Raw genomic sequence first — 69,315 nt, 5'->3', positions numbered from 1 at the left:
TCACTAACTCCAGTGGGTCAGGCATTAACTCTTGAGTTGCTGGATGGGGGCATAGCTCTGGGGGTCCTGACGGAAGCAGGATCAAGCAGGGAGCAGCTGGACACCAGGGAGGAGTGCTCCTGTCTCCACACTTACTGTGGCTGCCCTGGGGTGCCTCAGCAGAGCTCGGTCCTGCTGGAGCCGTCACTCCCCCAGGCATCCATCACACCAGTCCCCTTCCTTGGGCCTCTGAGCCCCCTATCTGGCTGGTCTCTGCTCCCTTGGCCCTGGCTTCCTTCCCGGCAGACCAGAGGCCCCAGACACTTGGAGCAGACAGTGCTCTGCCAACCCCAGTGCCTGATTAATGACAAGGCAGCTCCGGTGATGCTGTGAGCAAGCAGCGATTCTGGACAATTAATCAGGAGGTCAGGAGAAGGACTGTGGTCAAGGGAGTGGGCGCCCACTGGGGTACTGCTCAGTCCTTCCCAGGACTTGGCCCTTACTGGGGGTGGGCGCGCTAGAAGGGGAGGGGCTGTGTCTCTTGGGGCCCCTGCTCTGGTGGGGGAGAGAATTGCACAGGCCACTGGCATTGACTGGGCCCAGGGCTCAGAGGGGCAGGGTGGACGTGATAGGAGCGTTTGGGGCTGCTGTTCCAACCGTCTGCACACACAGTCGCATTGAATCCCCTGCACGATCCTAGCCGGGGAGTTCTGATGACTCTTGTTTCACAGATAAGGGAACTGAGGCTCAGAGAAGCCAAGTACCTGTCCAAGGCCGGGCCCGGGCCCCGTGCTACGGGACATAGGTGGTTCAAGCAGCAACTTAATCTGCACAACTCCTGAGTGCCCCCTCCCTCCAAATTTATCTCCCTTTCTGAGCCCTGGTTTCTTATCTGGAAAATGGAAGGTCTGCAAAGGACCTGGCGCAGAGCAAACACCTGTTACCCGGTGGCTCGGCGGGTGGTCCAGGCAAGGCCGGCAGGGTGGACAGGCCCGGGTGTCTGGTTGCGTGGTGGCGAGGTCAGCGGCCGGCAGAGCGTAGCGTCCTGAGTGCCAAGGGCTGGATGGCTTGGCCTTGACACAGAGGGCAGTGACCCCTAAGCAGGGGCGTCCCTGCCAGGTGCCGGGAGCCTCGGCACAGTACTGGGTATGGTGCTGGCTGCGTGTCCATCCCTGATCCCTGGGTCGGTCCCACCAAGATGCAGCACTACTTGCAGGAGGGTGTCCTCTGGGTCAGGGAAGGCCTGGCCAAGGAAGCGTGGCATAAACTGAGCCCCAAGGAGGAGTGGGGGGCAGCAGCATCCAGAGTGAGCTGGGTGCACGTTGGGCCTGGTGGGAGGGGAGTGGGAGGGGAGCGTGGGGGCGGTTGTACTCGCCCAGGGACGTGGCAGTGGAGAGCTGGGTGTGGAAAAAGCTTTCCAAAGCAGTGTGGGGGACAGACCCAGAGGAAGGAGGCTGGAAGAGACCAGCGCGGAGGCTGAAGTTGGCTCTGGGGGTGGGGGTGGGGAGTGTATGGGAGGATCCCTGGAGGCAGTGTTGGTCAGGTCCATCTGATGCCCCAGGTCCGGCCCTCGGGCTCTGGGTGACCCCTCACCCAGCCCATTCCACAGGCCCGGCCTTAACTGCTCTGTAGGGTTAGCGCAAAAAGGCTCCCTCGAGTCTCGTCGGGAGCTCCCTCTGCCCTGCAGAGAACAGGCTGTCCCCGCGCCTCAGTGGATGCTAATCTGCATTCGTTTGCATAATGTTCCACCCACTCTGGGTTCCCCACCTGCGTCCGTCCGGCCCTCCAGCCTTCGACGCGGCCCTGCGCCCCCTGCCGGCCACAGGCAGCACCGCATCCCAATGCCACCCCTTCAGTGCAGCGCCCCCTGTAGGCCACCGCGCGCGGGCCGCTGGCGCTCCTGAGACGCTGCGCCAACTTGATACCTTGCCCCAGGCATGAGCCCTAAGCCCGGTGTGGCAGGCCCTTGGCGTGGGGCCCGCTGGTCCCCAGCATCTCTCCTGACCCCCTCATCTATAAATCCTCGGCTCCCTCTCCGAGCTTCCGCACGGCCAGCAATGCCCTGCACAGGGATTCGGGCACGGCCCGCTCCCACAGCCCCCTCCTCTGGGAAGCCTTCCCAGACTTGTCTCCCTAGGGGCCGCATACGTGCTTGCTTGCGAGACTCTGAATCTTGGGCGGGCGGGGGAGGGGGCGCTCACTCCTGCTTCCCTCCCCGCCCCTCCCCCAGGCCATTTACAAGATGGTTTCGTCCGTGATGAAGATGCCAGAGGACGAGTCGACCCCGGAGAAGAGGACCGAGAAAATCTTCCGCCAAATGGACACAAACAATGACGGTGAGGGGGCAGGGGCAGGGGGGGCGGGGCGGGCGCGCTCCCTCTCCCCTGCCCGCGCCGCGCTCACGGCTCCCCTCGTCCACAGGCAAGCTGTCCCTGGAGGAGTTCATCCGCGGGGCCAAGAGCGACCCGTCCATCGTGCGCCTGCTGCAGTGCGACCCCAGCAGCGCCTCTCAGTTCTGAGCGCCGGCAGTCCGCGCCCCCTCCTCCCGGCTTCCTCCTCTTTGTGTCTGTCCAGGCTGGGGGCCAGGCTGGGGACCCGGTCCGAGGGCCTGCACCGTGAGGGGAGGCCCCAGCACGCACCGGATAGCACCCCCCCAATGTGAGAGACGGACGCAGGCTGCTTTGTCTGCCCCTGGGTCAGCAGCCCTTCCCAAGGTCAACCGACCAGCTCCCCTCCCCCCACAAGGTGGCGGGCCAGGCTCCCCTCTTGCCCGTCTCAGCCTGGGCAGAGGGGAGCCGAGCGCAGGGGAGGTGGGCAGAGAGGGATTCCTGGGGTGTGTGAGGAAGCGGTTTGCTTGCGACATCCTCCCCTGCAGCAGGGCCTCACCCCTCCTGCCCCAGCTCTTGGAGGCCAGGATGCCAAGGAGACGGCTGTCCCCAGGGCCCCAGCCCGCAGGCTGCAGGTCCCACCGCCCCCGCCTGCCTCTCAGCGCGGCCAGCCACACGCAGCCCCGGGACCCTCTGTTTGTCGCCTTTCTCTTATGCACACACAGACCCGCAGGCAGACGGGCACATGCACCTTAGAGCGCCCCACAGCGTCCTGTGTGGGAAGCAGCACAGCCCCCCTCCCCCCGCAAATCCCCCACCCCAGGTCCCTACCCCATGCATGCAGCCACATGGAGCATCTCTGTTCTTTTTAATAACTTCACAATAAAGTCTCGTTTCAGTGCAATGGGCAGGGTGGCCAGGAGAAAGCCCCACCCCGGTCCCCGAGGGTCCACTGAGCCCTCCTGGGCCGGCTCCAGGGATCCTGGCCTGGTCCCGGTGTGGACTCAGTTGCAGGCGCGGGGCCCAGGCGAGGCCTCTGCTCTCAGAGGGTCAGCGGCACGGAGCTGGTGCAGCTCAGCAGGTCATTGCCCTCCGTGGGCTCTGGGCTCTCCTGCATCTGCAGAGACACAGGCAACTGCCAGGCCCCCTGGGTCTGGGCCAGGGTCTCCTCCTCCTCCAGGATACTGGGGGATGGGAGGGTCTCTGAGGGCAAAGGGGCATCAGTACGACCCCATGCAAGGGCCGGGTCAGGCCCCAGGAGTGCCTGCAGTGAGGGCCCTGACGCCCCTCCCTCTCCCTGCGGACCCCTCCCAGGCCCGGGAGTCAGCTGTGTGCCGTGCTGGGAGACCTGTTGTCTGGGCCTCCACGCCTCTCTTACTTGGCCCCAGTTCTCCAGGTGGGGCCTCGTATGAGGGCTGGGGCTCCCCAGCAGGGCTCCCCGAAAAGCCAAGGAGTTGGGGTGGTGGGGGCGACTCACCGTGTAGTGGCTGCTTCTCCCCCACCAGGGCCTCAGTTCCAGCAGCTGGTGGGTGAGCTGGGCGCAGCGCACAGCAAACACACTCTCGGTCAGGCACAGCACGAGCGCGATGGCCCAGAGACACAGGCTGGAGCTCTGCGGGGGCACAGGGACAGAGATGCGCGGACTCCAGGGACCCTGCCCACCCCTGTGGAGCGCCTGGGCAGCCCTCATCCCAAGCAGAGACACTCACGTAAATGCGTGTGGGGTCAAAGGGACAGTCGGGTGCCAGCGCCAGGAGTTCAGGGTTCCCAAAAGTGCAGGCAGCCAGCAATGCCCGGCCCTGCGTGGCAAAGGTCACGGCGATGGAGGCCAAGAGGCCAAGGGCACAGGTCAGAGAGAGAAGAGCACAGGCCAGGCTCGAGCTAAACACCATCCAGCGCTGTCGGGGGAGCCACACTGGTCAGCGGACACGGGGCTGGGACCCCCACAACCCGCTTGGGCCTCCTTGAGGGTCACCCACACCCCCTTCAGGCAGGCCAGGCCCTTGCTGCACCTCCCCCGCCCCCCACCCCAGCCCAGGGCGCTGCGTACCAGAGGGATGCTGGGGAGGTACCGTGACAACACAATGGCTGCAATGCCCGCGGTGATGACCTGGGGGAGAGCAGGCATAGGGGTCAGGACCACCCGGACAGAGTCACCTGGGGCCAGCCAGCCGCAGCTCACCCTCTGCGTGGGCCTCCCTTGCATCCGCACTGAGGCTCCGCCTCCTCGTGGCCCAGCCCTGGAGCACAACCACCCTGGCCCGCACCACCCTCCGTGACTCCCCTCTGCGAAATGCTGGGCCTGGGTCTCCCGCCTGCAGGCACATACCAGGAGGCACGCCAACCACTGGGAGCACGGGGCACAGCTCCCGGGAATGGGAAAGGGTTGGGAAGAAATGAACCCAACTGGTCAGAAGCTAAAGCAACTTGCTAAAAAGGAGGAGGCTGGCTGGCGCCGCGGCTCAATAGGCTAGTCCTCCACCTAGTGGCACCGGCACACCGGGTTCTAGTCCCGGTCGGGGTGCCGGATTCTGTCCCGGTTGCCCCTCTTCCAGGCCAGCTCTCTGCTATGGCCAAGGAGTGCAGTGGAGGATGGCCCAAGTGCTTGGGCCCTGCACCCCATGGGAGACCAGGAGAAGTACCTGGCTCCTGCCTTCGGATCAGCGCGTGCGCCGGCTGCAGCGTGCCAGCCATGGCGGCCATTGGAGGGTGAACCAACGGCAAAAGGAAGACCTTTCTCTCTGTCTCTCTCTCACTGTCCACTCTGCCTGTCAAAAAAAAAAAAAAAAAAAAAAAAAAGAGGAGGCTGTATGGAATAGAACGCCGAACCCCAGCAACCTCCTATTGTTCTGGGCTCCGCGTGACCGGCCCCAGCCCCGGTCTCGCGGCTCACCATGCTGCCAAGGGCGCCCTCGCTGTCACCAGGAGCACCCCCACCCCGGTTCCCCCTTACCGGGCAGCTCCCTCCGGCCCTGCTCATCCTCAGCCAGGCTTTCCTGTGCAGCCCTGCAGCTGCCGGCCACAGCTCTCAGCCCCGCTCAGCTCACCTTCCTCCTCAGGGACCAGGCATGGGCTGGATCCGTGGCAGGCAGGCGGTACCCCCGGGGGCCTGGCTGCTGGTCCAGCCAAGTCTTTAATTCGCTGTGCAGCCACATCCAAGTGCCTCAGCCTCTCTGGGCCCAGCCCTGCTCTGCTAGACCCATCTTGGTGTCAGGCAAACAGGTTCAAGGGCCATTGGGCCGCTTGCTGTTGGCAGGAAGTTGGGTAATCTCTGGGTCTGGGCTTCCCCCTGTGAGATGGAGGCCATGAGGGTCCCCTGGTGCTGGGAGCAGCGAGGATTAACCGATGAGGCCGCACTGAAGCTGTCCCACCCCGGGGTGGGGGGGGCTTCTGACGCTCAACAACAAAAGCAGGTGCACTTTTCCAGGACACTGCCCTCCCCCGCGTCCTCACAGACCCCAGCCCGCAGGCCACGGGCGGCAGCGGGGTGGTGGTGGGGTACAGCCCTCAGCCAGGAGGTGGCAAGGGTGGAGCTCAGACAGCGGCCTGGGGATGCTGCCCAAATGGTACAGCCGCCTCTGACAGACAGGAGAGAGCTTTACAAGCCCGACCCTTGCAGGCCCCCTCCCCGACATCCACATCCGATGGCCTGGCCGGCCATTTCTGGGGCAGTGGCTGTAAAGCAGGCCTAGGGCTAAGCTCCTGCCGCACGGGTTTGCTCAGCATCTTGCCTTGCCCACTGCCATACCTCTGCACCTGCCAGTCTCCATACTTGGATGCCATCTCAGCCTCCTGTCCTACCTGCTGGCCCCAGCATGCCTCATTCCTGCAGCCAATCTGGGAAGGTCTCTTTATCCAGCACTGCCCAGCTCAGAGACCTCCACCTCTGTAAAACTCTCCCGGATCCTCCCAAGCTGACCTGATGTTCCATCCTTCTGTCCAGTGGCACCTTGAGTATTTCATGTGTCAGGCATGGTGCTAAGCACTCTATGTGGATGAACTCACTCAACACCCCCCAGGACTCTCCTTGTTTTACAGATGAGCAAACGGAGGCCAAGAAGTGTGAGTGCCAGGTACAGTTGGGAAGTGGTGGAGCAGGGGTTAGTGCTTACCCACCCGGGGCCGTGGTGGGGACCCATGGACGACCTCTCAGCCCCTCCCTCCCTCCCACCAAGCACCCTGCCAGTCTGGCCATACCACGATGGCGCAAGTGACTGAGAGGATGTTGACCACGCAGTACTGCAGAGCCACGGCGTCGTGGGGGGTGACCACATAGCGCAGCACCGTGCCGTGGAGGAGCGCGGCTGTGATGAAGCTCACGTGGCCCAGCACCACCAGCACCAGGCCCGTCTTCATGAGCACCTTCCGGAAGTCACCCACACTCAGGCCACCTGCGGGGACAGCCACGTCAGCGCCATGGCTCTGGCTCCTCCTGCTGGGTAGAGGGGGAAACCGAGGCGTGCACAGGAGGGAGGGAGGGAGGTTGGGTCCCAAATCTGTCTCTGGAAGCCCTGGGGCCAGCACCTTCTCTGAGCCTCACTTTCCTCATCCGTAAAAGGGGTTCACAATGCCTTTGGGAATCCATGGACTCTCAGGCTGGGAATGCATGCAGGTGGTACTTAATAAGTGCTGGCAGCCCTTGTTAGTGCTCAGAGTGAGGAGCAGCAGGGCTCTAGCTCAGGTCTGCAGCTCTCGTCACTAAGCCCCCATGGACTGATTCATTCATTCATTTGTTCACTGCACGAAGGTTCACTGGGTGACCGCTATGCGTCGGGTCCTGGGGCACCACCGCGAGCTACACAGTCCCACGTAGCCCCCCCAGAGCCCCTGTTCACTGCACAGGGGTCAAGCCCCGTGTGGGACTTAGGTTAGGGGATAGGGCTTGGCACACACTAGACAGTGTTCCAGGTGCCGGACTGAACCACTGGAGGCTGGGTGACCCAGGGCGAGGAACATAAGCCCCGGAGTCTCCATCTCCTACCTGTAAACTGGGGAGAACACCTGTTTCTCCATGGAGAAGGAGGGCCCTGAGGCGATGGACAGGAAGTGGGGCCTACCCTGGAGGTACTGGGAAAAGCGAGGCCTCAGCACAGGTTGGGGTGCTGAGCAGGGACAAGGGGGAAGCTGGGGCCCAAAAGACATTGCCACTCCTATTCAAGTTCTCCCTAGGGGGCCAGGAGCCTGGCCCGCCCCTGCCATCACAGCCCCAGGGACAGGAGCCCTGCCCAGAACTAAACAGACCCCTTCCTCCAGTGTCCCCATGTTTCCCGCAGGTTAAAATAAAGTAAAAGAGGGGCAGGTGCTGTAGCACAGTGAGTAAAGCCGCCGCCGGGCGCCAGCATCCCACACCAGCGCCAGCTGGAGACCTGGCTGCTCCGCTTCTGATTCAGCTCCCTGCTAGTGCGCTTGGGGTTAGAAGCAGAAGATGGCCCATGGGCTGGGCCCCTGCACCTGCGTGGGAGACTTCGATGGAGTTCTAAGCCCTTGGGTTTGGCTTGGCCTGTCCCTGACTATTGTGGCCATTTGGGGAGTGAACCAGCGGATGGAAGATCTCTGTCTGTCTGCTTCTCCCTCTGTGTAAATCTTTCAAACAAATTAAAAAACTTAAAAAAAGAAAGAGAAGAAAGAAGTCACCAGCCTGGATGTTCTCAGAGGCATTCCCCAGACAGCAGGGAGGGAAGGGGCCACTCACTCACCGACTGGCTGTGCAACCCCCTGGCGTCTCTGGGCCCTAGGCTCCTGGCGCCTGAGTCAGGGGCTGGCTGGTCTGGTTGGCCCCAGGCCCTGGAGCCTGCAGGCCCCTCTAGGGTGGCAACAGGCCCAGCAGAAGCCAGGGCAGATGCGCCGATGGGCGCTGTAGGACTGGAATGGTGTCTTGAAGATTAACTGCTGCCCAAACAGGAAGGGACACGGTGGCTCCATCCCACGGCTGACCCCACCTCGCCTCGTCCACCCACCCGCCGTCAGCCCGGACACCGCCCGGCTCGGGGCCGGAGCTGAACCACAACAGCCGCCCAGGGCCGAGACTCTGGCTAGATGAGGTCAATGCTAAGGTGGGACTGTGTCTGGAGCACAGGACAGAGTCGCAGGGCAGTCCCTGACTTCCGGATCTGTAAGTCACAGCTCCGGGAGAACAGCACAGGGACTGGCACAGCGCTGAGCCTTCCCTCATGGGAGCTACCTTCTCCCCTGTGACCGTCTTAGGAGGGAACTGCTCCTGCCTCCAGGGCAGGGAGGCTCTCCCGGATGGAGCCTGGGGACTCCCCAGGACTGGCGGAGCGCTGTGCCGGGGAGGGGGCTGCACAGTGGGCTCCTCCCGGACCCTTCCCTCCTGGCTGCCTAGTGGCGGGCAAGTGGCCGCCATGGCAAGCAGAGGAAACTCAGGCTCCCGTCCTGGCTCCTGGCCCTCGGCTCTCCTCTGTGGATGAGATGGGGGGGCCCTTCCAGCACCACTTCTCCCACCCGCCTGTGGCGAGAGGGAGGTCCCTGGGGGCCTCACGGAGAAGCCCCTGTCCGCCCTCCCCCTGCCCTCTCACTCCCATGGAAACAGGCCCAGAGGGGAAAACCTGCCCCAGGCCGCCAAGGCACCTGGGCTCCGGGGGGACTCAGGCTCCCGCTACAGTGCTCCGCCCCTGCAGGAGCCCCTCACCGGCTCCCCGCCGCTCACCGAGGTGCAGGCCCATGTCGCGGGTGCGCGGGTCGCCGCGCAGACTTCAACGGGGCTCCTGGGGCTGCGGGCCGCCGCGGGACCCCGCTCGCATCCTCACGGCCCCGCAGCCTGCGCGCCAGGCAGAGCGCGCCGCGCCCACCGGCCCGCCTCCCTTCCCGTCACCCCGCGGGGCGGGTGGGAGGCCCAGACCCGGGACGCCCGGGCGGCTCGTTTGCATCCCGGCCGGTCGGACCGGCTGGGCAGCCTGGGGCTGAGTCACTGCGCGCGCCCTACCCACCAAGCGCGCGCTCAGAGCGCCAGGGGTGCTCCCAGGCCATCCCTGGTTATGCCCATTTTACAGATGTAAGCTGAGGCCCACAGAGTCATGATAGATCACCCGGGCCAGGGAGGGAGGTAGGGACTTCACTCTGCGCGTCAGCTGTGGTTGCTCAACCTGGTGGGCGCCCTGGTGGAAAAGGCCAGGGTGAAGGCAAGGATTGAGGAGGGGCTGGCCCTGGGATGGAGGTGGGGGAACCAGGGGTGGCCCTTGGCCTGCTGAGTGACCGCAGGCCACACAGTTCCCCTCCCCTGATCTTGCCTTCTACACTGAGTGAAGTGCTTTGCCTCTCTGTTTCGGGGGCCTGAGTTCCTTGGAAAATCTGGGATAATTATTGACCCGGAAGGTCAGAGAGAGACAAAAGGTGATAAGGAAGTGTCTGGAACTTCCTGCAGTGTCTTCATGGATCAAGTGTATAGAAGCCGCAGGGCGCCCAGTGGGTGCTTTCCCGACCTGGCCTCGGCTTACCAGGCCCCCTCTGTGTGCCAGGACGGGCCTGTGGGGGCTCTGTCTGAGCCTCAGCATGCCTGCCCCTTGGGGTTCGGAAGGCTGCCTGCTTCCCCAAGACCACCCAGCAAGCAGTGGTGGAGCGAGCAGGAACCTGGTGCCCACCCAGGTCTCAGGGCCCAGCTTCTCCACTCTGCCCATGTTGGCGCCGCCTCTCTGGGGGCACATACTGCCGTGGCTGGGGGCATCAGTAAACAGTGTGCACCCCACAGCCCGCTGGGGATGGTTCTGGGTACTGAATATGTACCTTCCCGCACACCTGTTAGACACCCACTGCCTTGTGTGTGGCCTGGATCAGCACATGGAGCTCTGGAGTTTGGGGAGCACATGAACACTGGGGTGGGGGCGGGGCCATTTCTTGTGGGAGGTGCCCTGGGCATGGGCCAGCCCCACAAGGTGGGCAGGGGACCCGGTGACCCCCAGCAGGCATGCTCCCCTGTTGGCTGGAGGGCGGGATGGGGAGGTGGGAGGAAAGATGGGTGTTCCGCCAAATCATCTGGCTGGCACCCTCCCGATCTCACTGATGTCACCGGGACAACCGGGCGGTGCTTACCCACACTGTAAGTGCTGGTGGCCCAGTAGTGCCATGTCGGGGTCTTTCTCCTACACACCGTGGAATGCGAAGACACGCATGAGATAATGATGCGCGTGAGGAGCTGGTCCTCAGAGCGGGCAGAGTGCCCTCCGGGAGTGGCGTGGGCCTGGCGGGGGAGCGGGGAAGGGCTTTGCTCTTTGTTGGACTCGCAGCTGCGTGGCTGGAGTCTTACAATCAACACTTAGTCATGGCTAGCCTTTGCTAAAAAGAAAGAGAGGGCCCGCGGCGACAACCCCTGCCCCTGCTCCACCAACAGCCTTCCGATGACAAAGGCCACCTCCCAACGCTGCCCGGGCGAGCTGTCACATCCGGCGTGTGTGGCTGTGTATGTGTGTGCATGCGTGTGCACGCGGCTTCTCTTTCAGTTCGTGCCAGGCAGTGCCCTTGGCAATGGGCCCCTCTGCAGCCTTCTAGAGTGAGGCTTTTCGATGCCTTTGCTTCCAGATGCGTGGATGCTCACCCTCTTTTTATCCTTGGAGCAACACTGAGAGCTAAAGATAATCACCCCATTTTACAGAGATAAAGTCGAGGCCAGAAAGGTAAAGAACTTCTCTAAGGTCACCCAGCATATGTCTGTGGCAGAACTGTGGCTGGAATCCAGGCCTGTGCCACCTTGAAGCCTGCCCCTGGTTTGTGGTGTTGGGGGAGGGTCCAGCCACAGCCTGCAGAGTGTGCCTATTCTGGGGGCCTCGAGGAGGGAGGACTGTTCCACCTGCCTCTCTCCAGAGCACGGTGTCCCAGCCATCAGCCAACCTCAACGGCCTGAAGATAGTGCTACTTCTCTTCCTTATTGCCAAGTGGCCAAAGTTCACCCGTTCCAGCCACGGGCGTCCCTCGCCTCTGCCCCACCTGTCTAAACACCGGCCTGAGGTTCTGGAAAGAACCCTGGGCCAGGGCTGTAGTTCCTTGTCCTCTGCAACCCACAGCCCGGCTACTGTTGCCCTATCCGTCAGATGGTCATGATGATTTACTTTCCAGCTTTCTCAGATTTCTGAGCCATATGAGCACTATGAGAACAGGTGAAATCTAACTAGAGAAGTAAAAGTGTAGTTCTCTGTCTTCCTGGGGCAGCTAGTGAGCAGGTGTGGCCCTGTGTATGTAAGCTGGAGCCTTCTGTCAGGGTATGGGTGCCTCACTGGGCCGCTCTGCTGGGGAAGTGGCTTCAGGCTCCCAGGCCCTGTGAGCCCTCTTCACTTTATAAAGGCTCCCACGGGGTGGGCGTTGTGGTGCAGCAGGTGAAGCTGCTGCCTGCAATGCCACTATCATATTGGAACCATGGCTTGAGTCCTGGCTACTCTGCTTCTGATCCAGCTCCCTGCTAGTGCTCCTGGGAAAGCAGTGGAAGATGACCCACATGCTTGCTGCCACCCATATGGGAGACCCAGATGGAGTTCTGAGCTCCTGACTTTGGGCTGGACCAGCCCTGGCCTGGGCAACCATTTGCGGAATGAACTAGTAGAAGGAAGATTCTCTCTCTCTGTCACTCTGCCTTACAAATAAATAAGTTAATCTTGAAAAAATAAAAATGAAAAAACTCTCTCACCCCACCCAGATCCTTTTTGTAAATAAAACAATCACACACAACTGTACGGCCTTCTGTGTCTGTGTCAAACAATCTAACTGACCACTGGTCTGAGAAGAGGCCTAGGAAAGAGGATCTTGGGGGCCGGTGCCACGGCTCAGTAGGTTAATCCTCTGCCTGTGGCGCCAGCATCCAATATGGGCGCTGGTTCTAGTCCCAGCTGCTCCACTTCTGATCCAGCTCTCTGCTATGGCCTGGGAAAGCAGTAGAAGATGGCCCAAGTCCTTGGGCCCCTGCACCCGCATGGGAGACCTGGAAGAGACTCCTGGCTTTGGATTGGCGTAGCTCCAGCTGTTTCGGCCATTTGGGGAGTAAACCAACGGAAGGGAGACCTTTGTCTCTCTCTCTCCCTCTCATTGTCTGTAACTCTACTGCTCAAATAAATAAATAACATCTTAAAAAAAAAAAAGGAAAGAGGACCTCAGTTATAACTCTGTATTAAAAATTTCTTAAAAAAAGCAAATATGCAGTGAGCTTTTAGCCTAGTGATTAGATGTCATTGAAGACCCCTGCATCGCGGATCCGAGTCCTTGGGTTCAATTCCTGGCTCCGGCTCCTGATTCCAGTTTCCGACTAATGTAGATCCTTGGAGGCAGCAGTGATGGCTCAAGTGATTATGTTCCTGTCGCACACCCACTGGGAACACCTGGGTGGAGCTCTGGGTTCCCAGCTTTGGCCACTCCAGGCCTGGCCATTGTGGGCACTTGGGGAGTGAACTGGCAGAGAAGAGCTCTTTCTGTCTTGCAAATAAATAAATAAATAAATAAAAACTAAAAAAAAAGCAAACACAACATGTTTAGAATTTTTTTTAAAGATGTTTATTTGTTTATTTGACAGGTAGAGTTACAGTGAGAGAGAGAAAGGTCTTCCTTCCGTTGGTTCACTCCCCAAATGGCCGCCATGGCCGGAGCTACACTGATCTGAAGCCAGGAGCCAAGAACATTCTTTCCTTGGTCTTCCATGTGGGTGCAGGGCCCAAGCACTTGGGCCATCCTCCACTGCCCTCCCGGGCCACAGCAGAGAGCTGGCCTGGAAGAGGAGCAGCTGGGACTAGTACCCGGTGCCCATTTGGGATGCCAGCGCTGCAGGCAGAGGATTAACCTAGTGTGCCACTGCGCCGGCCCCAGCATGTTTACAATTAAAAACTGTGGATGTGAAAACTGTGATGTTAGTCTTTGTGTTTTTTTCTTTGATATTTCTAGAAAAAAAAAAGCCCCTTGTAGAAAACTTGGTAGAAAAACAGGAAAGAATAAAGAAGAAATCAGAAGTCCTTGTGGCCCTGCAGCCCCATGGGGAGCCAGCGTCTGCCCTTGGGGGCTGGGGGTGGCTGGCCACGCACTTCCCCCTCTTCCCCTGAGGCTCCTGCCAGCTGCCTCTGCTCAGCACCTCTGCTCCCTGCCTTGGCCTGCAGCCTCCCTGTCACCCTCTTCCTCCCTCAGGACTCAGTTTCTGTGCTAATGACCTCTCACCTGCCCTCCCCTCCTCTTGGCATGGCACGGGATTCTGGCCATCCAGTGCAGGCCACGCCTTGAACGTCCCCTTGGCAATGCCAACCTCCAGTGTCACACAGAGGCCACTTCCGCCCCCAGCCCACCGGTGTTCAGACCCCACAGCCTCCTGCTCTGACTTGGCAGAGGCCCCTCCTGACTGCCCGCCAGGGAGAGTGTCTGCACTTGGACTTGGGCCTGGCTGCTTGGCGCAGACTTGAGGTACGTGGTTCCCATGCACATGCAAATCTGAACAGCACTTTTCCAAACCCTCTCACCACCCCACCCTTCTCCCAGTCATTCATCCAGCTCCACAAGGCGCCCCCACTCCATTCCTACCCCCTCCCCTTTCACCGGGGTCCTCCCCATCAGTCTGTTCCGCACCCGGGGCTCTTCTCTCCTAGACGGAACCAATCGCCCACACTCCTGCTTTTTCTCCCCCTGCTCCCTCCACCCTCGAGACTTCTGCAAGGTGTCGTCTGTATTTGCTGTCCCACCTTCCAAGTCCCACTTCCTGCTCAATCCACAGACACATGGGAAGAGCCCTTACCTGGGTCCCTGCGCCTTCAAACCTGGCAGAAGCCAGTGGAAGCCACCAGTGCCGAGATCAGCCCCTTCCTGCGCTGTCTGGAGCAGCTCTTTCCTGCTCTGGGGGTTCCTTGTCATCAGCCCCACCTTGGACCAGGGACTCTGGTGCACCCCGGTTCAGGTGCTTTTGGGGGGGCCTCCTTCTTATGGGACAAATCTCAAATTGCCGCAGCGTGCTGAGCCTGGACTCAGGTATCTAATTACCTTAATTCTCTCCCTGGCGTCCCACGGGACTGGCAAGCTCACCAGCCTGCCCCCTGCACTGCGTTTGCCTGTATTTTCTGTCTCGGTCGGTGGCGTCATGATGTACCCAAGCCACAGCTGGGGTGGGGGCCCTGCTTCCCCTGTCTCCCTTCAAGTCCTTCCCGGTGACATCTGACCTGTGTCGAGGGCCTCTCCCTCTGTCCCCGACACGCAGCACCCTTGGCCCTCCATCCTTTCCTCACCCTACCAAGCACTCTTCCAAACCCAGGCCGTGTCGTTCTCCCGCCTAGAACCAGTCACAGGGCGGGTGCTTGGCGCGGCGGCTGGGATGCTGCCCGAGACACCCGCGTTCCCTACTGGAGTGCCTGGGTTTGAGTCCTGGCTCTGCTCGCGATGCCAGCTTCTCCCCAGTGCAGCAGGTGGCGGCTGGAGGACTTCGGCCCCTGTGACCCGCATAGGAGGCCCAGGTTGACCTGGTGTGGTGCTGGCTGTTGAGGGGAGTAAACTGGCGTAGGGGAGACCTCTCTGCCTCTGTGTCTGCCTTTCCAATAAAAAAAAAATAATAAAAAAATTAATTCAAAATCCAGTAACATGAGAAGATCTTTAAAAATTTCATAAAATGTGTATTATGAAAAACATACACATGGATTTAAACTTTTTTGCATCAAACCAAAATTTTTTTTTTGACAGGCAGAGTGGATAGTGAGAGAGAGAGACAGAGAGAAAGGTCTTCCTTTGCCGTTGGTTCACCCTCCAATGACCGCCACGGCCGGCGCGCTGCGGCCAGCGCACTGCGCTGATCCGAAGCCAGGAGCCAGGTGCTTCTCCTGGTCTCCTATGGGGTGCAGGGCCCAAGCACTTGGGCCATCCTCCACTGCCTTCTCGGGCCACAGCAGAGAGCTGGCCTGGAAGAGGGGCAACCGGGACAGAATCCGGCGCCCCGACCGGGACTAGAACCCAGTGTGCCAGCACCACTAGGTGGAGGATTAGCCTATTGAGCCGCAGCACTGGTAAAGACAATATTTTTAGGCTGACTAGTCCCCCAAAATTCAATATAACCCCTATTAAAATTCAAGCTGCCCCCTGCTCCTTTTGCAGGAAATAAGCTCATCCTAAAATTTATATGGAAATATAAATGATCTAGGATGGTCAAAATAATCTTGATAAAGAAAAACAAACTTGGAAGACCCAATATACTACAAAGTTAAAGTAACCAAGGTAATGCAGTGTTGACATAAGGACAGACAGAGCAATGGCACAGGATTGAGAGTCCAGAAATAAAAATGATGTAACCAAGGAGCAAAAATATGCCTATGGCCAGGGGGTGTTTGACAGGGGTGCCAGGACGACCCCAGGGAGATAGAATAGTCTTTGAACAAACGGCGCTGGAGCCCTTGGGTGTTCATCCACAAAAGGAGGAGCCCTACCTCTTACCATACACAACTCAAAACAGGCCAGACACCAGAACTGAGATTATAAAACTCTTAGAAGAAAACATAGGCATAAGTCCCTGTAACTCTAATTAGGCAATGATTTTGTTGTGCCTGAGTGAGTGCAAGCAGAGGAGCACCACGCGTTGATAGAATGTGACCATGGTCCTTTATTGCCGGCGGTGGAGAGCGGGCTCAAGCCCTAAAGAACTCTCAGCCCGGAAGCTCAGAGCAACAGGGTTTATAAAGGCAAAAACCATGAGCAGGGGACGGGGAGTACATGGTTGCCGGGATGGGGTGTGGAATACATAGTTACTAGGGTCAAGTTGACCTAAGGCCTATGGGAAACTAACAATAAACAAATTACAATCTGGACATGAATCCAGGTGCAGCCTACCTGTTTTAAGCTTGAGCGATCATGCTAGGGAGTTTCTGTGCTCTGCCAAGTGGGATGCAGCGTGCTGTTAGATCGTAATTTCAGACCAGAGTCTCACGGTAGGGGGTGCTTTCTCAAGATGGGGTCTCAGGTGCTCTAAAATGGAGTCCCTGCTGTCAAGGTGTCACTCAATTTCTTAGTCACAAAACTAAAAGGACAAGCAATCAAAGAAAAAAAATATATAAATGTGATTTATTTTTAAAATGTTTTAAAAAATTTATTTTACAGGTAGAGTTTACAGACAGTGAGAGAGAAAGAGAGAAAGGTCTTCCTTCCGTTGGTTCACTCTCCAATTGGCTGCAATGGCCAGAGCTATGCCGATCCGAAGCCAGGAGCCAGGTGCCTCTTCCTGGTCTCCCATGCGGGTGCAGGGGCCCAAGCACTTGGGCCATCTTCTACTGCTATCCCAGGCCACAGCAGAGAGCTGGACTGGAAGAGGAGCAGCCAGGACTAGAACCAGTACCCATATGGGATGCTGGTGCCGCAGGCAGAGGATTTACCTAGTGTGCCACAGCGCTGGCCCCGATAAATGTGACTTCATTAAAGTCAAAAAGTGTCTGTGCTTCAGCAAACACTATGAAGCAAAGGGAAAGACAACTTACAGAACTGGAGGAAATACTTGTAAATCATAATCTGACAAGGGGCTCCTCCCCAGAATGCGTAAAGAAGTTCTGCAGCTCAACAGCAAAAAGACAAATAGTCCAATTGAAAAAGGAATGGGGCGCCGGTGCTGCGGCTCAATAGGCTAATCCTCCGCCTGTGGCGCCAGCACACTGGGTTCTAGTCCCGGTCGGGGCGCCGGATTCTGTCCCGGTTGCCCCTCTTCCAGGCCAGCTCTCTGCTGTGGCCAGGGAGTACAGTGGAGGATGGCCCAAGTGCTTGGGCCCTGCACCCGCATGGGAGACCAGGAGAAGCACCTGGCTCCTGCCTTCGGATCTGTGCGGTGTGCCGGCCGCAGTGCGCCGGCCGTGGCGGCCATTGGAGGGTGAACCAACGGCAAAGGAAGACCTTTCTCTCTGTCTCACTGTCCACTCTGCCTGTCAAAAAAAAAAAAAAAAAGGAATGGGGCAAGCGTTTGCTTTAGTGGTGGAGAGGCCAGTTAAGATGCCTGGGTCCCCATGGGAGTGCCTGGCTTTGATGCACAGCTCTAGCTCCTGACTCCAGCTTCCTGTTAACGAGGACCCTGGGAAGCAGCGGTAATGGCTCAAGGGACTGGGTTCCTGCCACCGATGTGGAAGACTGGGCTGGAGTCCCCAACTCCTGGCTTTGACCCAGCCCATCCCCTCCTGTTGTGGGCATTTTGGGAGTGAACTAGAAGATGGAAGTGTTTTCTCTCTCTCTCTCTGCCCCTAAAATAAATAAAAACTTATTAAAAGTAGGCAAAAGGTTTGAATATACAGTTCTCCAAAGAACATACACAGAGGGTCGACAGACACATGAAAAGCAGCTCGAAGCCATTAGTTAACAGGGGAGTGCAAATGGGGGTTACACACAGACAGCACTTCACACCCACCAGGGCCAGTGTTGGTGCTGTGGGGAAAGGGGACCTGCCTGCACTGCCGAGGGGGTTGGGAAACAGTGCAAGCATCCCAGGGAGCAGGTTTCCGTTCCTTGAAATTTAAGCATAGATGGAAGGGTGGCATTGGGGTGCAGCAAATTAAGCCAGGGCTTGAGACACCCGCTTCCATTTTACAGTGCCTGGGTCCAAGTACCACCTCTGCTTCTTTTATTTATTTAAGAGGCAGAGATAGAGAGATAAAGGGAACTTTTTTTTATATATATATTTTATTTGAAAGGCAGAGTTACTGAGAGGCAGAGGCAGAGAGCGAGAGAGAGAGAGAGAAAGAGAGAGAGAGAATCTTCCATTCGCTAGTTCATTCCCCAAACAGTCACAACAGCCGGAGCTGGGCAGATCCAAAGCCAGGAACTTCCTCTGGGTCTTTCCATGTGGTAGCAGGTGCCCAAGGACTTGGGCCATCTTCCACTGCCTTCCCAGGCCATAGCAGAGAGCTGGATTGAAAGTTGAGCAGCCAGGATTCAAACCAGCACTGCAGGCCTTGGCTTTGCCTGCCACTCCAGAGCGCTGGCCCCCACCTCTGCTTCTGATCCAGCTTCTTGCTAATGTGCACTCTGGGAGGCAGCCGCCGATGGCTCAAATACGCGGGTCCATGCCGCCCATGCGGGAGACCTGGCTGGAGTTTCTGACTCCGGGCTTCAGCCTGCCCCAGTCCCGGCTGTTGTGGGCATTTGGGGAGTGAACCAGTGGATGAAAGATTCTCTCTCTCTCTTTCTCTCTCTCATTCTGCCTTTCAAAAAAGAAATCTAACAACAAATCTTGCAGTATTGCTATCCTTCTAGTTGAGTTTGAAAAGTTGTTTTTAATTAAATACAAAATAACCATATGATCCCAGAATTCTATTCCTATGTCTGTACCCTAGAGAACTGAAGACACAGTTACACAGAACTCTTCCCATGGATGCTCAGAGCAGAGCAGGGATCCACACTCTCTGCCCTCTTCCCTGTTAGCATGAACAAAGTCCTCCCGCTCGTTTCTAAGGCTGAACTCTCTCCATATCGGCGACTTTGCTTCTGCAATTACGCCCTTTTTCTCTGGCAGCATCAAGTGCTCTCCCTCCAACAGAGCGTTCTGATCAACACGCGGACATGCTGTAGAGCTCTGTCTTTAGTCAAACAGCAGAGTCGGGCTTTGGCGCTGTGGTTAAGATGCAGCTGGGACGTCTGTGTCCCATATCAGCATGCCTGGGTTCAAGGCTCGCCTTCACTCTTTTTTTTTTTTTAAGATTTATTTATTTGAAAGGCAAAGTGTCAGAGAGAGGGGGAGACACACACACACACACACACACCTGCTGTTTCACTCCTCAAATTACCTCGAGATAGGTCTGGACCAGGCTGAAGCCAGGAACCAGAGGCTCTATCCGTCTCCCAAGCAGGTGGCAGGGGCCCCAGCACTTGGGCCATCATCTGCTGCTTTCCCAGGCATTTTCCCTGGAAGTACGGTAGCGGGGACCCCAGTTGGCGCCCCAGTGTGTGATGGTTACCTGTTGTGACAGAACACCAGCCCCTCAGCTCCACGCCGGATTCCAGCTCCCTGCTGATGCACATCCCGGGAAGCAACTAGTGATGGCTCAAGCAGCTCCACACGGGAGACCTGGACAGGTCTGTGCTTGGGCCCTGTACCCGCAAGGGAGACCAGGAGAAGCACCTGGCTCTTGGCTACGGATCAGCGTGGTGCGCCGGCCGCAGCGGTCATCGGGGGCGGGGGGTGTGAACCAACAGAAAAAGGAAGACCTTTCTCTCTGTCTCTCTCTCACTGTCCACTCTGCCTGTCAAAAAAAAAAAAAAAAAAAGGCAAGGGAGGCAAGGATGAGGTCACTGAGGAGGATGCACACAGAGCAGAGGAGAGAGGAGGGCCCGGTTCCCGGCACATCAGAAGGAAGGGCCAAGGGAATGGGGGTCTTGGGCAGCCCAAGAGCTGTTGAGAAGATGCTGGAGTGAGCTGGAGACAGCAGCTGCGTGTCGGGGAGGAGGCTGTGCAGAGCCTTCGAGCGGTGTAGCTATCGGTGAGGACCAGGTCGGTCCCAGAGCGGTCCCAGAGGCTGGGGTTGCAGGGGAACGGGTCACTGGGGACTGAACCCGGAGGCAGGAACCAACTACAGGGAGCCGACTGCCGGGCGCGGAGGCAGAGGACCGCCTGACGGCGAGGGGTCTGGAGCCAAGGGCAGTAGGTTTGAAGTGCGAGGGAGTGGGCGTCTTGCTGACTGCTGCTGCAAGGACCGATGACACAGAAAGCGACCCCTGGATTTGGGAACACGACATGGCACAGACGACGTGGCACAGATGATGTGGCAAGGACGATGTGGCACGGACGACGTGGCACTCATGAGGGCAGTTGCTGTGACGGTGAGACTGGCGCATAGAGACAAGTTGAGGAACGAGGAGATTTTAGGGGTCGGGAATGAAGGGCAAAGACCGAGTGGTGTCTGGAGGGCAGGGAAGTCAAGGGGGCTTTGTTATTGTGTGGTGTGTGTGTGCTGTGTGTGTGTGTGTGCATGTGTGTGGTATGCTGTGTGTGTGTGTGTATGGTGTGCATGTGTGGTGTGTGCTGTGTGTGTGTGCTATGTGTGGTGTGTGCTGTGTGTGTGTGCTGTGTGTGGTGTGTGTTGTTAATGATGTGTGTGTGTGGTGTGTGCGTGTGGCATGTGTGTAGTATGTTTGTTGTGTGTGCTGTATGCATTGTGTGCTGTGTCTGCTGTGCGTGGTGTGTGTGCATGGTGTGTATATAGTGTGTATGTTGTGTGGTATGTGATGTGTGTGCTGTGTGTGGTGTGCTGTGTGTAATATGTGTGTTGTGTGCTGTGTGTGCTGTGTTCTCTGTGTGTGCTGTGTGTGTAGTGTGTATGTTGTGTGGTGTATGTGCATGGTGTGTGTGTATAGTGTGTATGATGTGTGGTGTGTGATATGTGTGCTGTGTGTGTGCTATGTGTAGTGTGTGTGCTGTATGTTGTGTGTGTAGTGTGTAGCGTATATGTTGTGTGTGGTTGTGGTGTGTGTAGTATGTATGTTGTGTGTGCTGTGTACTGTGTGCTGTATGTGTTGTGTGTGTGCTATTGTGTTGTATGTGTAATATGTGTGTTGTGTGCTGTGTGTGCTGTGTTCTCTGTGTGTGTAGTGTGTATGTTGTGTGCTGTGCATGCTGTGTGTGTTTTCATCTTTATTTTTGTGAAGTCAGAGAGACAGAGACAGAGATCTTCCTATCCACTGGTTCATTCCACAAATGCCCGCACAGGCCAAGCCAAAGCCAGGAGCTTAGAACCCCACCCGGGTCTCCCATGTGGGTGCGGGGACCCTGGAACCCCGTTGGGGTCTCCTGTGTGGGTGCGGGGACCCTGGAACCCCATCCAGGGGAAGGGAGGAAGAAGCTGTGGAATCACACCAGTGAAAAGCACCAGGGCTCTCTGTGCGGTTAGATTCCAGCATGAAAGCAACCCCGGGAGCGGGCGTTGCGGTGCAGCTGGTGAGGGACGCCTGTGTCTCAGAGAGAAGCACTTGTGCCTGGAGCAGGCAGAGGATGGCTCAAGTACTTGGGTCCCCGCCACCCATGTGGGAGACCCGGATGGAGTTCCAGGCTCCTGGCTTGTCTGGCCCAGCCCCAGTGTTGCAGGCATTTGGAAAGCAGCCATCAGATGGAAGATCTCTCTGTATCTCCCTCTCTTTTTAAAGATGCCATCGTTGGGTGTAGTCAGATGGCGTCTCTGCCTCCCCCTGCAATGCGGTTACTCTCCAGCCTTCAGGAGGCTCCTGCCTGCATCTTCTCTGCATAGCAGCCCCGGGAGCAAACGGCCTGTACTCCAGAAAGCTTTGGCTTTGCTTTCAATTTTCCCAGCCTTGGCTGCATTCTTCAGCCTGTCACGTCCCAGTGCTGCCACCTGTGGCCATGGAAGACCAACACTTACAACAAGGGAGGGGAGCGAGGGCTGATAAAGTTGATCAAAGTAGGTGTTTTACATCTTCTCTAAATTCTCTAACCCCCCCCCCCCCCAAGCCAACAGGGGAGGGGCCCTTCTTACGTCCACAGCCACCCCCTCTGTCCGTGCCCTTGATCTGTCTTCTCAGGGACAGGCGGCAGGCTTGTCCCTGGTTGGTTAACATGCCAGGGTCCCCGGTGGGAGTACCGGGTTTGCTACCCAGCCCTGGCTCCTGACTCCAGCTTCCTGCTACAGACCTGGGAGGCAGCACATGGTGGCCCCTGTGTTTGAGTTCCTGCCTTCCATGTGGGAGACGCCCCTGGGCCTGAACTCACACTCCTGGTTCTGGCCCCAGCACAGCCCCAGCTGAGCATCTGAGGAATAAACCATCTAATGGTAGCTCTTTCCCCCTCTGCCTCTCTCTTAGAAAGAAAAACTTCTCTCTCTCTTATATCGTCACCCTCCCTTCTCTCTGGGTGCGCTCTCTCTCTCTCTCTTTTTTTTTCTGAGCCTGCAAACACATTTGAGTCTCTCCACTGAAAAATAAAAAAGAAATCTCTGCTCCTTAGAGCTGTCTGCTGTCTCTGCCTCCTTACCTTCTGCTCACTCCCCAACAAGTGAAGTCACTTTTCTATTGCTGTCATCTTCCGAAATGGCTCTCTCTAAAATTATTTTTCATGGGACAAACACAGCCCGTGGCCAGCCCGACTGCTGGCACGTCAGCTGGCCGCGCTTCCCCTGGAAATCCTCGCCCCCAGGGCTCTGCTAAGCTGTTCCTCCCTGGCCTGGCTCTCCATCTTCCCTCCCTGACGAGAGGGGAAAGCCAGTCCCCCTCTCTCTCGCTATGGTTTCAGGGCTGTGTCCCCCCTCTGTGGATGTCACTCTCTGTGCCGGAGCCCAGGGCCTGGCACAGAGTGCAGTCCACTTCCAGCGAGTACCGAATGAATGTCCTCAACGGCAGGTGCCCGCAGGCGGCGGCGGAGCTGGGGGCTGCCACAGCTGCATCTGCAGCTACATCCAAGACCGTTCACAAAGGCAGCCCCGAAGGGAGGCTCAGCTCCCCGCCCTCGCTGCCTCCTCCGGGTGTCAGCTCCAGCCTCAGCCGCTCCGTCAGCTGTGTTCTCGCCTGGTGGCCCTCCACTCACAAGCCCCCTCCGCGCGGGAAGAGACAACCATATGAGCATGGATGCACATGATGGCCAGACTGCCAGAGCCGGTCGGGGGCCGGCTGCTTTTGCAGGCTGGCTAGGCGATCTCCTGGGAATCAGGGGCCACGTCTGAGCGCGTGCGTGAGCCCCTTCAGGTGTGCAAGCAAGAGCCAGGCTCAGACGACTTCCGATCAAGGGGGCGACAGCAGGAACCCAGAGGGAGGGAGGGTACCCTGGGGAAGCTGCCTCAGCAGCCACGAGCAGGTCCCAGCCACAGGCTTGGGCTCTGACGCCGAGCCCTCTGGGCATGCTCCAGCCTGCCTGTGCATTTCGGTCTCACATGGGTCCTTGGCCTCCATCATAGCCAGTGTGTTCCCAGCAGCACTTGGCTCAGGCCCAGAGCCCGTGTCCAATCAGCTACAGTGAGGTGGGCAGGGCCGGCCGCACAGGGTTTACGTGACCCGAATCACAGCGACTCCGTGACGCGGCATCAGCTCAGGTGCACGGGGCACAGGGGCGGCGCAGGGAGGAGCGGGCACTGAGCCTCCTGGGTTTTGGGTCTTCCTCGTGGTGCCTTCGTTTCTTCTTTATCAAATGAGGAGGTTGGATTGTTCACTTCAAAAGTGCTTTCTATTCCGGCTTTCTAGGAATTCATGGTGATGGCGTGTGCCTGCACGTCAGCTCGTGCCCTGACCTTTCTCTGTCAGGGATTAGTCCTAGGAAACACTTTTTTTTAAAATTTGATCAGACATTTTTTTTTTTTTAATTTTTTGATAGGCAGAGTGGACAGTGAGAGAGAGAGACAGAGAGAAAGGTCTTCCTTTTGCCGTTGGTTCACCCTCCAATGGCCGCCGCGGCCGGCGCGCTGCGGCCGGCGCACCGCGCTGATCCCATGGCAGGAGCCAGGAGCCAGGTGCTTTTCCTGGTCTCCCATGGGGTGCAGGGCCCAAGCACTTGGGCCATCCTCCACTGCACTCCCTGGCCACAGCAGAGGGCTGGCCTGGAAGAGGGGCAACCGGGACAGAATCCGGCGCCCCGACCGGGACTAGAACCCGGTGTGCCGGCGCCGCTAGGCGGAGGATTAGCCTATTGAGCCGCGGCGCCGGCTTGATCAGATATATTTTTAAAAGATTTATTTATTTATTTGAAAGGCAGAGTTATAAAGAGGGAGAGGAAGAGAGAGGGAGAGAGAGGGAGAGAGAGGGAGAGAGAGGGAGAGAGAGGGGGAGAGAGAGAGAGAGAGAGAGAAAGAGAAAGAGAAAGAGAAAGAGAAAGAGAAAGAGAAAGAGAAAGAGAAAGAGAAAGAAAGTTCTATCTGCTGGTTCACTCCCCAAATGGCTGCAATGGCTGGAGCTGGGCCAATCCGAAGTCAGGAGCCAGGAGATTCTTCTGGATGCCCCATGCAGGAGCAGGGGCCCAAGGACTTGGGTCATCTTCCACTGCTTTCCCAGGCCATAGCAGAGAGCTGGATGGGAAGTGAGCAGCCAGGACTCCAACCAGAGCCCATAAGGGATGCTGGCGCTGCAGGAGGAGGCCACAGCACCGGCCCAACTCTGATCATCTTCAGCAGGAAGAGGCTGGGCTCTCTGCTTCCTGGCTCTCACCCGCTCCTTCCCGTGAACACACCCAGTCGCTGCCTCTTCTTGGACTGTGAACCTCTAAGCACGTGAGCCAACGTGAACCTCTTTCCTCCCCAAGTAGCTTCTCTTGGGTTTTTGATATGCTAACAGAAAGCTAATACACTCCTTTGCAGTTTATAATGATGAATTTCACATTGCATGAATTCTCTCTCAAGTTGTAAAGCTGGGATGGCTACCCACATCCCTGTGCCTGCCATCTGAGTGACACAAGACCACCTGTGCTGCTGCTCCCTGAAGCTACTCACTGGACAGTGGAGCACTCGGTCAGCTCTCACTGCCGCCGTGACTGCCTCTTTTTTTTTTTAAGATTTATTTATTTGGAAGTTAGTTACAGAGAGAAGAAGAAGAGGAAGAAGAAGGAGGAGGAGGAGAAAGAGAAGAAGAAGAGAGACAGAGAGAGAGAGAGAGAGAGAGAGAGAGAGAGAGAGAGAATGGGAAACTTCCCTCTGCTGGCTTGCCCCTCAAGGGGTTGCCATGGCCGGAAGTGGGTCAGCCGGAAGTGGGTCAGCCGGAAGTGGGTCAGCCGGAAGTGGGTCAGACGGAAGCCAGAAGGCTGCCGCTTCTTTCTGGTCTCCCACATGGGTGCAGGGGTCCAAGCACTTGGGCCATCTTGAGCTGTCTTTCCCAGGCCATTCGCAGGGAGCTGGATCAGAAGTGGAGCAGCTGGGACCTACAGGATACCAACACCGCAGGAGGTAGCTTTACCCGTTCCGCCACGATGCCCGATGCCGGCCCCCTAACTGCCTCCTGACACGAGCAGCAGCAGTAGGTGGACACAGATGCGGCTGAGGACTAACCCCAGGTTGCCGCAAAGTACAACAACCGCCACACAGCTGGGAGACAGCCTCAGCCCACTTTCTCCTCCCAACTCCTATACAAAGGGGTGATTGGTAGAAGAGGATTTGCACACAGAGTGGTGGTTGCACAGGAGTCTGGAGAATACAGGGTTCAGACCGGCAGCCTCTGCAGTAGGCGGAAGTGGGTGGAACAGACGTAGAGAACCAAATCACCGTATTTACACTGCTCCATCCCTTTTCCCTTAAGGGATGTAAACTCCTTCCCTGAGATCAGTCACACATCCATTTCTGCCTGAGGCTCATTCCAGTTCCTTTTTTTTTTTTTTTTAATTTAACAGGTATAGTTTTAGACAGTGAGAGAGAGAGAGAGAGTGTTGGTTCACCCCACAAATGGCTGCTACAGCTGGCACGCTGTGCCCATCCAAAACCAGGAACCAGGTGCTTACTCCTGGTCTCCCATGCCGGTGCAGGGCCCAAGGACTTGGGCCATCCTCCATTGCCCTGCCGGGCCACAGCAGAGAGCTGGGCTGGAAGAGGAGCACCCGGCGCCCACATGGGATGCCAGCGCTGCAGACTAAGGATTAACTAAGTGAGCCACGGTGCCGGCCCCATCATTCCAGTTCCTTGACAATTCTACATGTAACCTAAATACCTGTAACTGAAAAAGTGAATTATCAAGTTACCAGCAATACACATTTTCATACCAAGGATAATGTGAGACAGTGGAAGACATTTCCTTCCTTCCTTCCTTCCTTCCTTCCTTCCTTCCTTCCTTCCTTCCTTCCTTCCTTCCTTCCTTCTTTCTTTCTTTCTTTCTTTCTTTCTCTCTCTCTCTCTCTCTCTCTCTCTTTCTCTCTTTCTCTCTTTCTCTCTTTCTTTCAGATTTATGTATTTATTTGAAAGGCAGAGTTACAGAGAGGGACACACACCCACACACACACACACACATCCTTCTGCTGGGTCACTGCCCATATGGCTGCAATGGCTAGGGTTGGGTCAGGACAAAGCCAGGAGCTTCAGCTGGGTCTCCCATGTGGGTGCAGGAGCCCAAGGACTTGGGTTACCTGCTGCCGCTGTCTCAAGCATATTAGCAGGGAGCTGGATTGCAAATGGAGCAGCTGGGACTTGAACTGGAGCCCACATGGGGTGTTAGTACCTCAGGCGGTGGCTTAACCCACTATGCCACAATGCCAGCCCTAGAAATAGGTTTTCTGTAAATACACAGAAGCTCTATAAAGATATGCACAATAGAGCAAGGGAGAAAATATGAAATGCTAACACAACTCTCATTTCTCAGCTGTCCATGAGTCAATACTTCTACTCATGTGTTTTTTTCCTCCACTATTCACTACCCCACATTTCTTTTCCCCTAGCTGATACTCTGCCCACAATGGCCAAGACTGGCCTAGAGCAGAGCCAGGAGACAGGCGTGCAATCCAGGTTCTCCCTGTAGGAAGCAGGAGCCCAGTTACTGGAGCTGCTCAAAGCCAGGCACTCTGATGGGGGATGCAGTGGGCTTGACCACCAGGCTAAATGCTTCCAGAGATGAAGTTCTTTCTCTCCTGGGTGATCCAAATCTCCATTCCCAAAGGAGCTGAGACCCGTGGGTCTGATGCGTTAGGGCTTTCACTCCCAGGGTGGGCATTTGGCAGGGCGGGTAAGACACCACTGCCTGGGACTCCCACATCCCCCACTGCAGCACCTGGCTTGACTCCCAGTCCAGCTTCCTGCTCATCGGCACCCTTGGGAGGCAGCAGGTGATGGTTCAAGTATTTGGGGCCCTGCCACCCGTGTGGGAGACCTGGATGGAGTTCTGGGCTCCTGGCCTTGGCTGTTGTGGGCATTTGGAGTGTGAACCAACAGATTGGAGATCTCTGATTTCGTATAAATAGAAATAAATGAACAAAAATTTTTAAAAAAGCACTTTTGCTCCTGAAATAGCAGTTTCTAGATGTAGCCCCAGAGGCTCCCTTGGGTGTCAGACATGCCCCTCCCTGCCCCCACCAAACACCGGCACCTCCCTTTCCCTGGAGAATGAGGATCCGCCACTGTACCTGACACAGGTGCCCCACATTAGGCCACTGGTTCAGGGGAGGAGGAGCCCAAAGGGGCCCCAAACCCTTACAGAGCCATGGACTCATCCTTCCGTGCCCTGCGGGAGTAGCTGTGCTCTGAGTATTGAGACACGGAGAGTAGCAAAGAGCAAAACCACAGGGACAAGTAAGACTTTAAAGAGATGTTTTTCTCATCTACTTGAAAGGCAGAGTGACAGAGATAGAGAGAGAGAGAGACCTTCCATTCACTTGTCACTCCCCAAATGTCCACAACAGCCAGGGCTGGGCCAGGCCGAGGCCAGGAGCAGGAGCTTCTTCCAGGTCTCCCACATGGGTGCAGGGGCCCCAGCACTTGGGCCGTCATCGGCTGCCTCCCAGGATGCACATTGGCAGGAAGCTGGAGCAGAAATGGAGCAGCCAGGACTTGGCCCGGTGCCTCGCTCTGGAAGGCTGACGCTACAGCACCCTTACCCTTTCTTTAGAAAAAGGAATTCCTGGGGCCGCGCTGTGGCGTAGCGGGTAAAGCCGCCCTCTGCAGCGCTGGCCTCCCATATGGGCTCCGGTTCGAGTTCCAGCTGTTCTGCTCCAATCCAGCTCCCTGCCATGGCCTGGGAAACAGCAGAAGAAAGCCCAAAGTGCTTGGGTCCTTGCACCTGTGTGGGGGACCTGGAAGAAGCTCCTGGCTCCTGGCTCCTGGCTTCAGCCTGCCCAGCCCTGGTTGTGGCAGCCATTTGAGAAGTGAACCAGCAGATGGAAAATCCCCACCCCGCTCTGTCCCCCTCCCCCCCCCCCCCCCCCGCCCTGTAACTCTGCCTTTCAAATAAATGAAATAAATCTTTAAAAAAGAAAGAAAAAGGATTATGAAGCAAAACTTGTGTGAGTGCGTTGCTGGGGGTGTTAGCAGCTGTGCCATTACCCACTTACAGCCCTTTATTCTGCCTACGGGAGAAATGGCACACGGGGTGTGTGTGTGTGTGTGTGTGTGTGTGTGACCACTTCCAAACATTTACCTCATCCTGTAGGAACGAACTTTTTTTTTTTTTTTTTTTTTTTTTTGACAGGCAGAGTGGACAGTGAGACAGAGAGAAAGGTCTTCCTTTGCCGTTGGTTCACCTTCCAATGGCTGCCGCGGCCGGCATGCTGCAGCTGGCGCACCGCGCTGATCTGAAGCCAGGAGCCAGGTGCTTTTCCTGGTCTCCCATGGGGTGCAGGGCCCAAGCACTTGGGCCATCCTCCACTGCACTCCCTGGCCACAGCAGAGAGCTGGCCTGGAAGAGGGGCAACCGGGACAGAATCCGGAGCCCCGACCGGGACTAGAACCCGGTGTGCCGGCGCCGCAAGGCGGAAGATTAGCCTAGTGAGCCACGGCGCCGGCCTAGGAACGAACTTGAACTTCCCAGGATGTCTCCCGGCTGGGCCGCGAATGAGTCTTTCTCAGCCATCTGCTGCTCGGTCTGCTTTGGGGTGAGAGCCCCTCGCCTCACTCACTGCGAGGCGCTCAGGAAGTTCACGGATGACGAAGATGCTGGTGCTCATGAGGCTGAGGGCGATGCTAGCTACAACACAGAGCTCACTGTGGCCCGCCCTCACTTACTCCTCGTAATCCCGGAGGGAGAAGCGGCACGAAGAGGCTGAATAATTTGCCGAGGTCATAAGCAGAGTCCGAATCGCAGCCCAGGCCTGCTGGCTCTGAAAACTACCCTCTCATGCACGTGCTGTTCAAAGTGAACACGTAGTCAGACGCAGACTGGGGACGGTGGCGCCTGGCCTACCGGTTAGGATGCTCACATCGCACTCTGAAGTTCCTGGGTTCAATTCCCAGTGCCGGCTTCTGATTCCAGATTCCAGCTCATGCAGACCCCAGGAGGCAACGGGGATGGCTGGAGTAATTGGGTTCCTGCCACCCATGCGGAAGCCTGGATCGAGTGCCCAGATCCAGCCCCAGCTGTCTCTGGTATTTAGAGAGCGAACCAGCAGATGTGATTCTCTCTCTCTCTCTCTCTCTCTCTCCTCTCCCTCCCTCACAAATAAATACACAAATAAGTTTTTTTTTTTAAAAAGATGGTGCCGGGGCTGCTTTACTAGTTAGCATTTTGTTACTTTAAGATGCCGTAGAGGCCAGCGCCGTGGTGTGCTAGGTTAATCCTCCGCCTGCAGCGCCGGCATCCCATATGGGCGCTGGTTCTAGTCCCGGTTGCCCCTCTTCCAGGCCAGCTCTCTGCTGTGGCCCGGGAGTGCAGTGGAGGATGGCCCAAGTGCTTGGGCCCTGCACCCGTGTGGGAGACCAGGAGGGGGCACCTGGCTCCTGGCTTCAGATCAGCGTAGCTCCGGCTGTTGCGGCCATCTGGGGAGTGAACCAACGGAGGGAAGATCTTTCTCTTTGTCTCTCTCTCACTGTCTGTAACCCTGCCTGTCAAAAAAAAAAAAAAAAAAAAAAAAAAAAAAAAAAAAAAAAAAAAAAAAAAAGATACCTTAGAGGAGCAACTTAGGAGGGAACGGTTTTCTGAGTTTACAGTTTCAGGGGTTCACGATCCAAAGTCAGGCGGCCCCAGGGGTGCAGGCATCTGGCGAGGCTGCGGCACAGTGGGGAGAGGGTCACAGGTGAGCCAGGAAGCGGAGAGCTTATATAACCACGCCTCGCGTGAGAACAGCCTTCCCAGGGCAAGCACCCGTGGCCTTGGGACCTCCTTGGTCTCGTCTCCACCCGTAACCCTCAATCCAGTAACTACCAACATAAGACTTCGGCGGTTAACTGTCACCATGAGTGTCCCGAGCCCGATCCTGTTCAAATCGTAAGAGGAACGTCTTTGGTTTCATAATAACTGGGATTATTCTTCTCATTTAAAATATATCCTTGAAGAGTATTTTTGGCTTGGCGTGCCTGGGAACAAGAACAACCCCTACATGTCTTGAGTGTCTTTTTCAGTGAGGACAAACCCCCGTCTTCTCCGGGATGCAGGGATCAGATGTAATCAAGTGCCAGCTGGTGCCCCCGGAGCACGGCGCAGGGCTCGGGAGCAGGCCAGCAGCAGCTTCTCACAAGAGGAATGGCCTTGGCTGAAAATAGCGCGGCTCGCCTCCAGGGTCTCCCGCCCCATGCTGCTGCTCCTGCAGAGCCTGCCCAGTGGAGACTGCGGGTCACAGGTGCTGATCCGCTCACACGCAGGCTGCACTGGGGCTTCAAAACATTCGTGGAGAATGCAAGCAGGCGACTGGTGAGTATTCTTTCTTTGGACCCAAAGCTGGTAGTACGCAGGTCAGTGCCGCCTTAACAAATGCGGGATGAGGCACTGCCCAACTTGAGAGACCACCGAACCTGGGGACTTGCCCTTGCGGGGTGAGGGGTACTTTCACTTCAGAGGGGCACCCGTCATGCTCCAGGCTGTGGCTCTGGAGCCCTAAACCCTTCCCAGGCTTGCAAATTCACATACTTTCCACCAAAATGATCTCCTGTCCTTTAGGACACGTGCTTTTACCATGCATACTTTTAAAAAAGATTTATTTTTTTTATTTGAAAGTCAGAGTTACACAGAGAGGAGAGGCAGAGAGAGAGAGAGAGAGAGAGATCTTCCATCTGCTGATTCACTCCCCAATTGGCCGCAACGGCCGGAGCTGCACCGATCCGAAGCCAGGAGCCAGGAGCCTCTTCTGGGTCTCCCACATGGGTGCAGGGGCCCAAGGACTTAGGCTATCTTCTACTGCTTTCCCAGGCCACAGCAGAGAGCTGGATCTGAAGTAGAGCAGCCGGGCCTCAAACCGGCGCCCATATGGGATGCCGGCACTTCAGGCCAGGGTGTTAACCCACTGCGCCACAGCGCCGGCCCCTACCACGGAATTTTGAGATTTGCTGCTTCTTTTTGGGTTTAGACATGGAGAGCCGTTTTCTTGGAGGAATGAGAAGACATAAATGCCTGGAGATTGGATCTCAACAGAGCTGGGGAGGTGCTGTGGCCCAGATGGGGGACAGCGAGGGTTCCTCTTGACCCTTCCGCTGACAGTAATCTGCTTTCAATGTTTTCTGGTCTCCAGGCTCAAGCAAAAAAGCATATTCCAGGTCCAAATCCAGACTGAGCTGCATGCCTGCAGGTGCCGGGGCAGTGTTGATTTGCTTCTTGAAGCAATTACATCTGAAGTAACAGTACAAGTGGAACAAGTAAATGAGGTGTGGATGAGACGGGAACAGTTACTCTCGGATTTCTGCCTTTGATGGTGGCACTAATGTATCTGTCACTCATTCTCCCTGGAAGGTACATCGCTTCTATGACTGTGGCGGGGAAGAGCAACTCCAAGGGTTTCCTCTGTCCTTACCACAGCACCTTGTCCATTCTAGCGTGTGCCCAAGGAACAGGGAACCGGGTGGGCACTGGGGCATTGCCGCTTGGGATACCCATAGTGCATATCAGAGTCCTGGCTGTTCTGCTCCTGACCCAGTTTCCTCCTAATGCCTCCCCTTAGGCAGCACATGATGGCCCGAGTGCCTGGGCCTCTGCCACCCATGCGGAAGACCTGGATGGAGGCCTTGGCTTAGGCCTGGTCTGGCCCTGGCTGTTGTGGGCATTTGGAGAGTGAACCAGAAGATGGAAGATCTCTGTCTCTCTGCCTTTCAAATAAAACGAAAATCAATGAATAAAAAAGGAACTGGGAAATCATCACAGGGTATGTGAGAGAGGCCCAGGCCCAGACGCGTTATCACATATTGGTTTGCTAGGATTGCTGTAACAAAACGCCATACGCCCGGTGCTTCATGCAACGGCAAGTTACCGTCTCACATTTATGGAGGCCAGGGTCCTGGACGAAGCCCTGGCAGGGGTGGCTCCTTCTGCGGCTGTAGGGAGTGTGCTCCACGCCTCCCCAGCTGCTGGGGAAGCTGGCCTACTGGCTCTCGTTGGTGGCCCGTGGCTTCTGCTGCAGGGCCTCAGTCTCTGCCTTCACCTTCACCTGTGTGCACACTTGTGTCCAGATATTTATTTGAAAGGCAGAGTTACGAGAGAGAAAGAATGACCATACAGAGAGACAGAGTGAGCAAGATCTTCCATCTGCTGGTTCCCTCCCCAAATGGCCACAACGGCCAGGGCTGGGCCTGATTCAAGTCAGTAGCTTCATCCAGGTCTTCCATGTGGGTGCAGGAGCCCGGATACTTGGGCCATCCTCCGCTGCTTTTCTCAGGCCATTAGCAGGGAGCTGGATCAGAAGTGGAGTGTCCAGACACACACTGGTGCCGATGTGGGATGCCGGTATCGCAGGCAGTGGTTTAACCGGCTATGCTGCAGCACCAGCCCCCGAATGTCTCCTTTCTATATGCCAACCAATCATATTGGATTGCGGGGCACCCCTCTCAAGCACGACCTCGTATGAATTATAGCTGTAACAACTCTGCTTCCAAACAAGGGCACATTTTGAGACACTGGGGGTGATTTTGGGGAAGGGCACAGTCCATGACAGCCTCCAGCATCTCTAACCCATGGACAACAAAAGCCTTTTAGGGGCCTTGGGATTTGTGCTGACTCAGCGCCGATCTCTGCGGAACCCCTAAAGGCCAGGGACTCTCCACTTCCCCAAGCACAGGATAGGTAAGCGGCGTAAGAGCCCTTTGGGGAGAACGAGTTGATTTACAACACAGCTATAAGGGCATCGTTAGATGCTTCCTTCACAGTCCCCAGCATCCCTTTATCAAGGGCCCTAGCTCAGAGAATGGAGTAGCCGTAACACTCTGTTTTGGTGGCTTGAAGCGGGCCTCTTTTTTGCCAGACCTGAAGTTTTGCTGTGTGTTCCATGAGCAAGGAGAACCTCAGTAGGTTCCCGAAGCTCATGCAGTTCTCGGTCTCCGCGCCACCCTCGGCCTGTTACTCTAGGGTCCCATCGTCCCCACTGAGGAGCGACAGCTTGCACTTCTCAGGAGAAAGAGCTCGGGCTGCCGCTGTGGCGCAGTGGGTTAAAGCCCCGGCCTGCAACGCCAGCATCCCACATGGGCACCAGATCGAGTCCTGGCTGCTTCTCTTCCCATCCAGCTCCCGTTACTATACCTGGGAGGGCAGCACAGGAGGTCGCAAGTGCTTGAACCCCTGCATCCACGTGGGAGACCCAGAACTCCTGGCTCCTGGTTTTGAGAGCCACTGTGGCCATCTGGGGAGTGAACCAATGGAAGGAAGACCTTTCTCTCTGTCTCTACCTCTTTCTGTAACTCTTTCAAGTAAATAAAATAAATCTTAAAAAAAAAATAAAGAGCTCAACTTACTCATGTACTTTCCTGGAAAGGAATCATCTCTGGGCAGTTTTGGAGAAGGAGTTCACACAAATGATAACTCTATAAATTAACTTCTCTATCATCATGTTTTTGGCCCTTCTGTTGCTAGATTAAGGGATTTTTGGCCCCTCAATTTCACTGAGTAGGCTACTTTTCAGTCTAAGGTTCCATCCAACCCACCAGCTGAGAGCCAGTTTTGGAGGCTAAAGCCAATACACTGTTCAGAATTTCCAGCATGCCCATGGTGATACATTTAACCCAAATGAAAATAAATGCATGTTCCTTTATTATTTTCAATTTATTTATTTGAGAGGTAGAGCCACAGAAAGAAGGAGAGAGAGAAAGGTCTTTCATCCACCAGTTTATTCCCCAAATGGCTGCAATGGCCAGAGACAAGCCAACTCAAAGCCAAGAGCCAGTAGACCCCCTCAGGCCCCTAACTCGGGCACAGGGATCCAAGCACCTGGGCCACCCTCCGCCAGTGTCCCAGGCCACAGCGGAGCTGGATTGCAAGAGGAGCGGCCGGGACATGAACCAGTGCTGATGTGCTGATGATGATGCAGAGGCCCCGCCCACCGAGCCATAGCGCCAGCCCCTGCATGTTCCTTTAGAATGCAATCCACACACATTCCCCAGGTCTCTGCTGATATAAACTAGCAGAATGTTACAGTTCTCCTCTCCAGTCAGACTTCCTGTTTGATTGCCCAAGCATGCTGGGATTTGGCTCCTGCTAACACAGTGAGTGGGACATGATTAGTACTGACATTCTCTTCCAAGGTAACTGCTCCAGGGTCTCCAAGCAACAGAACCAGTCTTCCCAATGAGGGAAAAGTCTGTTTCCACTGGGTTAGGCTGGAGTCTGTGGATTCAAAGCAATAGCACTCATTCCCAAATCCACGCAATGTCAGCATTTGTCATTTCAGACTCCCCCTTTCTCAAACAGTGGCATAACTTTTTTCCTTTATTTCAAAGGCAGACAAACATGCAGACACACACACAAAGGAGAGAGAGCAAAAGAGAGGGAGATTTCCCATTCCCCAATTCAGTAATCAAATACCCACAACAGGAGCTGGGCCAGGCCAAAGCAAAGAGCTGGGAATTCAATCTGTTTCCCACATGAATGATCCATGTACTTGAACCATCGACGACCTGCTGTCTCCCAGCGTGTGCATTAGCAGCAAGCTGGAACTGGAAGTGGAGCTGGGACTTAAACCCAAGCACTCCGGTACAGGATTGCAGGCACCCAGAGCGGCATCTTTACTGCTGTGCCAAATACCGGGACTGGCCTAACTTTTGATCTGGCAAGGTTCTATCTGATTTTTCTGTGTATCAGTCTTGTGCCTACAAGCGACAGACACAGTTCTTTTGGGGCACTCTGTACATGCTCTGGGTTGGAGATTTTAAACTCTCCAGCTTTTCGTCCTCTTTCTTCAACCTCTCTGATGTAGTCCCCCCTATTTAAGTTCTTGCTCCTTTTAGGACAGTTTATCACAGCAGCTGATGATCTCCCAAAGTCTTTTCTGCAATGATATTTTATTCCAGAGGACCACAGGCCTAAGGAACCCCTGCCTACTAGTTACTATTTTCTAATGGCAACCAGATCCTCATTTCTTTCAAATCTAACTTAGTCATAACTCATCTAAGAATCTCATCTCTTAGGGCCTGTTGCATGTAACCACTTAGGGGACCAAACACTACGATCATTCAGGGCTAGTAATTGCAGGAACCGTAACTCTTCTACCACTTTTAAGTAGAAAAGGCAATTCAGTTGCTAATTCGGAGTTCGAAAGCCTGTGCAAGAGGGTTGTAGTCTGAGCCTCTGGGAGAGTTCCAGAATTGGCCTGTTGTGGGAGCCGGCACCTCTCTGCCACCATCAGGGAGACGAGGGATCAGGGGGCCACCACAAGAACAAATCAAAGTTCTACCTGTAGACCAGGATGAACTTCAACACTCACAAAGCTGTTGGTGGGTGCTGGAATCCTGCTGAAGAGAAACCTGCTGCACCTTTGCAAGAGCAAAGTCAAAGCTAACAAACCCCTCCCTCCATCCCACAGTCTGCGCATCCAACCGACAAAACCCAACCTGAAGTTACAGTTAGAACCTTGCTTTCAGAGCAGTCAGACATGGAGTTTCTAGCTTGCCAGCTTCCTGCAGTGCAAGAAGGCACACCTGAAGGTGAGAAAAGAGTGAATACCCACTTACCACACCCTCAAGCTCCTTTTCATTGAGCAAGATCAGAAACGCCCTCTCCCAATTTCACCCCATTTGACAGCTGCAAGCAGGATGGGCGTTGTAGCAGAGCAGGTAAAGCTGCCGCCTGCGAGGCTGCCATCCCTTATGGGTGTCAGTTTGAGTCCCAGCTGCTCCACTTCTGATCCAGCTCCCTACTAATGTGCCTGGGAAAGCAGTAGAAGATGGCCCAAGTCTTTGGGCCCCTGCACCCGTGTGGGAGACCCGAAGGAGCTCCTGGTTCCTGGCTTTGGCCTGGCCCAGCTCTGGCCGGTGTGGACATTTGGGGAGTGAACCAGCATTTGGAAGATTTGTCTTTTCCTCTCTTTTAAATTAATAAATAATCTTCTTAAAAAGAAAAGTTGTAAGCACTGCATCTGTCTGGCTTTAAGACTACTGCTTGGGGCTGGCGCTGTGGGCTAAGCTTCCACCAGCAATGCCAGCATCCCATATGGGTGCTAGTTCGTGTCCCAGCTGCTCCTGTTCCCATCCGGCTCTCTGCTTATGGCCTGGGAAAGCAGTGGAAGATGGCCTGAGTGCTTGGGCCTCTGCACCCACGTGGAAGGCCTGGAAGAAGCTTCTGGCTCCTGGCTTTGGAACGGCCCAGCTCTGACCATTACAGCCATTTGAGGAGTGAACCAGAGGATGGAAGACCTGTCTCTTCCTCTCTTTATCTGTATCTCTATGTTTCAAATAATCTTTTTTTTTTTTTTTAAAGATTACCTGTCTTCCTGGCCTCAGAGCAACTTACCCTTAGAGTCCTTGTCTCCAGAGTTGTTTCACTGATCCATAAAATCTTGCCCCCAGTCCCTCTCACCTCCTACTCCCCACTTGTTCCAACCACGTTGGTCTCTAACCTTGTTTTGTAAACATACCAAGGATGCCCCACCAGACGGCCTTTGTACCATATGCTTCCCCTCGGCATTCATCTACTTCTTTCCTCACTCCAGGTTTTTAAAAATTTTTTTTCTTATTTTTTTTGACAGGCAGTTAGACAGTGAGACAGAGAAAGGTCTTCCTTCCGTTGGTTCACCCCCTAAATGGCTGCTACGGCCGGCGTGCTGCGCTGATCTGAAGCCAGGAGCCAGGTGCTTCCTCCTGGTCTCCCATGCGGGTGCAGGGCCCAAGGACCTGGGCCATCCTCCACTGCACTCCTGGGCCACAGCAGAGAGCTGGCCTGGAAGAGGAGCAACCGGGACAGAACTGGTGCCCCAACCGGGACTAGAAACCTGGGTGCTGGTGCTGCAGGCGGAGGATTAGCCAAGTGAGCCATGGTGCCGGCCTCCATTCAGGTCTTACATCACATATCCTCACCAGCAGCCCACACCACCCATCTAGAGCAGCACCATCTGGGGGCAGGCATCTGGCACAGACGCCCACACCCACATCCAGGGTGCGGCTGGAGTCCTGGTTTCACTTCCAATCCCAGCTTCCTGCTAATCTGTACCCTGAGAGGCAGCAGGTGGATCTCAAGCAGCTCAAGTCGCTGGATCTCTGCCACCACATGGGAGACCTGGACGGAGGTCCAGGGTTCTGGCTTCAGCCTGGCCCAGCCCCAGCTGTTGCATGCACCTGGGGAGTGAACTAGCAGATGGAAGATCTCCACATCTGTCCCTCAAATAAGCTGAAACTAAGAAAAAAAAAAAAAAGTAGCACTATCTACCACTCTCCACTTTCTTATTTTCTTTGACATAGTTATCCAGATTACATATCTCGTTGTCTTCCCTACTAGAATGTAAGTTCCCACAGGGACAGGACTTTTGTGTTTTCCCCATTGCTGCATCCCATGCTTGAAACGCACCAGGTGTTTCAGAAGGACTGAAGGTTGTATTGAGAGTTTTCTAGCCCGGTTTTCCCACTGCTGCATTACTGGAGTCCTCCTGCAGGTGGTGCTGATGGGCCTTTTCTGGGGTTAAAACAGGGAGGAACAGTAGCGTACCAAAGGATTAAAGTTTTTGTTTTGTTTTGTCTTTAATTGTCTCTGGTCTAGAGTTCTAGGCTTCCTTTCTTAGAAGATACCTAGAATCTTCTCTAACTCATTTCTTTTTGTTCCTGCAGGAGGGAAAAAACAGGGTCTGTAACAAAAGCATTTTCAGTACTCTTTCCTAAATCTTTGTGACCCCCATCACTAGGGTTATCATCTCCATTTTGGGTAGTGCAAACAGACTCAAGAGAATAAGCTGCCCATCTCACAGCAACCAGAAATAAAGCTCAGATAAGAAACACAGATTTGGTTGTAAACTATTGCCCCTCCAACAGACTGTGATTTTTATCCAAGTTAATTGCTCTCCTGATGAGCCGTTAAAGAGAACCACAGGTCTTGAGCTGATAATTTGCATTACGGAAGTTTCCAGGCTGCCTGCCTCTTTTTTTCCAACAGGTTCTCTTTTTCACAAGGACACTCTGGGCAGTTTTTTCCCAGAGGCCCAAAGTCCACCACAGCATTTCCTGTCTCAGGTGCTAGGTCTGACTACAGTGCCCAAGAGATGAGAATCTTCCAAGTTGGCTGTTGTCCAGACTTCTCATCCTCACTGTAGTAAAACACTGGCAGGAAGACAAAGAGCAGGTGCACCTGTGGAAGGAAACAGAAAGCCATCTGGTCCTTAGGGAAAGGAGGTTTTCAATTCTTCCTTTGGGCCCACAACTAAGGTGATAAGTAAGTTTAGCACTGTAAGCTCCTTAAATTTGGCCTGAGAGTTTGGGAAAGTCACAGACAAGGCAGACTGACTCACACAGTCATACAGCAAGTTACTGCCAGGTTTGGATTCTCACATCAAGTCTCAAGAGACTTTTAATTTTGCTGCTATCCTGTGTCTGAGCTTTCCTTTCTAAGGGCATTATTCTCAGAAGTACTAAATAGCACCAATAGGTCAATTCTGATAAATTTAAGGTCAGATAAAAGTGTGTTCAGATTTTTATGGTATGTCTCTCCTTTCATTTTCAATCTCAGATTCCTAAGTCTTTCTTCCTTAAGCTAGGTGGGCAAAACTGAGAATGCTTTTTGGAACAGGGAATTTATACCCGAGAGCACAGAAAACTCGTAGGTTTTTTGATAATGTTTGATAAGGTTTGTTGATAATGCAAAATCAACACATCTCTTCCTCCTTATATAAAAATACTGTTTCCCAACTTGTAACCCTGCAACATTCACGGAGATCTCTTAAAAGCTACCTGGACGACCCTCCTCTGAAGTTCATGACTACCAGTAAGTCTAAGGCAGAAAATAGTAAATAAGGCCTTAACAGGAAACCGCACAGTTGCCTTTAAGGGCAAACAGGGTTGGTTTCATTGCCTCCTTCTCTACCTGCTGACTCAGCTACGAAGTCTTCAGGCTGACTCTATAGTCCAAAACAAACAGAGCTTTGCTTCCTGTCAGGCTGGAAGTCACTGGTTTATACATGACTCCACTGCAATTGGATTTGAATATAATCTTTCTTTCCTGGGGTTAGGAAAACTCAGATCTAGAGACTGTCAAAGATGTGGCATTCTGTTTCGAACACTTGGCTCTCTGTAGGACTATCCAAGCCAAGGAAAATGAGATGAGTTGAATTATGACAGAAATCTTTATTAAAATGTATCCTTCAGTAATGTTAGCATACATACAATATACACACATACATATGTACATTCTGACACACCTCATGGATTGCCAACATCAGTTTAACCAATAAATTAAAACTGAAAAAGGAGGGGGAAGAGGAGGGGGGCTAAGGGTAAAATTTTCATGTTTTATCTGTTAAGAAATTGCAAATTTCTCAGAATGTCCCTGGGGTAAACCTGTGACCAGAGAATCTCAAATAAAATACATAAATCCCCAACCCACCACCCCTCCAAAAAAAGATTCCAAAAGATGCAGTTACAACAAATGTGCTTCTCAGAACAGGAGTAGTCATTCCATTTCATACTCTAGCTTCTGCACCTTCTGGCTTCAAGACAGTCTGTCCCTCAGCTGGGGCAGAGAGGTTCCTATGGGCACTTGGGCTTGGTGCACCTTGGGTTCTGGGGGTCGAGGGGCAGGCTGCGGCCTGGGAGCGGGGAGAGCCACACTCATCTGAGGTGATGTCTGGCACATCATCGGACTGTGCATCTGAGCTCTCCAGGTCACTGCGGATGCTCTCGGGCTGGGCCAGGCTGATGTCTCGAGGTCTGCCGGCCAGGCAGTCTTTCTGTTCACAGTTTTGGTGTTTGCAGGGGGCGTCCTCTTCACCGCCGCCACCACCGCCACCTTCTTCATTCTCTGCCATTTGAGCATGAACGTGAAGTGAGTCCTCTGTGCTGCTTCCACTCACCAGCTGATAGTGGCTTGGTTTGGCTTCAATGTCCACTTGGATTTCCATGTTGTTGCATTCTCTGTGGAGACAAAATCCACTTTGCTGAGTCATGCATGGGTCATGCTGTACCTGTTGATAAAAGCAGTTTGTGGGTCCAGGATTAGGAAGTTCAAAAAAATAGGTAAACTGGACTAAGGCTCACTTTTAGCAAAAACAAAATTTTAACCTAATGGTCAGATAAGATGGAGAAGAGCAATTAGTAATTAATTCTGCTAATTATACACACACACACACACACACACACGGACGCATGTGCACTCAGCCAGTCTCCTTAAACATCTGAAAAGTGCTTCCAAAATCCAACGGAGGGTCAGAGCCTCATATTGTCTTACTCAAAATAAGAAAATCTGTAGCTTTTTACTACTATGCCATAATTAAAAACCAGAATCCATACATTAAGTATTATCACAGTTACTCCATGCCAGATACACTCGCTAGCTTCTCAAATAAAAGAGAAACAGGCTATGAAAACCGTACAAAGCAAATGGTGAACAGAACCCCTAGACTCTCAGACATCAATGAACAATAAATAGTCCAGCTTTCTAAGTGCCGTGTAATTACACACTGTTGCAACAGCCAGGACCAGAGTGAGGGGGGGAAGGGAGGAAGAGAAAGGAAAAAGAAATTGCTAAAAATCAAGTGCTAACAACAAGAATCAAGAGATGCCAAAAAACACTCTAATGCTAAGAATGTGTTCAGTGGGTTCTCAGGGCACACTACATACCCCACTAGATGGTACACACAGCCCTGACATAAGGCATTGAGTTTCTGAGGACCTAGTACCTGAACAAAAATTGCAACCTCTCCTGGGCATCTGACTGTGCACATACCTGTCCTGTGGGTTGTAGGAACTGATTATGGAACCGGCCATAGCACGAGTGCTTGCGTTGTCACTAATTGCACCAAGACTGGCTGTGTCTTTGGGAAAAATCTCCTTTTGGACATCGGCTTGGACTTCTAACCTGTGTAAAGAGGGGACGTTTGAGTTAATAGGAGACCTGGGTATTCTGAGACAGTCTGCTTCCTGGCACACATCTCTTTCATTAGTCTCTTGCAAACTGTGATGATCTGTCTCATTTTCTCCAATTGTCAAACAGTTCAAATGCATTCCCACACATTTTCTTTCTGAAATCATCTACTGAAATCGTCCCCTCCTTTCTACCCCCAGTGCTACTCCTTAACTTCAAGACCTCAAATGCAATTGGACTCCCTTGAAGTCCAGGTCAAATGACCTCCAGACCAGTGCCAGAGTGGACAAAGACTCACTCACTAACAATCCTTTTAACTCTTGGCTCTTATTGTCAAGGAGCACATAAGGTCTTCCTGATCTGCCATGAAGCTCTCTCTCCAGTTCCATCTCTCACCACAGGTCCAGAACCACAGTCACTCCAATTTACATATTATGCCTCTATGACTTTGTATATGCTATTCCCCCACTCTATGGAAGTTTCCTTTCTGTAACTAAAAACTTACACCTATTAGTCCTTGACAACAAAGGAAGTATTTTCTCCCTCATTCTCTCAGCAAACCAGTCACCTCCAGCCTATACCTATCTATATCATATCAATTTATGCATCTCTCTCCCACTAATCTGTTGGTGCCACAAAAGGAGAGATCACATCTCATTCACATTTTATATTCCACGCCTTGTGCATAATAGGAACTTGGACATTTAGCAATCAAATTACTTCCAGGTCATAGCATGAAAGGACATACAGGAGCCAACCTCCTCCCTCCTTGTACAGCAGCACTTTCTCAATTGTGCTTCAGAGCTGAGAACCCGTAACTATTTCCTTTCTTGGCTCCGACACCACTTTGTTGCACACTTAAGTATTTCCTCATAATGGGTTTCACAGTCAAACCCATCTGACTCATTCACTTCCTATAAAAGAAAGGCTTTCACAGAACTGGAACAGCTGGACTGACTAAGCTGCAGTTTCAGCAAGTCAGTCTCCAATTATGTCTGTCTGCTTATTTACAGGGGTGTTGCTCTAAGGAAGCACAGCGGTGATTACTCCAGCGTGTGGGGGTGGGATTCCCTAACAAGAGACAGCAGAAGCATGAGACACAGACAGGTCAACCTCCATCCTGCCACCTGCACATTCAAGCAGCCTCCACCCTTTGCCTGCACCTCTGCTCTGCTGTTCCAGCCTCAGACGCCCTTCAAGAATTCGCCAAGGCCCAGGAAAATGAGGGAATACAATGGAAGAGTACACCAAGTCACAGATGTGGGTTCCAGTTTCAGCTCTGCCACAGGATTGGAAGAGTCTTGCTCAGGGCCACCTACCTAGGTGGTTTGCAGATGTTCATTCACATACTGGCTATGCTAGAATCAACTCAGGAGCTTTTTCAAAACAAAACCACTTCCTAGGTTCCACTCCAGGAGATTTAAATGATTAATTCTGGGACAGGGCCCTAAAATCTATTTTTAAGACACTCCCAGGTGACAAGCACTCAGGTGTGGGATCCAGTCCACCTGCCATCTGTTACTTGAATCCTTTTAATAGCCAAATGGCCATCTGGTCTTACTTTAAACACTTCCAGGGATAAGCAGCTCAGTATGTACCAAGGTATTTCTTTGCTTCTTTGAGCTTCTACATGGCTTTTTCCTATTTTCTCTATACTGAATCAAAATTAGTTTCCCTCTAGTTTCTGCCAAGTCATTTTAACCTACCTGTTGGCAGGATTCAAGGCAGTCCTATCTTTTTCCCAGGTGAAGCCCCTTCAGATAGCTGAAGGCAGCCATTTCCCCTATCTCCCCATCCTGCTTTGCCCTACCTTTATTCCTAACCAGGCTCCTCTTCTCCAGTGAAGTCAACTAAATCCTTCTCATAACATCTGTTATGCTCCTCTGAATATGACCACGAAGCAAGTCACAATCTTTTTAGTCATCAAGTTTTACATATTCTCAATATGAATTCAGAATTCATTTTCTCAGTTTTCACAGAATTTATTTTCCTTATCTATCAAATGGGACTAGGAAGGTAATCAGGATCACAGTATATAAGCCAACAAGATACAGCATAAATGGTCAACTGAAAGCCAAGGACAAGGCTAATGGAAGGTCCAGTCTTAGGAATGCTACAAAAATGGCTGGGGGCCAGTGCTGTGCATAGTAGGTTAAGCCTCCACCTGCAGTGCTAGCATCCCATATGGGTGCTGGTTCGAGTCCCAGCTGCTCCACTTCTCATCGACTCCCTGCTAATGGCCTGGGAAAGCAGTGGAAGATGGCCCAAGTGCATGGGCCCCTGTACCCACGTAGGAGACCTGGAAGAAGCTCCTGGCTCTTGGCTTTGGACTGGCCCAGCTCTGGCTATTATGGCCATTTCAGAAATGAGTCAGCGGATGGGAGACCTCTCCCTCTTTCCCTCTGTAACTCTGCCTCTCAAATAAATATTAAAAAAAAAGAAGAAAAGAAAAAATGTTTGCTCTTCCTACCTGAGGCATATAGGGAGGATCTAAAGTCAAGATTATTCTTTAGGAGTGGGTGTTTGGCACAGTAGTTAAGATGCCACTTGGCATAGTGGGTAAAGCCATTGCCTGCAACAATGGCATCCCATATGGGTGCCAGTTTGAGTTCCGACTGCTCCATTTCTGATCAGCTTCCTGCTAATGCACTTGGGAAAGCAATGGAAGATGGCCTAAGTCCTTGGGCCCCGGTCACCCACATGGGAGACCTGGAAGAAGTTCTGGGCTTCAGATCGGCACAGCTCCAGCTCTTCTGGCCATTTGGGGGAGTGAACTAGCAGATGGAAGATCTCTCTCTCTCTCTGTGTCCCTCTAACTCTGCCTTTCAAATAAATAAATAAAATATTTAAAAAAGATTTATTTATTTATTTGAAAGGCAGAGGCAGAGAGAGAGGGGTCTTCCGTCTGCTGCTTCACTCCCCAAATGACTACAATGGCTAGAGCTGGGTCAAACTGAAGCCAGATGCCAGGAGCTTCCTCCAGGTCTCCCACGCAGCATCTTCTATTGCTTTCCCAGGCCACAGCAGAGAGCTGCACTGGAAGTGGAGCAGCCGGGACTTGAATCAGCACCCATATGGGATGCTGGCACTGCAGGCAGGGACTTTACCCACTACACCACAGCGCCATCCCCACTAAATCTTTAAAAAAAGATGCCACTTGGGATGTCTGACTCCATATCAAAGTGCTTGTGTTCAAGTCCTGGCTCCACACCCAATTCCAGCTTCCTGCTAATGTATACCCTGGGAAGCAACAGCAATGGCTTAAATAGTGGGGTCCCTGCCATCCACTATAATAGCCATGACTATTGTAGGCATTTGGGGAGTGAACTAACAGATGGAAGATTTCTTTCTCTTCTCTCTTGAATAAATAAATAAATCTTAAAAAAAAAAAAAGAAACATTGACAGTTAAATCAAAATGAGATGATATATGGGACAAGCCTGGAATATAGAAATGGCTTAATGTATTATTTCTTATAATTGAAAATAGGTAACAGAAATTATCTATTTGCTTACCTGCTGTATTTTCCTTTGCCACTGGAGAGAATGCCGCCACTCAATGTGCCCCCTGAGAGGGCTGCAAAGCTGGCTGTTTCACTGTAAGGGCCTTGCATAACACTGAGTCCATCTGTAGGGCTTCCACTGGTGCTCAGCACACTGGTGAGGCCTTCAATGCTGCTTTCCCCAATGCTGGGATTCTTGAGGGCTCGCCAGGCATCTGCCACTGGGGATAGAACAAAACAATCAAGACTGCACAGCATCAAAATTGTGTGGTGGGCAATGGCTTCACCACGGAGCAGTTCATGTAAAAAAGTCCTGAAGTATTCACTTAATGAACAGCTACTATGCATAGTCACCACATGTCAGGTGTTTTAGCTTATGTTCACATTTAATCCTCTCAATAACTAGGCATTAATTGCTGTTATTTTAGATGAAGAAACTAGAACTGACTTGTCCAAGGTCACAGTCACATAAAACTACAATTCTGATTCTAGGTCCACTATTCTTTCTACTACATTGTAGCTTCCATTTAATCAAAATGAATATTTCAAAATATGTTTAGGTCATATGCTGATGTTAGCAGGAAGACTGAGAAACCTTTGGGGATCTCTATGCCTCAGGTTAGTTAATGCAGTAAAGTAGAAAGGACATTAAAGTAGAAGTCAGAAGACTTGCCCTAGAGTCTCAGCTCTGCAGAAGCTCTTAAAGAGTAGACAGAAGTACAGAAGTACCTATTTAAAAAGGGATAATAATAGCCCCTGCCCTTCTTCAGAGAGCTGTTGAAAAAAGTGAGATAATAACTGTGTAGAGTCCTCTGAAAATTATAAAGTACTGAGCAAAGGCAAGACTCGATTGTATTCACCACTACCACCAGCATACTTGAAGTTCTACTAGTTTGTACATGCCACACAGATGCAAGTACCAGAGGAATTAACCTAATAACTCTAGAACAAAATGAAAAGCTAAAAATACTTTATCCCCTACAAAGTAACTCAATGATAATCTCTGTCAAATGTGCTGAATTTTACTGATTTTTAAATCTTGTGTCCCATAAATTCAAGTGGAAACAAAAATCTTTTGAGGCTGGTGTTGTGGTGTGGCAGGTAAAGCCACTGTCTGACACTAGCATCCCATATGGGTGCTGGTTCGTGTCCTTGCTATTCTACTTCCGATCCACCTTCCTGCTAATGGCCTGGGAAAAGCAGCTGAGAATGGCCCAGGTATTTGAGTCTTTGCTATCTACATGGGAAACCTGGAGAAGCTTTTGGTTTCGGCCTGGCCTAGCGCTGGCCATTGCGACCATCATGGGAGTGAACCAGCAGATGGAAGATTCTCTCTCTCTCCCCCCATATCTCTCTTAATTCTTTCAAATAAATAAATATATCTTTTTTTTTTTTTTTTTTTTTTTTTTTTTTTTTTTTTTTTTGACAGGCAGAGTGGACAGTGAGAGAGAGAGACAGAGAGAAAGGTCTTCCTTTGCCGTTGGTTCACCCTCCAATGGCCGCCGCGGTTGGCGCGCTGCGGCCGGCGCACCGCGCTGATCCGATGGCAGGAGCCAGGAGCCAGGTGCTTTTCCTGGTCTCCCATAGGGTGCAGGGCCCAAGCACCTGGGCCATCCTCCACTGCACTCCCTGGCCACAGCAGAGGGCTGGCCTGGAAGAGGGGCAACCGGGACAGAATCCGGCGCCCCGACCGGGACTAGAACCCGGTGTGCCGGCGCCGCTAGGCGGAGGATTAGCCTAGTGAGCCGCGGCGCCGGCCTCAAATAAATAAATATATCTTAAAAATATTTCTTTTACCTGTGATTGGACCATCATCTTCATCAAACTCAATTTTCACTCCCTTCCCGTTGGCCGTGCTGACTCCACAGCCACCTCCACGACAGAGAGAAATAGGCACAACCCCATACACATATGCCAGCATAATGGGGACGCCAATACCTGGGGGAAGAGGAGGAGACATCAGCAGGTCATCAAGTTGCAATGGTCCCAAATACACCTGCCCACGCAGGCATGGACAAACCACTTTTTTAAGTCAAAAAGACAGAAGATGACTTTCCCACAGAGGCTGCTTTGTTTAACAGAATAATGACTAGAACTGCAATCAGAAAGGCCTGGATTAGAACCTTGGCTACAATTTACTAGCTGTATGATGACCTTACACCTATCTTCCCAGGGTAGTAAATGATCAAATGAGAAGGTGTGTGTAATGCCAAACACAGTAAATAGATGTTGCTTTCATTTCTTCCCTTCTACTCCCTGTTAAGGTGATAACCCAAGAACCAATCAAGAATCAAACATTAAATAATTGCTAGGGTTTTAGGATCCCCCATCCACCCCAAGTGTTAATTCCAAAATCTTATTGCTATGTGAGGAAGAATGGTTTAGCTGTTCTAAGAGAACAAGATCTGAAGTCTAAGCGCTTTGACTCATGACCCAGCTAAGTGACCTTGGGGAAATTACTGCACCTTTCTGTTATAATTATGCTGATGTTTTTGTGAGGACTGAATTAATTAATATATGCAGGACTCAGAAGTGCTTCTGACACACTGGCAACCTCATGACCTGATAGCTATATTACTATTTTTCTAAAACAAACCTTTATACCTCCCAAAATATCATGAGGACTTAAACAAAAATAAGAGTAACTTTTTGGGTCCCATAGCAAAGGGAAGAGGAAGAAGATGAAAGGGGAGAAACTAGGACTTTAACTACTTTCCTTTAATTTGACTTTTTCTATGTGCCAGACTAACTTTAGAATAAAACATCCTACTCTCTGACAATTTAGTGTGGCTAAAAACCTGAAAAAATACCCGCAGTAATGGTGCTAATAGTATTCACTATCCTGTGAGTGGGTTTGGCACAAAGCGTAGATGTCTCCAGGGTGAAACGTCTGGGCTAAATCAATAAAGTCAGAAAGCTGGGAGAGGAAGTGTGGTCCCGCCTGGCTTACCAACACTGACTGCAGCAATCACTGGGGACGCAATGACTGACAGCGTCACTCCTCCAGTAATAGCCAAATTTCTCTTGTGTTTGGAGGTTTTCCTTCCTTCATACCTGCTGTGAATCTAAGAATAAAAAAAAGAAAATCCAGGTCAGCAGTATAAGACATTAGTCTTTTGCTAAGGAAAAAAAAAAAAAAAAGGTCAAGTGAATATTAATTTATAAGTAATGAATATAAAACATATCCTTCACTCCTGAAAGAATCTTTCCCAAATATGAACCTAATTCAGACGTAGAAAATATAAATTAATACAGAAAAAGTTAAGAAAAGACAAAGTAACTCAGGGAAATGAAAAAAGCATTCACCTTGGAGTCACTGAGACAAGCCAGGTCCAGGATGTTAATAAGAACTTTCAGATGTCATGGGGATTTATGAAATCCACTTAAGAAATTAAGGTTATTTTTATCTAAGAATCAGCTGATTTCAGGTTGCTCTGAAATAAAAGCTGCTTCTCATTTCCTCAGACTTTTACCAAGAAACCTGAAGTTGGAACAGGCACAGAACCCAGCAGGTCTTACCTTCCTTCCAACATAAACAGGAATGCCAATGACCATGGCAGGAATGGCAATGCCAGCGATGAGAGAAATTCCCACAGGAGCACCAATCAATGTGCCCAGCTGCCAAAGAATTTTCTTCTTACGGCTCCATGGCTTCTTGCCCCAGAATGTACAGCCAGAGGGGCTGCAAAGGAAACATGCTAAAATTAATGTCAATATTTAAAATGCAACTATTGTAATCAGAGGAGTTGATAAGAGCAACAGCCTTCTTTCTAATAGGTGTGAGTTAGTCACAGGAAATGTAGACAAGGGAGAGCAAAGGACAAGCCCAGACTATTAAAGCTCTGGTCTCCATTTTTTTTTTTTTTTTTTTTTTTTTTAATAAACACAGGCCCCTAGAATTGAAACCCTATTTATTCTTCTCTGCTGAACTCTGTCTTCTCTAATCCACCAATACTGACCTAGCTTCTTTTTTAAGTTATTATTATTACTTGAACGACATGGAAAGGGGAAGGGAGAGAGACAGAGATAGAGAGAGAGAAAGACTAACAAAGAAAGCTCCCACCCACTGGTTCATTTCCCAAACACCCACAACAGCCAGGATTAGGCCAGAGTGAAACTGGGAGCCAAGCTGGGAACTCAATTCAGGTCTAGAATCGAGAGCTGGAGCTGGGACTTGAAGCCAGGTACTTTGGTACGGGATGTGGGTATCCTATCTGCTAGGTCAAATGCTGGCCCAGAACCAGCTTCTTTAACTGACACCACCTGGGATCTTGCATAGCCTGTGTACTTGACACCTCATTTAAACACACGTCATGCAGCTAATGAACGTTTTGATTGGTGTAGTTTTTGGCATTATGCCCTACCACACCCTAAAGATACTACAAACCATGCTTCTGGGAAAGGATATAAAAAATCTTACCACACCTTCTGTCAGTTTGAAACTCAATTTGGCTACTTTCATACTCAGGCTTTCTTTGCCCAACCATTTTTGCTTATTCCCTTTTGTATTCTTTCCTATCTGATGGAATAGGTATTTCAAAAGCAGGAATCATATCTTTTTATTTATTTATTTATTTATTTGACAGGCAGAGTGGACAGTGAGAGAGACAGAGAGGAAAGGTCTTCCTTTTGCCATTGGTTCACCCTCCAATGGCCGCTGCGGCTGGCGTACCGTGCTGATCCGAAGGCAGGAGCCAGGTGCTTCTCCTGGTCTCCCATGGGGTGCAGGGCCCAAGCACTTGGGCCATCCTCCACTGCCTTCCCGGGCCACAGCAGAGAGCTGGCCTGGAAGAGGGGCAACCGGGAAAGAATCCGGCGTCCCAACTGGGATTACAACCCGGTGTGCCGGCACCGCTAGGTGGAGGATTAGCCTATTGAGCCGCGGCGCCAGCCTTTTCTTTTTTGACAGGCAGAGTGGACAGTGAGAGAGAGAGACAGAGAGGAAAGGAGGAATCATATCTTTATTCATCTCTTTATCCCCACTGACCGATAAACAGTTAAGTACTCAAACTGAAAAATGAAGATATTTCTTCTATACAATAAATACAAGCTTACAAATATTAACTCTTCTAGGACAATATTTTAATATTCATTCAATGAATTTCTTAGAAACTCACTACATGTAAACTCTGAAAAGGTCATAACTTTGCTTTTAAGAAATTTATAGGGACCAATGTTGTGGCATAATGGGTAAAGCCATTGCCTGCAATGCCAGCAACCCATATGGGTGCCAATTTGAGTCCTGGCTGCTCCACTTTAGATCCAACTCCCTGTTAATGGCCTGAGAAAAGCAGAAGAAGATGGCCCAAGTGCTTGGAACCTTGTTATCCATGTGGGAGACCTGGAAGAAGCTCCTGGCTTTGGCCTGGCCATTATGACCATCTGGGGAGTGAACCAGTGGATGGAAGATCTCTCTCTTTCTGATTCTCCATCTCTTTCTGAAACTCTTTCAAATAAGTAAGTAAATAAATAAATAAAAAATTATACTGTAGATTAGATAGATGCATGAAATAGAAAGCAGTGATATTTGTAATGAAAGATAAAGGAATGTCAATAAAGAATGAGGCAGGAAAAGTTAGGAAAGATATGAAAGTATTTAAGTGGGTAAGACTGACCAAACTGAGATAAAAGGGGGACAGTGAGAGGTGGCAATGATTAGAAAGCATTCCAGGCTAAGAAAAAAATACAAACAAGTATGGTGGCAAGATAATGGAAACAAAAATAAATAAATAAAAATAAAAAACCCACAAGAAACAGCAAGCCCAGGTGATCTGGAATATAGTATAAAAGTAAATGAAAACAAAATGGAAAAAGCTAGAAAAGCAGATTAGACCCAAAGCTTTAAAAACTAGGCTGGGGGGAATAAGATATGATCTAAAAATTAATGGGCTCAGTCCCTGACAGTTTCTGAGCTGGAGAAAAACATAATCAGAGATGTGCTTTTTTTTTTTCTGCCCTTTTTTTAAAAAAATTTTTTTTTTTTTTGACAGACAGAGTGGACAGTGAGAGAGAGAGACAGAGAGAGAGACAGAGAGAAAGGTCTTCCTTTGCCGTTGGTTTACTCTCCAATGGCTGCCGCGGCTGCGCTGTGGCTGGCGCACCGTGCTGATCCGATGGCAGGAGCCAGGTGCTTCTCCTGGTCTCCCATGGGGTGCAGGGCCCAAGGACTTACGCCATCCTCCACTGCACTCCCGGGCCATAGCAGAAAGCTGGCCTGGAAGAGGGGCAACCGGGACAGAATCTGGTGCCCCGACCGGGACTAGAACCTGGTGTGCCGGAGCCGCAAGGCGAATGATTAGCCTAGTGAGCCGCAGCGCCGGCCAGAGATGCGCTTTAAAAGAACTTTTAGCTTCTATATTCTACAATAAGAGGACAACTGTATCTCTTTGACATCATTTCGCCTAATTCAGTATAAGGAATGGACACATTTCCCATCTTACCTGAGGTAATGCAAGTCAGAGATCTCTTTCATACAAAGCCAGCAGAATTCACAGCCACATACTGCACAGGTCATGTGATTACAGCTTCCATCATTCATCTTGATAATGTAAGCACTGCATCGTGGGCATGGCTTGATGTCATCTGCTAAGGAGGGAAGGAAGGATGGGTAGAAAAATACCCCTGTTAAACCCAGTTTTACCTAATTTAAGAGAACATATAAGAAATGAGTAGGTAGTCAAGAACTTATAACAGAGGATTCCAAATTGTGCAACCACTTAACTGGAAGGTTGGCTATGTCTAGACCTCAGGAATTCTCATAAAACAGATCCTGTCTCGTACTGAGCTGCCTATCCTAGTAACCTGCATCTTATACAGCACTTGATCCATACTCTGAGGAAGAAGCATTCCCTAGAGAGAAAGATGGTTCCAAGAAAAATGGAATTTCCACCAGCTGATATATTTAAAAGCAGAGTCCTACAGAAGAATAATCTGAAGCCTAGAATCGACTTCCAGTAAAGAAAAGCATTAGTTAAGCATTAATTAGTTAAGCATTAATTGTTCAGAGTCAACAAATATTATGTGACTTGTTAACACAATTCAGTCTCTTCCACTGATACTTTTAAAATGAAAATGTAGGGGTCGGCGCTGTGGCGTAGCAGGTAAAGCCGCTGCCTACAGTGCTGGCATCAAATTTGGGTGCTGGTTTGAGTCCCGCCTGCTCTACTTCCAATCCAGCTCTCTGCTATCGCCTAGGAAACCAGTGGAAAATGGCCCAAGTCCTTGGGCCCCTGCACCCATGTGGGAGACCCAGAAAAAGCTCTTGGCTTCGGATTGGCACAGCTTCAGCTGTTGTGGCCAAATGGGGAGTGAATGGTCTTCCAGTGGATGGAAGACCCCCCCTCCCCCCTCCCTCTCTGCCTCTCTGTGTAACTTTCAAATAAATAAATTTTAAAAAATCTTTGAAAATTTTTAAAAAATAATTTAAAAAAAGAAAATGTAAAAACAGGGGCAGCACTGTGGTATAGCAGGTAAAGTCATTGCTGCAGTGCCGGCATTCCATATGGACACCAGTTAAAGTCCTGGCTGCTCCATTTCCGATCCAGCTCTCTGCTATGGCCTGGGGGAGAAGCAGAAGATGGTCTGAGTAGGAGACCCAGAAGAAGCTCCTGGCCCAGCTCCAGCCATTATGGCCATTTGGGGAGTGAATCAGTGGATGGAAGATCTCTCTCTGCCTCTGCCTCTCTGTAACTCTAGCTTTCAAATAAATAAATAAATCTTAAAAAGAAATGTAAAAACAACTGGGTATGCTATGTCATGTGCACCTGTTAATTTTCACAGCAAGTTAGGAACTATCCTACTAAAATGAAAATTTAGGAGGTTATGCTGTGCCAGGAAAAAGTAATTTCAGAATCTTTCCTACTAGCCTCTCCCAAATGACATCGGTGAAATAAAGTACATTTATAAAAAGTAGTAAACCCACTAACATTTTAAAATAGGTTTACTCTGACTTGTCAAGGTTGGAACAGAATGTGTAACATTTCTCCTTTTAAAGTTAATCATTAATCCATATTAATATTTTTATTTTCTTGGAGCCAGCACTGTGGTGTAGTGGGTAAAGCCGCAGCCTGCAGTGCCAGCATCCCATATGGGAGCTGGTTCTAGTCCCGGCTGCTCCACTTCCGATCCAGCTCTCTGCTATGGCCTGAAAAAGCAGTGGAAGATGGCCCAAGTCCTCGGGCCCCAGAACCTACATGGGAGACCTGGAAGCTCCTGGCTCCTGGCTTCCGACTGGCGCAGCTCCAGCCGTTGCAGACAACTGGGGAGTGAACCAGCGGATGGAAGACCTCTCTCTTTCTCTGCCTCTCCTTCTCTGTATAACTGTGACTTTCAAATAAATAAGTAAATCTTTAAAAAAATATTTTTCTTTTCTTGGGGCCGTGCTGTGGCTCACTTGGTTAGTCCTCAGCCTGCAGTGCTGGCATCCCATATGGGCGCTGGGTTCTGGTCCCGGTTGCTCCTCTTCCAGTCCAGCTCTCTGCTGTGGCCTGGCAGGGCAATGGAGGATGGCCCAAGTGCTTGGGCCCTGCACCCGCATGGGAGACAAGGAGGAAGCACCTGGCTCCTGGCTTCGGATCTGTGTAGCTCTGGCCATGGTGGCCATTTGGGGGGTGAACCAATGGAAGGAAGACCTTTCTCTTTGTCTCTCTAACTCTGTCAAAAAATTTTTTTTCTTTTCTTAATATGTACCTACCTCCAAAAGCAGTGATGCACTTAAAGCACGGAGGTAAACAATATAGGTTTAACACTAATTAAATGTTTTTAAATCACAATGAAAGCTTTGGAAAAGTCTCCAGACAAAAGGATCTAATTGTTCTCCAACTTAAGATACATGAGGGTATTTCAAAAAGTTCATGGAAAACAGAATTAAAAGATAAATTCTGGTACAAAAAATTTTTTAAATTTACTTTTATATAAAAAGTCTTCAAAAGTTCATGGGGGCAGGTGTTGTGATGCAGAGGGTTAAGCTGCCACTTGGGATGCCCACATTCCCATTAGAGAGGCTAGTCTAAAGCCTGACTACCCCACACTTCCAATCCAGCTTCTTGCTAATGTGCTTGGGAGGCAGAAGATGGTCCAAGTACTTGGTTCCTGGTTTCAGCCTGGCCCAGCTCTGACTGTGGGCATTTGGGGGGTGAATCAGTAGATGGAAGATCTCCTTCTCTGTATCACTCTACCTTCCAAATAAATATTTTTTAAAGTTAATGGAAAATATGATTATGAAAACAACATGCATGGATTTCAAAAGTGTTTATATCAAAATATGCTTATAATTCTATTTTTCCACAAACTTTTGAAGTACCCTCATATTAATAAGAAGGTAGAACCTAGAGATTTTGTTGGTTCTTCTGTGTTCCAGTTTTATGTGAGTTGAGTAACCCATTATGGTTAGAGAAGGAAGCTATATATTAAATACTAGAAGTATAACCAAATGGCATTTTCTGTTCTGATTCCAGAGAATACTTAGGTTATATAGTAAGATGATCTCTTCCAGCTTTGGGTTCACGTGAAATATCAAATAATGAAAATGAGATAACACTAATTTATACCTGGTCCAGATTCTTGCCCATAACTGAGACCCGAAGTGTGCTTGGTCCGAACTCTTAAATTCTGCGCCCTCTGCTGACGGGCCATATCGCATGTCTGATTTGGATGCCATATCTGCTTGCAGTGGTAGCAGAACTCAGTCTGGCAGCCTTCCCTCTCACAAGTTAGCTTTGGGCAGCTGGCACAGCCATAGGCAATAACAGCATAACTGGGTAAGGAAACAGGAAGAGATACCAGTAAGGTAACAGTCATCTAACCAAAACATTCATCATTAGGATTAAGTGTATTGGCATCTCCCCACCACTAAATATGCAGAGAAAACCCATACATGCACATGCCTGACCACTATAAAACATATCCTATGTGAAAAGTACATTCCTTCCTGATATACCAAAAAATACAATCATTTACTTGTTGAAAAAGTGGCAAAAAATACATTTAGCCTGAATTTCTAGCATTTATTAAATAATAGTCTAAGCTGCTTTGGGAGCAGTTTGCTACATCAGTTTCATAAATAACAGGGTACAAAACTATTCTTTTTGATGGTTTGCTGCATTAAAAGAGATTAGAAATTTTTGCATGAAAGGATATAACGTTAAGGGTGGATGTTGTGGCACTGGGTTAAGTCACTGCTTGGGATGTCCATATTCCATATCAAAGAGCCTGGTTTGAGTCCTGGCTACACTGAACTTTCTAACCAGCTTGCTAATAGTGTGTCTAGGAAGGTAGTAAATAATGGCCCAAATTCTTGGGTTCCTGCCACCCATGTGGAAGACCCAGATGGAGTTCCTGGCTCCCTGGCTTTGGCCCAGCCTAGATCTGACAAAATGTGGACATTTGGGAAGTGAACCAGCAGATGGAAGATCTCTCTCTCTGCCTTTCAAATGAATACAAAAATCTTTTTTTTTTCAAAAAAGGGCATAACTTTAAATACAGAGCTATAGCAAAAACTAAAGTATACTTTTTAATTAAAAACATTTGTTTTTGAGAGAGTGCCAAGAGAAAGAGAGGGAGCACTCCCTGATTCACTCCCCCAAGTGCCTGCAAAGGCCAAGGCTGGGAACTGGGAATTCTGGTTTCCCAAGTGGGTGGCAGGAACCCAATTACTAGAGGAATCCATTGCCTCCAAGGATCTGCATTGGTGAGAATCTGGAATTAGGAGCAGGAGCTGGGAATCAAACCCAGGCACTGTAATATGGTACACAGATCTCCTAACTGCTAGGCTTATTCCTGTTTTTTAACTTTTAAATTCCAGTGAAGCTGGTCTGACCACAGCCTGAGAGACAACAGCCCTAGACACACTTCCACTGAAAGCACATGTTGGGGTGGTATTTGGCACAGTGGTTGGACTGCGTTTCAGATGCCCACAGTGAGAGCACCTGGTTCATGTCCAGGCTCCTCTGCTTCCAATCCAGCTTCTGGCTGGTGCATACTCTGGGAGGCAGCAGATGATGGCTCAAGTACTTGGGTGCCTTCTACCCATGTGAGAGATCTAGATTGAGTTCCAGGCTCCCGGCTTCACCCTGGCCCAGCCCTGGTTGTTAAAGGAAAAACCTCTCCCTCTCTGTCTGTCCCTCTGTTTGTCCTTTTCTCTCTGCCTTTCAAAAAAAAAAAAAAAAAAGAAAAAAAAAAGAAAGAAAATTAACTTATTTTTCTAAAATAAAGCTCAGTTTTTGATACTTTAAAAAAAGTCAACTCAGGCCGGCGCCGCGGCTCACTAGGGTAATCATCCACCTTGCAGCGCTGGCACACCGGGTTCTAGTCCCGGTCGGGGCGCGGATTCTGTCCCGGTTGCCCCTCTTCCAGGCCAGCTCTCTGCTGTGGCCAGGGAGTGCAGTGGAGGATGGCCCAAGTCCTTGGGCCCTGCACCCCATGGGAGACCAGGATAAGTACCTGGCTCCTGGTTTTGGATCAGCGGGGCGCGCCGGCTGCAGCGCGCCGGCCGCGGCGGCCACTGGAGGGTGAACCAATGGCAAAAGGAAGACCTTTCTCTCTGTCTCTCTCACTGTCCACTCTGCCAGTCCAAAAAAAAAAAAAGTCAACTCTATGTCTTCTTTCTTGACAGGCTCCAGAATTCAAGAATACTACCCATCTATCTTACTAATTAATTAATACAACATAAAGTCATATTTCCTATCTTCTGATACTTCTTTAATGTAAATATAGGCAATTCAGAATTTATCAACACTAGCATCACTATGTTTCTTATAATTCATTTACTAAGAATTAGTATCCCACAAATAATCTAATCTATTTACAACTGTTAGCCTTTCTGATGAATTACAATGTCAACAAAATGCTCAGATAACCCTAACAAGTGGGCACTAGTTTTTAAAGTCTTTTAAAAAGTAACTCAAAGAAACAAATGAAAATGTTGTGAAAGTTCAGAACACAATTTTAAACAGATCAATGATTACAGGCTTAGGTGTTGTGATCTTTGCTTTATTGTTTCCTATTCCACACCTTCCCATATCCCAAGACTTCCAACAATTTATTCAAATAGGTAATAACATTTTCTTGGATTTATTCTACAATTTACTTATTTACTTGCAAGTATACTAGATATTCATAATAGCAATTCAAGTCCTCTGGTTTATCACAGATTCTGCAAATTGATTAAAGAATGATATTGAAAATGTAAATGACTATGTATCCCTATATTATATAATACAAGCTGCATTAAAACTCAGAAAGAACAATGTGAGAATGGATTAATGCGTGAATGCAAATGATTCATATCATGTAGGAGTTGGGAGCAAATTTATCCCACCTAGCTGCCAAATAACTACTAATGATAAACATGTGTCTCCTAAAGAAAGTAACTTGCTTGGCTATTTTGTGTTAAATGGGAAAGGTACTGGATGATCTCAGAAAAAACACAAATTAGACTAGTCAGGCAGCCTTGAAGACTTCATGATCCATTCCTGCTCTCACATAGTGGGAGTAAATATTTATTGACAGATTCCTTTTTTTTTTTTTAAAGAAAAACATTTGATAGGATTGACAGTGTCAATTTTGAATGTGTAATTTGGTTTCAAGGAAGTGAAATAACCCCAAATACTCATGAATCCACAGCAATCTATTACTATGACACAGAATTACTCAGGGCACGAGACCAGGCATTCCTGTTTTTGAGCGCCTGGTCTGAGCTCTTGCCTCTGACTCATACTGCATGACAGTGAGCTAGTTAAAATCTTCAAGCCTTAGCTTCTGTTTTCCAAATGGAGGTATAAGTGCTTGTCACCTTCAAGTGCAGCTAAACATGTTCTAAAACTGCATTTTCAATCTTGTCCTGAAAAATATGGTGTAAAAACACTTAAGTCCTATTTCCTGGCCTTTACACATCCTATTTCTTTTGCCAAGAACTGTCTTATCTTTACTTTTGTCCTGGTAAAATATGCATTTAAGAGCCAGTTCAAATGTCATCTTCTTTATAAAATCTCGTAAGTCTCTCTAGGCAGCTGGTTGCCTACTTTGTGCCAGTACACATTTTTTTTTTTTAAATAACACTCATCATATAATGCTGTAATTATCTTTTTATATGCTTGCCTTCCCAACCACACTGGATGCAAGGAAAATTATCTACTTTTTAATCTCCAGGATTCTAGCCTATTGGCTCATGTTCTTTTTCTAAGATTTATTTATTTGAAAGGCAGAGTTACAGACAGGCAGAGGCAGAGAGAGGTCTTCCATGCACTGGTTCACTCCCAAAATGGCCACAATGGCTGCAGCTTATCGGAAGCAGGAACTTCTTTCAGGTCTCCCACCTGCATGCAGGGGTCCAAGGATTTGGGCCATCTTCTACTGCCTTCCCAGGCCATAGCAAAGAGCTGGATCAGAAGTGGACCGGGTCTTGAACTGGCACCCATATGGGATGCCAGCTCTGCAGGCAGCAGCTTTACCTGCTATGCCACAGCGCCAGCAGCTGCTCATTTTCAAAATCCCTATATTGAATGGATGACAGAGATCTCTTGCTTGTTTGACTTTCCTTAGGGCATTTGAGCTCTTCTCCTGAACCATCACTCCTCTCTAAAGCTTATCCATGTATCTGTAGGCTTACAACAAACCATATATATTTGAAAATTTAATTTAGACCAATTTTATAGGTAAATCCCTAATTTCTGAGTAGGTCAATCTTCATCAGTAGCTGAAAAGAAAACAAAAAGACCCTTATCCTTGAGACCAAATCTGCTTTGACCATCTTATAACTTCCCTTCCAAGTTCTATACTGGAGCTTCTCCTGTACCCTGCTGTTTTAGCTTAACCAAGCTAAAAAGAAGATAATGTAGGAAATTATATTCTGCTAGGGATACAAACCTATCTTCTTCCTTCCTTAAATTCATACTTTTGCTTAATAATTTCAGAAATCTTCAAAAAGATTTTTAATGTGACAAGCTAGACTCATAAGCATTACCTAACTTCAGCCCTGGAAAATATCCTTTAGTATATATTTGATCATGTTCCTACAGACACTGACAAAAAAAAAATGTGTTCCTATATTATGTCTGTACTTCCTATTCCCAAAGCCATGTGACTTAACTAGGTTCAATGATTTACAAATGGACCTTGAGTATGTGTAAGGACGGCAGACGAGGGACAAGTTGTCACAGTGAGCTATACCCTTCCTGTCTTCCTTTTTCTTGCCCTATTTCAGACCCATCTCTAGGCCAGACAACTCAAAGATGCTCCAATTTGGTCTCCTTATTCCCTACTCCAATCCATATTTCTTATCCAGAGGTCATCTATCATGAAGTTGCTCTTGTGCTTAAAAACCTTTAACAGGCCGGCGCCGCGGCTCACTAGGCTAATCCTCCGCCTAGCGGCGCCGGCACACCGGGTTCTAGACCCGGTCGGGGCGCCGGATTCTGTCCCGGTTGCCCCTCTTCCAGGCCAGCCCTCTGCTGTGGCCAGGGAGTGCAGTGGAGGATGGCCCAGGTGCTTGGGCCCTGCACCCCATGAGAGACCAGGAAAAGCACCTGGCTCCTGGCTCCTGCCATCGGATCAGCACGGTGCGCCGGCCGCAGTGCGCCGGCCGCGGCGGCCATTGGAGGGTGAACCAACGGCAAAGGAAGACCTTTCTCTCTGTCTCTCTCTCTCACTGTCCACTCTGCCTGTCAAAAAAAAAAAAAAAAAAAAAAAAAAAAACAAAACAAAACAAAACAAAAACCTTTAACAAAAAAGGAAAAAAATCCTTCAATACTAAACTTACGTGAATTACTTAGGTTTATCACTGTGAATCCAGTCCACCTTTCCCAACAGAACTCCAGTCACTTTCCAGATTGTGCTCCCCACAGTATGCCTCCAGGAGCTAACCAAACTAGACTCCAGACTGCTGCCATGTATTTGTTCATAATACTCAGGTTTAAAAGACCTTTTTCTTTCTTCTCATCTTTGCCAGGTGTGTATTCCCATTCCTAATCTTTTTTTATTTTTCCATTTAATTTTATTTGAAAGACACACACACACACACAGACACTTCACTCTGTGGGCATTTGGGCTCACTCCCCAAATGCCCACAACAACCAGGGCTGGACCAGGCCAAAGCTAGGAGCTGGGAACGCAGTCCAAGTCTCCCACATGAGTGGCAGGGATGTAACCACTCGAGTCATTGCCTACCTGCTGCCTTCCAAGGGCGTGCATTAGCAGAAAGCTGGATAGACAAGGAGGAACTGGGGCTTTAACGAGGCACTTCGATATGGGATGAAGGTGTCCCAGTTGCCAATTTAACTGGTTGTCCTGAGTGGTAGCTTAACTACTGCCCCTTATTCATATTGTTGAAGGTCCAGATCAAATTTCACCACCTTCATGCAAAACGTATTCAATTTATCTAAAAGTATCTATATTTTCTTCGATACTTATCACAGTACAATTTCCTGCCAATCATCTGTTTCTTCCACCCACCCAATCTCTCTGCAAGAAGACCATTTCTAAGTTCTTTCTGTAATATCCAGTACTTGCCCAGGATTTGGCACTCTGTCATTCTCTCTCTCTCTTTTTTGACAGGCAGAATGGACAGTGAGAGAGAGAGACAGACAGAAAGGTCTTCCTTTTCCATTGGTTCACCCCCCAGTGGCTGCTGCGGCCGGCGCCGTACCGATCCAAAACCAGGAGCCAGGTGGTTCTCTGGTCTCCCATGGGGTGCAGGGCCCAAGCACTTGGGCCATCCTCCACTGTACTCCCTGGCCACAGCAGAGAGCTGGCCTGGAAGAGGAGCAAGCGGGACAGAATCCGGCGCCCCAACTGGGACTAGAACCCGGTGTGCCGGCGCTGCAGGCGGAGGATTAGCCCATTGAGCTGCAGCGCCGGCCAGCACTCTGTCATTCTCAAAAGTATCTGCTGGACAATCACCATCCTTTTCCAATCTCATCTGTGCACCTCCAAGAACTATGCTGCTTACTCATCAAAATCTACTTACTCCCCAATTCTTCTGGAACCTAACTGAAAAACTTTGTACCGAGAACTACAAAAATAGTTGGGATTTAGATTTCCAGTCTAGACGTGAACTCTCAATCTACTCAGAACACAAAATTCATTGTTAAATAAGGACACTAACCAAAGGCAAGCCAGGGTGAAAACTGTTAAAGGGTTTAGAAAATAGCAAATACCCAAAAAAGTATTGAGGTCAGCCTTAAAGATGCCACAGAAAACCAAGTAAAATGACCCAGAATGATCTAAGTTTGGGGAAACCATACCATATTGAAGAGCTACACTACATATTAGCATTAGTAAGAGTTACAGTGAATATTAGCATGTTTAAAGACTCTAAAAAGCTCTGAGAAATGTATTTTGTTTAACACAGTATTTTCCAAGCTTAATTGATCACAAAACACTTTTCTTTCAAGTTAACACTTATAACGTAATTTGGGAAATACTGATGTAGGTAAAAAATAGAAAAAAAAAGTGGTGGTTGCAAACTATAAGGGAATTTAAATGATAGACTAAGTAAAATTTTAAAGACATCATGAAAAGCCATCTATATCTAGTAGTCAATGAACATTTTATTTCTTAAAACTTGTTAAAATTTTTACTTTAGTTATTTACTTTATTATTTGAAAGGCAGAGACAGACACAGAAATATTCCAACCACTGGTTTACTCCCCACATGCCTACAACAGATGAAGCTGGGGCCGGGCCAGGCCAGGAGCCCAGTACTCAATCTGTGTCTCTCACAGAGGTGGCAGGGACCCCAATTACTTGAAGTGTCACCTGCTGCCTCCCAGGGTGTACATTAGCAGGAAGCCAGAATCAGAAGCAGAGCCAGGGCTCAGGCTCAGGTACTCCAATATGCGATGTGGGCATCCTAAGTGGCATTTTAATCACTATATTTTTATTAATTTGGGAGAAGGAGGTAAAAGAGATGGGGAGAGGGAAAGGGGGAGAGGGGGAGAGGGAGGGAAAAGGAGAGAGAGAGGAGAGGAGTGAACCAGTGAATGAAGGATTTTCCTGCATTTGTCCCTATGTCTTTAAAATAATTAAAAAATTAGGGGAGTGGCTGGTGCTGTGGCATAGTGGGTAAAGCTGCTGCCTGCAGTGCCGGCATTCCCATATGGGCGCTGGTTTGAGTCCCGGCTGCTCCACTTCCAGTCCAGTTCTCTGCTATGGCCTGGGAAAGCAGTAGAATATGGCCCAAGTTCTTGGGCCCTGCACCCACATGGGAGACCTGGAACAAGCTCCAGGCTCCTGGCTTCAGATCAGCACAACTCCGACCGTTGCGACCATTTGGGGAGTGCACCAGCAGATGGAAGACCCGTCTCTCTCTCTCTCTCTCTCTCTCTCTCTGCCTCTCCTTCTCTCTGCGTAACTCTTTCAAGTAAAAAAAAAAAAAAAAATGTACTGGGCCAGAGGACGGTACAGATGAGGGGAAGGGAGGCGAGGAGATGCAGGGTAGAGTTGTGGAACAAGAGGTACGGAATTTAAAAAAGGAAAAGACGTCCAGGAAGGCTTCAAAATGGAAATATTTTTCCATTGTGAAAATTTTCTCGTTCAGGGAACTTGCTCTCGTCATAAATGTGCTGAGGATGAACAAAACATTGTGCATATGGCCTGATCTAGTCCAGTTGTCTGGGAAGGCCAATGGCTGACACTGTCTGCTGGGGTCAGGTTAGGGGGTGGGGGAAACCTCTACAGAGCACGGAGGCAGCAATGGCAGGCTGGAGTTGTAGACCTGCACAAAGAATTCAGGTCAAGATAGCCTTATCTCCTATGCGTCTATACAGAAGATTTCCTCCTGTATGTCAGGAAATTCTGTTGCCTACTTTGCTTATTCCTCAGTCTCCTAGACTCTGGAAGGATTTAAAGATTGGGAATAGGGCACTTCAGAGGAAAGCATCATGGATTTTTATGTTACATATTACAATGTTTTACACGATTTGGGGGTCTCTGAAAAAATATGCTTCAGCAGAGACACAGGATCAACCGCACCATTTATTAGCTATGAAATATTAGGCCCCACACACTTAAATTTCTCTGGTTTCTCCTTTACAAATGCATTTATTGCCATCTACTTGTATGGGACTAAAATAAAATTATATCTGAATAAGATTATAGTCAAGACTACAAGAAACCATAAAAGTGTCAGTTATTTGTATTCTGATCTAATTTTATCATTTGAAAGTACATTTAAAGATTATTCTTGGTAATAGTATATTTAGTTTATTAAATAATGTGAACTGGCTTCTTTATTTATAAACAAAAATAAGTCACTTTAACAATCAGAACTCGGGAAGATCACTTACTTGACCCCCTTACTTTGCCAAACACACACGGAAGAGGGAGGGCTTCATCTGTGGGCAGTAAAGGTGGTCAGGTGTGGGAAGGGGAGCTAACTGGGGCTTGGGCTTCTCTTATAGGGCTCAAGCACGATTTTTACCAGGCCCAGGATAAAGGAACAAAATACATAAGGGGAAACCACAGCACTCAATAAGTGCACAAAAGCTGCTTTTTTCCTGGCACACACACACATACACACACACATGTGTGCACAGGGAATTCAGACAACAGTTTGAAAAGTGACAGAATTTTAAAGTTACTCCCTTGTTTATCTGTAACTAACTTCAACTGAACATCTCAAAAACACTTTCCTAACATTATATCAAGCCTCTCAAATCAGGAGAGGAATAGGCCTATTTCAGACAAGAAAAATAAGGTAGGTAGGAGATTGTTAATAAAAGCAAAAAAAAGAAACCAAACTGTAGTAGCATCCTTAGCTTTGTCAATGTTGTCCTTAGACCACTATTAAGGAACACGTACAAACAGTAGCATTCGGGTAATGCTGACAACACAGTGATTTGCTTTATTTTATCTGAAAGGCAGAGAGACAGTGACAAAGAGACAGACAGGGATAGCTCCCATCCACTGGTTCACACCCCAAAAGCTGGGCCTGATCCTGGCAAAAGCCAGAAGCCCAGAACTCAATTCAGGTCTCCCACATGGGGTGACAAGGACCCAAGTATTTGAGCCATTCATTTGCCACCTTCCAGGATAAGGATTAGTAGGAAGATGGAACAGGGTGTAGAGCCAGGATCTGAACCTAGGTACCCCAACATATTGTGCGGGCATTTTAACTTCTGTGCCAGATGTCTGCCTCAAACCAGTGCTTTTTAAAACAGAGGCTGAGCAGAAAGAATATTGGCTTGGTTGGAATTAAGACCAGTGTTCCAAGCCTGGTTCCACCTCTTATTAGTTATATGTATGACCTGGCATAAGTCGCTCAATTTTTTTAAACTTCAGTTTCCTCATCTGTAAAACTATATCAAATCTAACTAACAATTCTGAGAGGATCATATGTCTGCCTGGCACACAGGTACTGAGATGCCAGTTCATTCTTTTCCCAAACATCACCTTTTTAAGGTGGTGGTGGGGATTTTTATATCATTATTATAATTATTTTAACAAATTAAAAAAAACCTCAATGATAATAATCTAGTGCTTGTCTAAAATAAGAAATGGCCTAGTTCTTTAATAACTTCTAAATCACCACTTAGAATTGTCACCAAGCTTGCAATTAATTTCTGTCCCTATTTATGTTAGCAAAGACAGACTGACTTTAGAGAGGTAAAAAGAGGGAAGCTTTTCCAGAAAGATGACCAATGATGCCACATTTCTTAAAATGTGAGAACACCTACATCTCAAAAAGAATTTAATATGCTACTCTTTAATCATGCAGTGTTCTTTTGTTAGTATCCTTTTAGTTCAGAAAGCAGATCAAACAATATCTGAAAATCTTGAACACTATTAACCTTAAAGGGCCAATTAAGACCACCTGACATAAGCAAACTCTTCCAAGAGCCTAACAAAGTCCTTCCTGATACTTATTAACTGAAAGTGAAAGTGATCGCCCATAAACACAGTACCTTTGACCACAACACTTCAAAAATTTAGAAACTCCCTCTCAGAGAGGTTAAACAACACCACTGTTAAACAAGTTTGGCAGAATAAAAAAAAAAATGGTTAACTTCGTACTCTTTGAGACACTTCTATGACAGTTCCTTTTAAAAGGATCCACAAAAAGCATTGTGGACATCTCAGAACAGTCTTGCTATAAAGGCTACAGTTCAAAGCTATACAACTTTTTACTAGCATTATATTTACCCAAAGCAAAGAGTCTCCCAAAACATGACACACAAGAATGAAATGATCTGTTCAAGGTCAGGGAGCAGGTAAGAGCAGTCTGACTCCCAACCACTTTGATGAGCCCCTGTTGGCTGCCTGCAACCATTCATGGGATGCACGGACACTAACAAATCCACATTTTTTTTTTTTAAGGGGGTGAGCGGTAGTGTCCGAGGAAAGCTTCAGATGGGGAAATGTGGTGGTAGGATGTCTCTCCAGACACTGCATATTTTAATTCTGTCATCAAGAGCTCAAGATCAAAGGGACTGGAAGAACATTTTCTCCCACCAGAGCAGCCTCTGGGCATCCTTCCTCTCAGTGCCCCATTGATTCTCGGTCTGTCCATCCCTCGGAGCTGTCTTCTTCCTCTAGTGCCATTCCCAACGCTCAGCAGTCGGTGGCTGTCAGGAGGAACGTGCCTTCTCCTGCAGTGCCGAGTCTGCCCCTAGCCAAACGGACACACCCCTCGGAAGCGCTGCCCTCACAGTGCTCAGCGCCTTTCTCGCTTGGCCAAACACCCCTTCTGCGTTCTGGTTAACATCCCCCCGCACCTCTGGACCGAGGCGTCCTCTCCCTGGCTCCCGACTTGATGGACAGTTCCCTTCCCATCGCCGACCGCTCCGTCTGGCCCTCCCCTCCCGTCCCTGGGCAAGGGTGGGGTGCTGAGCCCACCTGTCTGGGCTAGCCGGGTGACTCTGGTTCCCACCCCGTAGCAGGTGCCGCCTTCCCCACCCACCCACCCACCCACCGGTCATCCCTCACCTGCTCCCTCCTCGGGACCGCCGCTCGCCGCCCCCCGCGGCCACGCCCCCGCGCTCACCCGCAGTCCGGGGCAGGGCACCAGCGGCAGTCGGGGTCCGAGGCCAGGTAGCGGCGCAGCATGAACTCCTCGTACTTGTGCATGAGCGGCGGGTCGGCTAGCAGCAGGCGGATGTCGTGAGGGTTGAGCCGCTCGCTACACTCGGGGCAGCTGATGGGCACCCGGCTCTCGCTGATCTCCAGGCGCAGGTAGTGGCGGAGGCAGTCCCGGCACGAGCGGTGCGGACAGCTGAGGAGGCGCGGGGCCCGCTCGGGCGGCAGCCGCACCAGGCACAGCGGACACTCCACCTCCTCCGCGCCCGGGCCGCCGCCCTCCGCCGCCTCCTCATCGTCGAACCCGGGCCCCGCCGCCGCCGCCGCCGCCGCGGCCTCCGCGTCGGCCTCGGCTGTCGGTTCGGCGGGCAGCGCCTCGGGCGGCGGGGCCTGGGCCGCGGTCGGGGCCGGGGCGGGCGGCGGCGGCGCGGCCGGGGGCGGCGGCTCGGCCTGAGGCTTGGCCCGGGCGCGGCGACCGCGGGCCGAGGCGGAGAAGACGCTGTGGAAGGTGAGGCGCCGGCGCCGGCCGCCGCTGCGGCACTTGGGGTCGGGCGCGGCCGCGTGTAGGGATGTGGAGTGCGGCGACTCAGAGTCCTTCTCGGAGCCCATGGCCCGCAGAGGCCGAGGAGCCAGGGGCGCCCAGCGCCGCCACAGCTCCCGCCTCAGCGGCCCCCCGCCCCCCCCAGCCGGCGCCGCGGCCGCCGCCTCAGCCGCCCTCCCGGAGATAGAAGCCAAGCAGCCGCTACGAAGTGGTTATAAAGCCTCCGCCCCACGCGCCGCGGCCCACTGCGCAGGCGCCTGGCTCAGACACCTCACAACCCACGGGGCCGCGGCCGAGCGGCCGCAGGGCGGGGCCGAGCGGGGCGGGGCCGAGCGATCTGGGCGGAGCTCCGCCTCCTGCGAGTCAGGCGGTTCCAGAGCCGCCATGTTGTATCGACTCCGAGGGAGACCCACTCAGCTGCCTTCTGGCCCCCAGCCCGCGGTTCCATCACCCCTACCCCCAGTGAGCCCCGAGGTAGACTTTCTGTTATGCTGTTCCTCACAGGATGACTGCCACTTCCAGCAAATGATCTTTCAGTTACTGTATCTGAAAAAAAAAAAATAGGGATGGATGAGTTGTTGATTTCCAGCTGGTCCACCTTCCAGACATTTCTTTTGATGCTGTTTATTAACCAAACGGCATTAATTAATAAAGAATTCATTCATTGAGCATATACAAAGCTTGAGGCATTACTGGGTAAGACAGGATCCCCTATTGGCAAGGAATTTACAGAATAGAGTACAGATTTCTTAACCTAGTATTTAGTGCTCTCTAGAAACTAATAAACCATATTTCTAGGCCCATTTCCCATCCTGTCCTTCTGGCAGCCTGGTTACTTACCATTTATGGAAGGAAGCCCAACAGTTTATTGTCTGAAGTGCCTTCGGCCAGTTCTCCCCTCTGATTGAGAATCTTCACCCTTGGACTTCCTAAAGGGAGGCAGACAAATAGCTTCAACAGCAATGTATTAGATTCAGTTGCAAATAGAATTTGCTTGTGGTAGAAATTAATTTCTTTTTCCATGAAATCTAAGTCCAAAAGTTGACTGTTCAGAGCTGCTCAGTCATCCTCAGCACCTGGTTTCCAGTCCTAAGTTCCTGTCATTCTAGTCCACATTCCAAACAGTGTGAAGGAAAATGGAGACAGGTGTGCCCTCTTACTTTTAAGAAAACTGCCTTGAGAGTCCCACACATTCTTGCTTATTCTCATTGGCCAAAATATTGTCATGTGCCTTATACAGCTGCAAGGAAGTCTGGGAGATACAATGTTCCCCACTAAAAATAGGGGCTTTGTTCTGAATAAAGAATGGTGGAATGAATGCTGGAAGATATCCAGCTCTCTTTTTCATGGCTAGTATTTAAAATCAGGCCCCCAGACCTTCAAACTTTTGAAGCAACAAAACAAAAACAAAAGCACAGTGGAAAAGGAGCCAACAATGAAAACTGAGAAGCAGGGGCCAGTGACATAGGAGAAAACCCGAGCAGGTATGATGTCACAAATGCCAAGATAAAATGTTTCCAGGAAGGAGTGGTCAATTGTGACAAATCCTACTTAGAAATCAAGAAAGATAAGAACAAAGAAGTGCCCAGTGGATTTGGAAATACCAGAGTCCTATAAGGGAGGGAAGATTTTTAACCTTCAGATAGGAAGGAATTTTGATGCTAAAGTTTAAAACCACAATTAGTGTCTATATGCTGGCTGGAATGGGATAGCCTCTGCTGTGGTGAACAGCAACCCAGATAGGGCAAAGGATTAACCTAACAGTGGGATGTTTTCCTCACTCACTGCAATACCTGCTGTGGGCAAGGCACTCCCCAGTAGCTCTCCACTGCACTGGGTGGCTCAGAGATTCAGACGGCTTCCATCCTGGGCTCTACCATCTCAACCCAAGGTTTCCAGGCTTGCCCCAATAGAAGACAGAGGAGGGTTGTGTACCAGCAATTAAATATGTCAGCCTGGAAATGACACACATTACTTTCACTCATAGACCATTAGCTAGAACTTGTCATATGGGCCCCATCTAAGTGTAAGGAAGGCTGGGGAATGTATGGGGAAACCATAGGCTATTTAGTAAGCGGTGCTACCTCTGCCACAATTGCCTGTAGCCACCTCTGTTCTCAGTGCTCAATGTCATTGTTACAGAGGCCCCTTAGAGGAGGTGTGTGCCTATGGCAGGCAGGAAGTGGGGAGAGAGGGTTGCTCTGCTTTTTTTGGGTCAGATTGTGCTAAAGGAAATGGGGACCCCTGATTACAGGCAGACCCAGATGTCTTGTAGATATGTCTCTCTGTGTGGCTGACAGAAACAGCTGCCAGAACCCTAGCTTGTTGAAAAGCTCAGTGCACCCGATGTTTGCTTGTCTTGGCACTGGCTTTCAAACAAAGTCTGTCTCAGCTCAAAGCTGCCACCATCAATACTTTGGTGGAAAACTGACCTCTTATAAATGTTGTTGGGCTTTGCAATGGCCCCATTCCTACTGGGTTTTCTTTCCTCCTGAATCTACCATCTCTGAATACAGGGATTAGCAATTCCTCCTACTCTTTCTTCTGTGTCTCTCCTTGATAGAAACGGAGTAGTGACTCAGAGAGATGGCATGAGGGAGAAAAGGGTTCTCACTCATCTATTCACTCATTCTGTAAACATTTATTATACTTACTTCATGTGCTAGGCCCTTTGCCAGGCATTAGAGAGCACCAGTTCGAGAAGCATAGCCTAAAGGGGGATAACAGAGAAGAGCAGATCTCTGGGACACTAGGTGATAAGGGCATATGCAAACAGCTGGGACAGGGCAATGCGGGGCTGGCATGCCCTGCTCAAGGCAGTTAGGGAGGGCTTTCCTGAGGAAGAGCCCTTGGATCTGGATCTCAAGAAATGAGCAAGAGTTGACAAGCATGGGGGAGGGAGTTTAGCATAGCAGTTAAGATGCTGCTTGGAACACCTGCATCTCATAACAAAGTGCTGGAGTTGGGATCCTGGCTCTGTTTCCAATTTCAGCTTCTTGCTGATGTGCACCCTGGGAGGCAGCAGGTGATGGTTCAAGTACTTGGGTCCCTGTCACTCATATGGGTGACCCAGATTGAGTTCTGTGCTCCTGCCATCAGCCTGGCCCAGCCAGAGCTATTGCAGGCTTTTGGGAGTGAACTAGTGAGTGGAAGACTTCTTTGTCTCTCTTTTAAACAAACAAAAAAATTAAAGAGTTGACAAGCTTATGGGCAGGGGAAAGGACATTCCAAACTGAGGAAGCTGTC

General features: G+C 50.7%; 3 protein-coding genes across 14 annotated transcripts in view; 1 reads left to right on the top strand and 2 right to left on the bottom strand.

The window, feature by feature from the left end:
* HPCA (hippocalcin) overlaps positions 1 to 3,210 on the top strand; it is an 8,408-nt gene extending 5,198 nt beyond the window's left edge. For both annotated transcript variants that reach the window (XM_070077002.2, XM_070077003.2), the window contains 2 exons: positions 2,210 to 2,315; positions 2,401 to 3,210. In XM_070077002.2, the coding sequence (XP_069933103.1) occupies positions 2,210 to 2,315; positions 2,401 to 2,498 (204 nt within the window). In that variant the 3' untranslated portion in view covers positions 2,499 to 3,210. The remainder of the gene's footprint in view (positions 1 to 2,209; positions 2,316 to 2,400) is intronic.
* Positions 3,158 to 9,161, bottom strand: TMEM54 (transmembrane protein 54). Of its 6 annotated transcripts, none has more exons than XM_089301051.1 (6): positions 8,956 to 9,161; positions 6,504 to 6,697; positions 4,357 to 4,416; positions 4,016 to 4,105; positions 3,784 to 3,918; positions 3,158 to 3,423 (listed from the first exon to the last, which is right to left on the bottom strand). In XM_089301051.1, the coding sequence occupies exons 1-6, from the start codon at positions 8,987 to 8,989 to the stop codon at positions 3,349 to 3,351; spliced, it is 588 nt and encodes a 195-aa protein (XP_089157177.1). In that variant the 5' UTR covers positions 8,990 to 9,161; the 3' UTR covers positions 3,158 to 3,348. The 6 variants fall into 6 exon arrangements, with proteins under 6 accessions (XP_089157177.1, XP_089157178.1, XP_017205753.1 ...); XM_089301052.1 differs by having other exon boundaries at positions 6,504 to 6,741; positions 8,974 to 9,158; XM_017350264.4 differs by having other exon boundaries at positions 4,016 to 4,204; positions 8,956 to 9,153.
* Positions 9,162 to 39,263: 30,102 nt separating this feature from the next.
* On the bottom strand, positions 39,264 to 66,263 carry RNF19B (ring finger protein 19B). 6 transcript variants are annotated; one of them, XM_051832080.3, is made up of 9 exons: positions 65,497 to 66,262; positions 54,068 to 54,273; positions 50,960 to 51,104; positions 48,039 to 48,201; positions 47,470 to 47,584; positions 46,317 to 46,457; positions 44,533 to 44,740; positions 40,881 to 41,012; positions 39,264 to 40,119 (listed from the first exon to the last, which is right to left on the bottom strand). In XM_051832080.3, the coding sequence occupies exons 1-9, from the start codon at positions 66,135 to 66,137 to the stop codon at positions 40,098 to 40,100; spliced, it is 1,773 nt and encodes a 590-aa protein (XP_051688040.1). In that variant the 5' UTR covers positions 66,138 to 66,262; the 3' UTR covers positions 39,264 to 40,097. The 6 variants fall into 6 exon arrangements, with proteins under 6 accessions (XP_051688040.1, XP_051688036.1, XP_069934908.1 ...); XM_051832076.3 differs by having other exon boundaries at positions 39,264 to 40,069; XM_070078807.2 differs by having other exon boundaries at positions 50,960 to 51,101.
* Between the last annotated feature and the right edge of the window lie 3,052 nt (positions 66,264 to 69,315).

Source organism: Oryctolagus cuniculus, chromosome 7, assembly GCF_051225735.1.
Source record: "Oryctolagus cuniculus isolate XC-2025 breed Fujian yellow rabbit chromosome 7, ASM5122573v1, whole genome shotgun sequence".
Lineage (NCBI taxonomy): Eukaryota > Metazoa > Chordata > Mammalia > Lagomorpha > Leporidae > Oryctolagus > Oryctolagus cuniculus.
The sequence above is the reverse complement of the archived record's forward strand: the minus strand, read 5'-3'. Positions and strand labels throughout refer to the sequence as shown.

Bases quoted from the DNA above. Each gene is read 5' to 3' on its own strand.
- RNF19B (XM_051832076.3), bottom strand. From the start codon at position 66,137: ATGGGCTCCGAGAAGGACTCTGAGTCGCCGCACTCCACATCCCTACAC. The intron at 48,202-50,959 runs GTAAGATGGGAA...TTTCCTTTGCAG, and splicing joins TCTGACTTGCATTACCTCAG to CCCCTCTGGCTGTACATTCT. The intron at 47,585-48,038 runs GTAAGACCTGCT...TTTTATTCTTAG, and splicing joins CTGTTTATGTTGGAAGGAAG to ATTCACAGCAGGTATGAAGG.
- TMEM54 (XM_017350264.4), bottom strand. From the start codon at position 8,989: ATGGGCCTGCACCTCGGTGAGCGGCGGGGAGCCG. The intron at 4,205-4,356 runs GTACGCAGCGCC...CTCCCCCGACAG, and splicing joins ACCTCCCCAGCATCCCTCTG to CGCTGGATGGTGTTTAGCTC. The intron at 3,424-3,783 runs GTGAGTCGCCCC...GTGTCTCTGCAG, and splicing joins GGAGAAGCAGCCACTACACG to ATGCAGGAGAGCCCAGAGCC.